Source organism: Acipenser ruthenus, chromosome 37 (assembly GCF_902713425.1).
Source record: "Acipenser ruthenus chromosome 37, fAciRut3.2 maternal haplotype, whole genome shotgun sequence".
Classification (NCBI taxonomy): domain Eukaryota; kingdom Metazoa; phylum Chordata; class Actinopteri; order Acipenseriformes; family Acipenseridae; genus Acipenser; species Acipenser ruthenus.
Genome location: NC_081225.1, coordinates 6,082,914 through 6,154,769, shown reverse-complemented (window position 1 = coordinate 6,154,769; position 71,856 = coordinate 6,082,914). Strand labels below are relative to the sequence as shown.

Genomic DNA, 71,856 nt, shown 5'->3' with positions numbered 1-71,856 from the left:
GTGGCTGTGATCTGCAGTGCAGTGTTTAGGGTGGCTTTTACACAGGACACTGTGCTCCTCTAGGCTCCGGAAGGGCAGTATTTGGCTATTCATGATGCTACAGAACAGCTTCCCCAGGTTATTATTATTATTATTATTATTATTTATTTCTTAGCAGACACCCTTATCCAGGGCGACTTACAATTGTGTTACGGCTTACACAGATTCCTCTGTAATTATTGTGGTCAAATGTATCACCTTTTTATATACTGAGGTTATAGTCCTCTAGTCCATGTTTCTGAAAGATATTCAGTATTTAATACCAAGTTGAAGAGTTTTACAGGGCGCTCTATTGCTGGGTTACTGTGTGTTAGCATTTCAATGCTGTCTTGGCCACAGCTTTTTTAGATTCTAGGGTTTTAATTTTCTCTTTGACTTCTCGCAGTGTGATTGTGGCTCTAGAGAAGGCTGGTTGTCTTTTAATGACTTTTTCTAGTGTTTTTAGTTTGTTTTTCCATTGTAGGATTACTGGGCAATACATGAGGGTGATGTGGATTAAACTGGATACGTATGGGTGTGTTAAAAGCTGCATTACGGACATGTTATCTGACTGTCAATGTTGTTAAGCATCAACATAAAGTTGGTGAAATGCCAACATGAGTATGGAACGCAGGGTGCTACAGCAGATAGCCATTGGCTAAAGAAAGGGTTGTATACATAAGAAAATGTTCCAATACTATTAATGTCACACACCAATAGACAACTTGCCAAAAGGTGTAGGCTGATAATTGACCATTTATAGTAAAATAAAAAGGAGATATACAAGTAAAATGATTCCTGTATTCCAGCGTACCATTTGAGTCACCACTGAGAAAGTGCAGACTTATTTGTTTTTCTTACACCATTATGGATTCCTAATTTCGTGTCCATTTGTTTGGGGGGGGGGGGGGGGGGGGGTAATTTTTGCCAAATTGTCCTGTTGTGTATTTGGGTGTTACAGATTTAGTTTTAGATTAGATTTTTCATCAAGTGTTGAGAAAAAAAAGTGATTAAAACTTCCAGGGCCTGGTTAACACCATTTACATTATGGCTATAATTTATTGATTAATACATTTTTTATGACTATCAAGTTTTTTCATATTGCTATGTTTTTAGTCCATTTGTAGTTGGGCTACAACTTGTGCAGGTTTGATGGGGTGTACTGGCTAATGTTGTGGATATAAGAGTACTGTCTGGCAGTGATCTACAGTTTGAGGTTTTATTATAAAAACATTTCTGTTGTGTGGGTTGAAATCTGTGATGGTATGGGCAACTACACTGCACCCTAATGTGGAGCTGTATATTTACCAAGTGAGGTCTCCCAGTTAACAATATGAACAATTAAAATGCAGGATTTAAATACAGATATGATAAGAAACAATAGTAGAGAGCAGTAAGGTTGGGTATTGTCCAGAAGGGAAGAGATGGTGAGAGAGAGAGAGTGTGGTAGATTCCAGAGGAATGGAGAGGGAGATATCAGAGAAGGAGGGGAAAGGTCAGATTTTGACAGGTTGTTTGGAGATTATGCAAGTGCATCCAGGAGGAGATACAGGAGGATGGACTTGGTCCTACTTTTCAACTCAATCCTGTAAAAGTCACCTGCGAGACAGCAGTACATTAACAGCGCAATCTACAGACAATCCTGGTCAGTTACAACACAAATTAGCTTTTAAACTGGCTTATTTAAACAGCCGGCCAATACTACAATTAAGATTCAATTTAGCCACTTACTTGCTCCCAGTTGAAGTTGATCTTTCCTAGTCTAACCCAACATTAAAAATGTTTCTTGGGTGTTAGAGAAAGGGTAAATATTAAAGTTAATTGAAAATAATTTGTTAGCCTATTGCAAAAAAAAAAAAAAAGTTTTTTTTTGTGTACAGCAGAAATAGCTAATGCAGTAGAGTATATACTTTAAACACTCAGTTACAGAATAATACTAAATTAAACTAGGATATGAATCTTTGTTTTTAACTATGCACATGTTTTAAATTAAACAAAACATATTTAAAATACAAAAATAATAACAAAACACACAGCGCTTCGCCATCATATAAATACATATTATTAATAATAATAATAATAATAATAATAATAATAATAATAATAATAATAATAATAATAATAATAATAATAATACAAAACCAATACAAAATAACACAGGGTAAGAGGGGGAAACCCTGTTCTAAAAATAAATAAATACATTTACACAGCAGGGCTCTCTACTGCCCTGCTACAAGATCAATTAAAAAAAGATACTCAGCAAAAAAGGCACTTTACAGAGCGTTTTAAAGGGACCAAAAACAAAGTACACAGAAAGAGTACTTGGAACTGCAAACACAAGTCAAAAAGGAAGTTAGAAAGGCCAAGTGAGAGATAGAAATGAACAATGCTAAGTGGGCTAAAACCAATTCCAAAATGTTTTTCCAATATTATAACAGCAAGAGAACATTCAAAGAGGAGGTTAAATGTCTAAGAGACACAAATGGCAAAATCATAGATGAAGAAAAAAAATAACAAATATATTAAATGATTACTTTTCACAAGTTTTCACAAAGGAGGGTACAAACAACATGCCCCACATGTCGACCTGTTCCTATTCAGTTTTAAATAACTTTAGCATAACAGAGGTGTTAAAGGGACTAGGAGCTCTTAAAATAAACAAATCCCCTGGGCCGGATGAGATCCTCCCAATAGTACTCAAAGAAATGAAAGAAGTTATTTACAAACCGCTAACCAAGATCATGCAACAGTCTCTTGACACAGGGGTTGTACCAACAGACGGGAAAATTGCAAACTGATCCACAAAAAGGGAGACAAACCCGAACCAGGTAACTACAGACCAATAAGCCTGACTTCTATTATATGTAAACTTATGGAAACTATAATAAGATAAAAAATGGAAAATTACCTATATGGTAGACAGTCAGCATGGTTTTAGGAAAGGGAGATAATGTCTAACTAGCCTGCTTGATTTTTCTGAGGATGCAACATCAACAATGGATAACTGCAAAGCATATGACATGGTTTATTTAGATTTCCTGAAAGCTTTTGACAAAGTTCTGCATAAAAGATTAATTCTCAAACTGAACGCGTAGGGATTCAAGGACATGCATGCATATGGATTAGGGAGTGGTTAACATGTAGAAAACAGAAAGTACTGATTAAAAGAGAAACCTCAAAATGGAGCGAGGTAACCAGTGGTGTACCACAGGGATAAGTATTAGGTAATCTGCTCTTCCTAATCTACATTAATGACTTAGATTCTGGTATAGTAAGCAAAGTTGTTAAATTTGCAGATGACACAAAAATAGGAGGAGTGGCAAACACAGTTGCAGAAGCAAAGGTCATTCAAAATGATCTAGACAGCATTCAGAACTGGACAAAAACATGCAAATGACATTTAATAGAGAAAAGTGTAAGGTACTGCACGCAAGCAATAAAATGTGCATTATAAATATCATATGGGAGATACTGAAATTGAAGAAGGGAACTATGAAAAAGACCTAGGAGTTTATGATGACTGTCTTCATCTAGACAATGTGGGGAAGCTATAAAAAAGGCCAACAAGATGCTCGGATATATTGTGAAAAGTGTTGAATTTAAATCAAGGGAAGTAATGTTAAAACTTTACAATGCATTAGTAAGACCTCATCTAGAATATTGTGTTCAATTCTGGTCACCTCGTTACAAAAAGGATATTGCTGCTCTATAAAGAGTTCAAAGAAGAGCAACCAGAATTATTCTGAGTTTAAAAGGCATGTTGTATGCAGACAGGCTAAAAGAATTGAATCTGTTCAGTCTTGAACAAAGAAGACTACGTGGTGATCTGATTCAAGCATTCAAAATTCTAAAAGGTATTGACAGTGTCGACCCAGGGGACTTTTTCAACCTGAAAAAAGAAACAAGGACCAGGGGTCACAAATGGAGATTAGATAAAGGGGCATTCAGAACAGAAAATAGGAGGCACTTTTTTACACAGAGAATTGTGAGGGTCTGGAACCAACTCCCCAGTAATGTTGTGGGAACACCCTGGGATCCTTCAAGAAGCTGCTTGATGAGATTCTGGGATCAATAAGCTACTAACAACCAAACAAGCAAGTCTCGTTTGTAAACTTTCTTATGTTCTTATGTTCTTACGTTGATGCAGAATCCAGTGTAAGAAAATGAGTACGTCTGCATTTCTTTCTTTAATTTTTTCCAGCACTCTGCTAGCCAGTCCACTCTTTTTTCCAGTCATATATGTTGTAATCCCAGTTTGTTTCTTCCATGGTAATTCTGCACTTTCCATGGCTTCTTGAAGTTAAACAAAGTCATTTCCAGTGGTTGTGTTGTTCATGCTTAAAAGCTCTTCAATTACATTAAAGTTAATATTACCTGCCATTTCACTAACACGCTCAGCAACCATGTTACGAGACAGACTGACATGAGATTTCTTCAGGGCATACTGCATCAGCTGTTTTAAGCATGCACCTTTTAACAAATTCATCGTCTGAAAAAGGTTTGGCAGCACATGCAATTTCTTAACAATACAACTGGCATCCACACACTTTCATTTTTTTTTTTTTCAAGAAAACCTTTTGTGGACATGCCATAGCTTCTTTCATTTTCAGTAAACACCCTGTCCCTGTGTTTATATGTATTATTTTGTATTTGTGGCGTGTTATTATTATTTAAATGTATGTATGCATTGGTGCACGCGGTGTGGTGTTATTAGTGTTTAATATGTATGTATTTGTGCACAGGTGGCAGGGAAAGGTTAATTGCCACTTCACAAGCAGACTGTGCCTGGGCCTGACTGAATGACTATTAAGCAATTGAGCCCAGGCACAGCAGCATAAATGAATCAGAAACCTCTCAGTCTAGGTGGGGTGTTCAGAGGTGGAACGTGAGTGAAAGAGAACTAAAAGGATAAGAATAACAATTGCTACTCGTGCTGGCTTTAACCAGCATGATACCTCTTTGTTTTGTCTTGTTGAATTATTGTCTGTTTTGTTTTGGACATCATGCCTTTTGTTTTGTGTGGTTTTGCTTTTTTTAAATATTTAATTTGTTTAATTAATCCACGCAACAGCACTTCATACCCCGCAGCATCTTCCAGGATTATTTTTAATTGCAATTTCTGGTCTAAGTGGTGGAAGCCAGGAATCTTGCTGGTGAATCTAGAGTAGGAAATGTTTCTGACTGTTGTATTTGCTGCAGTCTAGAGCAAAGTGTTTCTCTGTTTCTACCTCCCCACTATTGCACTGGCCAGATAGGTGCCTATCTCTTGATCTCCAGGTCTGCCTGTCAACCAGTTTCCTCTTCAAGATTGTAGTCGCTCATCCTGTATTTTGTCAGGGTCGGTTTCATTTTAGGGTCTTTTATTTCAGTTAGATATTCAGCAAGGGAATCATTTCTGTTTAACATTTTGTAGCATTCTAGTTTTTTTTGTATTTATTTGGTCAGTGTAATAGTTACTATAATTGTTTGTGTGTTTGTTTTGTGGTGGTAGGAATCAGGGTCACTCTGTTTTAAATTTGATTTTGAGAAAAAGTGGTCATTGTCCAAGCTCTGCTCGACAGCCACTGTTTGGGGCATTTCTGTGGAGGTTCAGGAAGTTTTTGCAAAACTAAGTTTTTTTGGGGAAAATAAAACCTTTTGTTTTTTCTAAGTTTACCTCCATAGCCCAGGTTTCTGTTGCAAGCCCTGCCCTGTGGGAGACAGTAAGAGCAGGTCCTCAGCATAGAGCAGGCACCTTACATGTCATCTGGAGCAAATCCAGGAGTGGAGGACTGTTCTAGTTCTGTAGCCAGCTGATTGATATAAATATGTGATTAACTGCTTATTCATGGCTGTGGAGGCTACAAGCCTGTTAAGGGTTAACTATTATGCGTCTCGAGACAAGCGGTTATAGGTGTCTTCCTGAGGTGTAAGCATCTATATGTTAATTGCCCACACGCAAAACCTGTTTCAAGATGTATGGGTTACTGTGGGAGTCACGAGCTGAAGAAAGGCTATTAGGGACTGGAGAAGAGAAGTTATTTCTATTTGCTTGCCTGGCTGTACGCGGCTACTTGGATCTGTACTGGTAAGCTGTGAACTATATTATTTACTCCAATAATAACTGGAATTGTCATGCCTGTGTACATTGATTTGATAACATCATACACCTTGCCCCCTATACCAGTCTGGAGGATTTTAAGATAGAGCTCTGGGTGCCAGATTGAAGTCTTTTTGAAGTCAACAAAGCAGGCAAAGAGTTTTCCTTTCTTTTTGAGAGATGTGTTGATTAATCAGGGTGTGGCTGTGATCTGCAGTGCAGTGTTTAGGGTGGCTTTTACACAGGACACTGTGCTCCTCTAGGCTCCGGAAGGGCAGTATTTGGCTATTCATGATGCTACAGAACAGCTTCCCCAGGTTATTATTATTATTATTATTATTATTATTTATTTCTTAGCAGACACCCTTATCCAGGGCGACTTACAATTGTGTTACGGCTTACACAGATTCCTCTGTAATTATTGTGGTCAAATGTATCACCTTTTTATATACTGAGGTTATAGTCCTCTAGTCCATGTTTCTGAAAGATATTCAGTATTTAATACCAAGTTGAAGAGTTTTACAGGGCGCTCTATTGCTGGGTTACTGTGTTTTAGCATTTCAATGCTGTCTTGGCCACAGCTTTTTTAGATTCTAGGGTTTTAATTTTCTCTTTGACTTCTCGCAGTGTGATTGTGGGTCTAGAGAAGGCTGGTTGTCTTTTAATGACTTTTTCTAGTGTTTTTAGTTTGTTTTTCCATTGTAGGATTACTGGGCAATACATGAGGGTGATGTGGATTAAACTGGATACGTATGGGTGTGTTAAAAGCTGCATTACGGACATGTTATCTGACTGTCAATGTTGTTAAGCATCAACATAAAGTTGGTGAAATGCCAACATGAGTATGGAACGCAGGGTGCTACAGCAGATAGCCATTGGCTAAAGAAAGGGTTGTATACATAAGAAAATGTTCCAATACTATTAATGTCACACACCAATAGACAACTTGCCAAAAGGTGTAGGCTGATAATTGACCATTTATAGTAAAATAAAAAGGAGATATACAAGTAAAATGATTCCTGTATTCCAGCGTACCATTTGAGTCACCACTGAGACACTGAGAAAGTGCAGACTTATTTGTTATTCTTACACCATTATGGATTCCTAATTTCGTGTCCATTTGTTTGGGGGGGGGGGGGGGGGGGGGGGGGGTAATTTTTGCCAAATTGTCCTGTTGTGTATTTGGGTGTTACAGATTTAGTTTTAGATTAGATTTTTCATCAAGTGTTGAGAAAAAAAAGTGATTAAAACTTCCAGGGCCTGGTTAACACCATTTACATTATGGCTATAATTTATTGATTAATACATTTTTTATGACTATCAAGTTTTTTCATATTGCTATGTTTTTAGTCCATTTGTAGTTGGGCTACAACTTGTGCAGGTTTGATGGGGTGTACTGGCTAATGTTGTGGATATAAGAGTACTGTCTGGCAGTGATCTACAGTTTGAGGTTTTATTATAAAAACATTTCTGTTGTGTGGGTTGAAATCTGTGATGGTATGGGCAACTACACTGCACCCTAATGTGGAGCTGTATATTTACCAAGTGAGGTCTCCCAGTTAACAATATGAACAATTAAAATGCAGGATTTAAATACAGATATGATAAGAAACAATAGTAGAGAGCAGTAAGGTTGGGTATTGTCCAGAAGGGAAGAGATGGTGAGAGAGAGAGAGAGAGTGGTAGATTCCAGAGGAATGGAGAGGGAGATATCAGAGAAGGAGGGGAAAGGTCAGATTTTGACAGGTTGTTTGGAGATTATGCAAGTGCATCCAGGAGGAGATACAGGAGGATGGACTTGGTCCTACTTTTCAACTCAATCCTGTAAAAGTCACCTGCGAGACAGCAGTACATTAACAGCGCAATCTAAAGACAATCCTGGTCAGTTACAACACAAATTAGCTTTTAAACTGGCTTATTTAAACAGCAGGCCAATACTACAATTAAGATTCAATTTAGCCACTTACTTGCTCCCAGTTGAAGTTGATCTTTCCTAGTCTAACCCAACATTAAAAATGTTTCTTGGGTGTTAGAGAAAGGGTAAATATTAAAGTTAATTGAAAATAATTTGTTAGCCTATTGCAAAAAAAAAAAAAAAAAAAAAAAAGTTTTTTTTGTGTACAGCAGAAATAGCTAATGCAGTAGAGTATATACTTTAAACACTCAGTTACAGAATAATACTAAATTAAACTAGGATATGAATCTTTGTTTTTAACTATGCACATGTAATTTTTACCCGGTAAAATATTATAGAATTTATGACTGCCAAACATTGATAATTGTAAGAAATGTGCCATGTTTTAGTTGAATTGCATGTGTTTTGAAATTAGGTTTATTTTTATAATAAATTTCAGTACAGAAAACATGTTTATTTCAATTAAATGACCTTAAGCAGTCATTTGTTAAGATGAACATTTACAGCAAATGTCAGAATCTACTAACACAATTGTATATATTATATCCTGCTGATACAGGAGACAGATTGCCATTGTTGGTCGACCCTACCTACAGTAATATTACAAAACCAAGTAGTAACAGTAGTCAGCACAGGTCAAATCTTAAGTTCTTACCCAACAGCATCATTTTAGAGCAAAGGTACAATTGCCCCACCCCCATTAACACTGACAACTTTTTACATTGGTAAGGTTAACATCCACAACACTACAGTTGAACAAATGACATAACAATTGTGAACAAGGTTAAAGAAAAAAAACCTTGTACCCATACCCGCACTGAAAACACATGCAGCCACACTTTACACATCTTTTGATTAGAGACCTCAATTTTATTATCGCTGAAACAGCATTGGCCAATTCTGATTGTTTTAAACTTCTTCAGATGTGCCTTTCTGGATGAATTTATTATAAACTATTATTAAACTATTTTGACAAAAGAAAAAAACAACCAGATTGGATTAATGATCTGATGTCAGGCTACTAAACATACCTTTCCAAGCCACTCATTTGAAGCAAACAGTACTTTAATTGTTATATTTATCCTGCTAATTATCAAATTGCCATTTATGAGCTGCCTGGTTTTCACAACATTCAGAATTGAAGTGGATTTATCCTGGATCTAAAGTATGCACATTGTTTCTTTATCAAATACATTGCTTCAATGAGTAAACTAAAAGTCATGGGGAATGACAATGTACATGGTTCTATACTTAAACATTTAAGTGTAGTCTTTTTAAAACAGATTGTGGATATGGCCCTCTCTGTCCTGGACATCAATGTCAACAGTCACACTGGTAACACTAAACAAAGGAAAAGTCATGGCAGCTTCGGACAGCAAATTCAAAATTAGTTTTGAATTGTTATTCTGTCAAGCCGATTGGCAGCCTCAAAACAAGACCACAGGTGCTTACAGTTGGGAATTGTGAACCTCTAATGAATTCTATAGTTGGCTGAATCTCATATCCACCAATGGGAAACTGTTTTGCTCCAGTTAGGAACCTCAGTAGATCCTCCAAGGAACATGCTGCATCTACAATAAATACATATATAAAAAAGGCTATAAAACAGAATATACATCTGTATTAATTTAGATAACACGTACTACAGTATGCAATATCCAATTTTTCACAATACCTAAAAAAGGACCAATTGTGTATTTTTAAATGGGTAAAAGTCAAAGATTATGTAATTTTTTTTTTTTACTTTAATACTCAAGAAAAGCAAAAGTAGTTACTATGGTAATGGCAATACTTTAGATTAACCAAACATAGTAAATACAAATAGCACTGATACTTCATTGAAGACAGTGTTATTCATACTGGTTTCTATTATCACTTTCAGTAATGTAACATTCACTATATGGACATTATTGTTGCTTCCCAGTAAAAACCAAGTCCTATTTAGCTTAAGGAGAGATCAATACAAATTAAAACAAGTAAATATGAAAAATGGAAATGCACTATAATAAAAATTGTGCTTACTTAGGTTTGTCAAGCTGCTTAAAAACAGCATGAAATGCATCATCGCCTCTTCCTCCAAATCCCTTTGATTTGACCCCACTTCTGACAGCTCTGCCTCAAACATGTCATATACTTCATCAGGCTGTACTGTTGCTCTTTTCTGGCCACACAAAAGCAACTTCATCACATCTGTAATAGTCAACACATTTATGGTGGAGATTTAATGTAACATTCAAGCTCTAATAATTTCTACTCTACATATTACTCAAAACTGTTGAAACTAGAGCACCTTGTCCAATAGAGGCAAATCTTTGCAGTAACTACTATGTTTGGACCCATTCAATGGAGGGGAGAAAACAAGTGTATTTGGACACACTTTAAAATGAGAAAGTTTCAGGTTATAATTTTGACTATACCTAGAAAATACCCACTATTTTATTGCACACCACAACAGGCTTTTAAGGATGATACTTCACAACTTAAATACTGTGCATATTTCCAAAATCCCAAAGATGTGATTATGTATCAAATTTTACAGCAAATATTACAACTAAATATGTCAAGGGAGAAACCCTGTGGTCTAGCAAATCTAGTTTGACAGGGGCAACCTTGTTTCACCAAGGCTTATGGAGAATCCTCAAGTTAGCACTATTTTTCTAAGGTTAGGGTTAGTTAGGGTGAGGCTTAGTCTGAATTGCCCAATTGGACGAGGCAAAACTAGACTCACTATACCACTGGGACTTGCCCTTAACATATACATCATATCTACACATTGTAGATAGACTGACCTGGATGTTTTCTTATCAATGTCGCAATTCCAAATGTTTCGAGCCCTTCTTTGAATTCTTCAATTTGAGCACGATTCACTACGGAAGTGTAATATCTTGCAGCCGCTTGGGTGAAGTCTTTTTTTTGGGCATCATTGACCTCCCCTAGAAAGCTGATGTTTTCTGCTATTTTTCTCCACAACTGGATCGCCAGTCCAGTCCCTCCTTCCCCGATAGTCTAATATCTACAGAAAGACAAACATCAGTTTACTACACTAAACAGATCAGCGCTTGATATCAAAATGTAAAAGTCACATTATTATTATTATTATACCAGACACCCTTGTTAAGGGGGAGAGAGATTTAGCAACACTCCACCACTTGTGTATTTGTAAATTTGTTTTAGTAGACCTTTATTTTGCATAGCATAGTATATATGTATTATATTGTCCAACATGCAAAAATATGTAATTGACAATTGTTTTATAGCATGTCTTCTACTAATACCTCTTTCAGCTTGCTTTGGACAGTTTCATCAGCAACATCCTCTACAAACCACTGGTTGATTCCTGCAATGGTGTTGATCAGAGATTCTGCAAAAATATTGAGCTGTAGAGAACTCTGAACGAGAACAGTGCCAACAATCCTCCCTGCCATACAATGGGATCTGTTCTGCAATGTTAAAAAGTCAGGAGCTGGAATGAGGTGTCCTTCTTTCCCACACCAAAGTCCTCCCCAGTTGATCAGTCCACGAACAGTCAGTTCCATTAGATTGCGCCTAGGTCCTCCAGAATCAAGCCCTTGTTCTCCAACAAAAGAAACATTAAGATGTTTGTCCCAACCATAATCAGCTCGGTTCATCCAACGTAGCAAATCTTGGAAAGCATGGTTCCGTCTGACCTTGACATTCTGAACTCCATCAGCAAGAACTGAGGAGCAAAGTTCTGCTATTACACTTTCTGGGCTCCTGTTGACAAGAGGAAGATTAACCGTAATACATGTATTTGGGAGAAAAAAAAAAGTCTATGGAAAGTTATTCGGCTGATTACTTTAATAGCCCTGATTTGGGAAACGATTGATCAAACTGATCATAAGGAAAGCACTGCCTCACTGTATGCCAGAACATACATTGAGGGAAGTTACTTAATATTCTACAGATCTTAACACTAACCTAAGTCTAGAAAAGCTATATAGATTAGTCATAAAATAGAAGAAAATAACAATTGTCAAATCATGGGATCCACCATGGTCAATCTGTCAGGCATATAGCAACATAATCAGCAATGGTTATATTAATAAGCGTTTCAATTTGCAGTCCAACCCTATATTTGTATTACATATTTATTTAGTATCGCCATTTCTCAAAATACAAATACTAGCGGTGCTACTGAGGGTTAATATTTTAATGTTTGATCATATGTTACAAGTATATAATATTTTGTAAGCTAGATTAACTGGCTAAAATGTAAAGAACATAATGCAAGGTTAATGGCTTCATTTTCAACAAGTGAATTTAACTCAAAAACTAATCTAATATACAGTATGAGGTCCAAAGTACAAACTAAAGAGTGCTGGGACTTGCTTTTCCTGTAGACAACTAAAAAAATCTGACCATGAGTTACAAAATGCAGACGTCTAGTATATTAAGTCATTGGAGCCTAAGGGTCAAGATAAGGACCACTGAACAATTTACCACATTTTAAACTCATATGGCATTTTTTATTTATTTATTTATTTACAAAAATGCATACTTGCCTGTCTACACTGTGAGCTAATGTTCTAGTAGTCACCTCTGAGCCAGTTGACCGTGGGGGAACATCTTCAAAAATGTTTACATCATCATGCTCCGTGACTATGCTATTAAATAAACTGAGATAACAAGTTTAACTTTTTTCAATAGCAAATATTACACAGAAATAAGTGTTCTTGCAATTAAAAAAAAGGGGGGGGGGGGGGGGGGATGTATATATACATATCATATAAAAAAAAAAAAATATATATATATATATATTTCAAAGTTTGCATTGCACTCCACAACACATTACTTACACATTCTTTACCCAACCATTCGGTGCTAATTAAATGTGGGATTCCTAGTAGCCCACCCCACTTACTGTGTGTATTTCGTTCCACAGAATGTGTATTTTGTGCACATAATTAGCATTTCGTCCCACATAATGTGGATTTCGTCCCACAAAATTAGTTTTAGCCCCACAAAATATGCATTTTGTCCCACAAAATGATAATTGTATGTTGAATGATTTTGTGGACGGAACTGAAAACTTACTTTGCTTTTCGTGGACAGAATGTATACTTGACTGTTCATTATGTCCACAAAATGATCTAAGAAAAAGTGTGTTTTGTGCACAAAATGAAAACATTCAATTTCATTTTGTCGGCATAATGAAGACTCTTACCTTTTTGTCCACAAAATGAAAACTGTCTTTTGCCTTTTGTGGACAATATTATATGCATTTGTTTTTCGTTTTGAGGGACGAAATACATGTTGTAATGTATTTTGTGCACAAAAGCCCTTTCGTGGACAAAATTGTGCATGACACAAACGGCGCCCCATAGGACGCCCCTCCGGATCGATTGTTTTGGAAGGACTGGCCCATGAATAAATTGATAAAAACCCTCCTTAAAAATGGTAATGCGATTCCGGCAGGGAGTGATAGAGAGTCTCTTTTCATTCTCTATTGCAATTCAATCTCAGCAGAACCAGTCTTTCCGCCGAAAAAACATAATCAGCCGCGCCCAGCCATTCAGCGTCCTAAAACAGACAGTAGGCAGTCTATTCCGGATCTAACCACCCCTACAACTAGCACCGCTAACCAGCAGCCAGCCATTGAAACCCAACACTCGCAAATATTCAACGAGATAAAATCATTTATGCAGCCTTTTTCCGATACTCTATCTTCGGTCAGTTCTCAACTGTCGGATTTAGAGAAAAGGGTGTCTGTTATGGAACAGGGAAAACAATCTACAGCGCAGTCATTAATTTCAGCATCAAATACTGCAGCGCCACCTACAGCTTCTTACGGTCCAGCCCTAATTTCAGCCAGCGAAGCAGATCCTCCAATATAACCTCGCTACTGCATCTACATACGGATCCTCCTCTCCAACTGCAGCGAACGTCACACTATATCTCCACAAATCAGACGTGTCATTCTCGAAGGTAAGGACATTAATCTTGTTTCACTATTAATGACGACGTCGGAATTCTTGGACCATAGAGTAGTCGATTGTGGAGATTTGGCGGTAACTCTAAAATCCAGAGATCCCAGACTGCTTAAAAATCTTACATTAGGGGAGTTTGTCCTTGCTTTCTCCATATTCAGGGATGTGTTATGCTCGGTATACCCTAACCGCAGAGCTGAATTGGAATCTTACGAATATTACATCGTGGAGCTGTCTGTCAGATACGGAGGGACTATGTTTTATGAGTATCATAAAGCATTCTCTGCAAAAGCAGCAGCGATATTGGCAGCAGATAATCACATCGTCAATTGGGCTAAACCTGATCCAGATCTATTTAATAGAATTTTCGGAGGTTTAAGGGCTAATGCATGTGGGGTCTGCGCTTCAACAGCTCATTCAACAGCCCTCTGCCCTAAAGCTGCAATTGCATCAACTTCTAAAGCAACCGGTTTCGCCGCTAATTCATACAGATTTTCAGTACCTAATCCTATACATTCTTCAGCTCCCCTCGATCAATCTAGAAGGAAAGACAAATACGGGCGCAGTATCAGATTTTCAGGAGGAAGACAAATCTGCAACAATTTCAATACTGGCTTCTGTTCGAATAGGCAATGCAATTTTATCCACATGTGCAGCAATTGCGGTGACGCTCACGCTAATACAATCTGCCCTTTAAAACGCAAGTGACTTTCCCCGATGCTCACCGTCTTTACTCCTATAAACATCCTGGCGTTATCAAGTAAATTACAGAATCATCCCGACAGTAACTTAATTTAATTACCTGATCGACGGATTAAAAAATGGTTTTTCAACCGGTCTTACTCAAATTCCTTCTTCCTCGTTCCAAAGCAAAAATCTTTATTCAGCAACTCACGATCCACAATCAGTGCAGTCTCTCATCGAAAAAGAAATTAAGAAAGGATTTATAGTCGGTCCATTTTTAGCTCCTCCTTTTCCAGTATATAGAATTAATCCTATCGGCATTGCCACGAGGAAAATGTCAGGGAAAAAAGCGTCTCATTATTGATTTATCAGCACCACGGGGGTCAAGCACCAGCAGCATTAACTCATTAATTCCCCAAGATCAATTTTCCCTGCATTACATCACTATTGCAGACGCAATACATTCAATTAAATTAGCAGGTCGTGGTTCCTGGTTAGCAAAAGCAGATATATCAGACGCATTTAAAGTAATGCCAATCCATCCTTCTCTCCGTCACCTGTTTGGTATATGCTGGGAAGGGAAGTTTTATTTTGCCACTCAATTGACTTTCGGCTGCCGCAGCAGCCCGAAGATATTTGATACCCTGTCGGAAGCATTATGCTGGATTCTCCTTAATGTCTGTCATGTCCCGTTCTTGCTCCACTTGCTGGACGATTTTTTAGTAATTTCTCCTCCTTCAGATGCACCAGCAGAAGCGATTTCCAATCTTAAAAGCTTATTTTCTGAAGTTGGTGTTCCGCTTTCAGAAGAAAAATCAATCGGTCCCCTTCATTCTTTGGAATTCCTTGGAATCATTCTAGATACAGAAAAGTTTGAAGCCCGCCTGCCTGAGTCTAAACTTAACCATATTCGTTTGCTCATTCAGGATTTTCAGATCAGTAAAACAATTAAAAAACGGGCACTGCTTTCATTGCTGGGTTACTTTAATTTTGCAATACGTATCATTCCACAGGGGAGGACGTTTATATCTCGGCTGTCAGCGCTGGCATCAACAGCAAAAAATCTGGACTCCTATTTAAATATCTCTTCAGAAGCTAGGAAAGACATTAAAATGTGGTCTGCGCTTATTCAGCACTGGAACGGTCTCTCTATGTTTTATGATGATTTCATTTCAGCTCCTCACGATATGGCTTTATTTACTGATGCCTCATCTCTGGGATTCGGAGGTCTATTTAATAATCAATGGTTTTGCAGTACATGGCCTGAGGAAATCGAGAACATATCTCCTCATCTAAAATCCACAGCTCTACTAGAGATATACCCAATTGTAGCAGCTGCCCAGCTATGGGGTCATCTCTGGTCTAAGAAATCAATATTATTTTACTGTGATAATTCAACTACAGTGCACATTATAAATAAAGGACGTTCCTCCTCTGCCCTTATAATGCAATTGCTGCGGCGGCTAGTATGGATTTCAGTCTCTAATAACTTCCTAATACAAGCTCGCCACGTACCGGGCATTTTTAATAATGCAGCTGATGCTCTTTCCCGTTTACAGATTTCCAAATTCCACAGTTTGCTGCCCTCAGCTCTGCAATATCCAGCAGCAACGCCTCAGTTCAATCAGCTGATTTTCAACTAAATCCAACTATTAATAAACTTCTTAATTCAGCTCAAGATTACATGGCATCAGCACTTGCCCCATCTACCAGATCCTCATACTCTACAGGTTGGGCATGTTATGTAACTTTCTGTTTACAAAGCAGGATTAATCCTACTCCATTCAACCAGGACTGGATTATGGCGTTCATAGTGCACGCTAAGGACTCTCTACATCTGGCACCAGCTACAATCAGACTATATTTGTCAGGAATTCAGCATCAATTTCGCTTGATGTCCATCAATTCCCCAACTCTATTATCAATTCCAGCAGTTCGTCTCCTTTTACGAGGAATTTCCAAGTGCTCTCCGGCTCCTTCTTCTGCTCGCTTGCCTATTTCTATAGACATTCTCAGTAAATTGATTTCAATTCTCCGCCACAGCTGTTTTTCTCCATTTGATGATCTAACTATGGAAGTCATATGTCTATCTGCATTTTTTGGATTTTTGAGATGTTCTGAATATACAGTTCCTTCTCTTGCCAGCTTTCCTACCCTAGGTATCCGCTGCAGTGACCTCAAGCTCATCCCAGATTCTCATTTCATCTTATTTCTTCGCATTTCAAAAACAGATCAACTACGGCAAGGACAATATATTCAGCTTTCTAAGATCAACTCTCCTCTGTGTCCCATCACTTCCATGTTGAAGTACATTGCAGAACGCAAAGCCATTTCATCCTCCGACCCTTTGTTTATCAATTCAAGCCGGTCCATTGTATCAAGGCATTGGTTTTCAACACACCTTTCCACCGTGGTATCCAGAGCAGGTCTTCCTTCGCAATTCTACACTCCTCATTCATTTAGAATAGGGGCAGCTACTTCAGCCGCAAAAGCCAACATTAACCAGCATTTAATTAAAAATATGGGGTGCTGGACTTCATCAGCAGTTGAAAGTTATATTCGTTCTTCATCATCTGAAATATCCTCCGCACATCAGTCCATTGCTAGTATGTCCGGAGTGGGGACGACCTTTCTGCCTGAGCCACCAAAGATTTCCCCCTAAGAAATAAAATTAAAGAAAGGGGGGTTTTTTCTTTCCACTGTGCAGAGGGTCTTCACATAGTCATTAGGGTACAGTCTACTAACCCCTTTGTCACGTTAAGTGTTTGTTTTCTTTCGTCTAAATGTTTTCACTTTTCTTCTTTCTTATGCATTGGCGGTTCTCTCTTTTTTCTTCATGTTGCGTCAGCGGGGAGCCGGGGGTCCATCTTTTGGGGGGTTAGTGATTCCACTTTCTCCAACCCTTTGTTAAGCTCCGCTTCATTTACCTCATAGAGGAGGGTTCTCCATGAGTCAGAGGGGACCCCCGGCCAAACCCTTCCATCTGCATGTATGTTTCTTTTGGGATTCTTCTTTCAGGTCTGATGCCTCTATGTGAGGGTCCCCAAGCGGTGGCATCCCTCGTGTTTGTCGGGTCTCCTCAAAGATGGTGGCCCCTCTCTTGTTTGTCGGGTCTCCTCAGCGACGGAACCCCCCTTCTATTATGTTGGGCTTCAAAGAGGTGGAACACCACGCATTATATGTTTTAACAAATACTAACTTTATGTTTTCTTTCCGGTTCGCGAGCCTCTTCGTATGTCGGGTAACCTCAGAGACGGTGCCCCTCTTGGTATGTCGGGTCACCTCAAAGACGGTGGCCCCCCTCCTGTTTGTCGGGTCTCCTCAGCGACGGAACCCCCTACTGTATATGTTGGGTCAGGAAGAGCCGGAACCTCTTTTGTGTTATTAATACTAATTCATGTTTTTCTTTCCGGTTCGCGAGCCTCTTCGTATGTCGGGTAACCTCAGAGACGGTGCCCCTCTCGTTTGTCAGGTCACCTCAAAGACGGTGGCCCCCCTCCTGTTTATCGTGTCTATCGATCAAGTAAATGTTGGGCCTGGAAGAGGCGGAGCCCCTCTCTCCATGTGTATATGTTTACTAACTCTGTCAATAAACACTATCAGGTGGCATAGCTCCGCCCCGTGAATTGTGAAGACGAAAAAAAAAAACGTACCCACTTTATTTTTTAAAAGTGTAAAATTGAGATTATATATATATAACAAAGACGTTTCTCATTAGTCAGTTTCCCAAGTTACTCTGCTCTGGTACAGCGCAGCAGTATGAAACGTAGAAAAAACCAACCAATTACACATTTCTTTCTAAAGAAGACAACTCTGGGTAAGAATCAATGTTAAGTGAATTTATCATCTATATTGTTGTTTTTCCCCTGTGCAATGTGATGTTTATCTGCAATACGTTTTGATAAATCTTTTTTTTTTTTTTAATGTATAATGTTTTAACGCCAGCACAGCAAAAATCCAAGTATCTGTTTTTATGATGACATTAAATGTGTAGCTAAACCGGGATAGCTGGCAGTATGTTTTTTTTTTTTTTGTTTGTTTGTTTGTTTTGCTCGTCTCTTTAATTGGACAGTCAGCTCGTCCAAGTATCACCCTACCTGCTATAGCATAGCGTTTTATTATAGCATAGTGGCTGTGTATTTGCATCTATAGCGACCCGGCCTGTGCGCCAGGCAGCACCAGGACCTCTGCGACCGGTTTCCCCCGGCGGAAGTACTGTACTACTTCCTATCGTCGATTTATATTGACAAAAGAATATTAGAATTGAGTGAGAAACTGTAAACGTTCAAAGGAGAGCTAGCTTTCAGAGGTGGGAACATCACATTATTAATATTATTATTATTGTTGTTGTTGTTGTTATTTTTGGTGAATACCTTGTCAAAGTATTATAGAGTTGTACACGAACAGCACCAGTCCCAGCAGTGTCAGCACCAGTCCCAGCAGTGTCAGCACCAGTCCCAGCAGTGTCAGCACCAGTCCCAGCAGTGTCAGCACCAGTCCCAGTGTCAGCACCAGTCCCAGCAGTGTCAGCACCAGTCCCAGCAGTGTCAGCACCAGTCCCAGTGTCAGCACCAGTCCCAGCAGTGTCAGCACCAGTCCCAGCAGTGTCAGCACCAGTCCCAGCAGTGTCAGCACCAGTCCCAGCAGTGTCAGCACCAGTCAGTATCAGCACCAGTCCCAGCAATGTCAGCACCAGTCCCAGCAGTGTCAGCACCAGTCCCAGTGTCAGCACCAGTCCCTGTGTCAGCACCAGCACCAATCACAGTATCAGCACCAGTCCCAGCAGTGTCAGCACCAGTCCCAGTGTCGGCACCAGTCCGTGTCAGCACCAGTCCCAGTGTCAGCACCAGTCCGTGTCAGCACCAGTCCCAGCAGTATCAGTACCAGTCCCAGCAGTGTCAGCACCAGTCCCTGTGTCAGCACCAGCACCAATCACAGTGTCAGCACCAGTCCCAGTGTCAGCACCAGTCCCAGCAGTGTCAGCACCAGTCCTAGCAGTGTCAGCACCAGTCCCAGCAGTGTCAGCACCAGTCCCAGTGTCAGCACCAGTCACGGTATCAGTACTAGTCCCAGCATTGTCAGCACCAGTCCCAGTGTCAGCACCAGTCTTACCAGTCAGCAGCAGTTACCAGTCCCAGCAGTGTAAGGCAACTTAAGTAGCAGTGAACCAAATGCAAGTCAATAAAGGTATGAACCCATCTACTTATTAATATTGATGTTATATTCTTGTCCTTTTAAAATCACATATTTCGGACAGTGTGAATATGGTCATTTTAGGTTGCTGTGGTTTTGCTGGGAGACAATTAGTTTTAATCTTTGAAATAATATGGGTAATCAAATTTTAACATTAACATCATCATCCAAGGGACTTAATATTGCTTTGCAGTTTGAATGAACAGTCTCCAGGCTTTATAAGGTGATAACTTTTACCTGTATAACATGAACAGGATCTGCAAGAGGGTTGTTCAACTTTTTTTGCCTCAGTAAAAATCTAATCCTAGCTACGCCCCTGAGTTCATGCTACACATTTCCAATATCGAGACTGAAGTTACGATTTAAGATGTTTTAGACTGCAAGAGTTACATATCGTTCTGTCTCGTTACTTCGTCTCGTAAATATATAGAGTTCATGCATCACCCAATTGTTAATAATGACAGGTCTAATTCTGCACAAAAAAGGAATGCTGCTTCCCCTTACCACTGTTTGGCACCGTCTAAAGGTTGGTTCCCTTTCAATTCGAAGACAACCACCAAGACATTACGTATGGGATATGCCTGCCCATTGGGTAGGTATTGCTGAGCTCTCTTTACCAGAGATGCTGATAGGCCCCTTCCTGGGATGATGCACTTGGTCCCGCCCACTGAGGGGATAAAACTATCATCCAAAGGAAGCCATTTCTCTTTTTCTTTCTCAAGATGGTAAGGTAAGACCTCTATGTCTAGCTGAGCGTGTTGATAAAAAAGAGCTTCTCGATTGTATTTCCATTGCATTCGTGCTGAAAGCTGGCTCGCCGCTTTCCCGGAATCAACGACTTTGAAAAAACAGAGCCTTTTGCCTTTCTGTCTTTCAGCAGCCTCCTCGCTTGCGTGGTAGACCGCTCTTTGTTATCTGTCTTTCGTGTGTGAGCGACTGCCTGTGCAGTCACCCGCGAGTGGTTGTCTATTTCTTTCTGAGAGTACACAGTTCCTCCACAGGGCTAGGCCTTGCCATATCCCCGCTGTTGAGTGACTATTCTAGCCATGCTCTCCTCCACGGGGCTAGGCCTTGCCGGCGTAGGCCCGCCCACCTTGGTAGGTCAGGCCTTGTAAACAAACAGTGTGCTGTTTCCTATACTATCTTTCTACTGTGTTTTTGATGTCTGCTTCAACTCGGCCCTTGTGTGCACGCGACACGCTGACCAGATGTGTGTGACCGCACGGTTAGCTTAGGCACAATTGCGTAGCGGCCACCCCGGTGCTTCGGTACCGCGGTACACGAATAGCTCTTGGTACTTAGGTACCTCGGTGCACAAGTGCTCAGTGCGTACACCACATGGTACCCAGCGTCAAAGCGCTGCATGGTACACAGTGCACGCGGTGCTTGGTACGCACTGTGCTTGGTACCCACTGCTAAAGCGCTGGTGCATGGACGCACGCCGCTTGTTACACACGGTGCACACGGTGCTTGGACACTGCTACAAGAGCTAGTGCAAGAGTGCATGCTGCTGCACAGTACACGGTGCACGTAGTGCTTACGGTACTTTGTGCGCACGGTGCTCGGTAGGCAGGTGTCTAGTACTTCGGTGCGCATATCGCCTTCGGGTGCTCAGTGCACGCGGTGCCTTTTTGCCCTCTGTCTGTAGATGGTGCTCCACTCCTCTGTAGGCTACGCACTGCCCCGGTCGTGTGACTGCACATAGTCCAGACTAGACACCCCTGTGCACTGTGTTTACACTTTTTCTGTTTAACAGCCTACATCGCTTTGCGATTGCATTCTGCTTTCAAACCTTACAGCGGTCGCTGTTTTGTGTTTTCCTCTGCTATTGCAGTTTAAAAAAAAAAAAAAAAAAGAAAAAGATGCATGATCCTCCACCAGACCCCAGCTCTGCCGCGCCCCGCTGTGGAGTTGACTCTGCTCGACTGCCTCAGCCCGCCCTCTCTGTGCGCTTAAAAATTTCAGTTCACCTGCGTTGCCGTGGTGTCTGTTGTATTATCCTCACAGCTGTTGTGTGCGTGTATGTGTGGTTTTATTTCACTGCCTTGCAGTTTAGAAATAAAAAATAATACAAGCGCGATTCCTCCATCGGGATCCAGCTCTGCTGCGCCTCGCTGTTGAGTGGCTTCTGCCGGGTTGTTTCAGCCTGCATACTTGGTGGGCTGGTAAAAACAAAACAAAATCAGTTACCCACGTTGCGGTGGTGACTGTTATTTTTACCCACACGGCTTGCTGTGGTGTGTGTGTGTGTGTGTATTTGTTTCTTTACTGCCTTGCAGTTTAAAAAGAAAAAGTAGCTGCAGCGTGATTCCTCCACCGGGACCCAGCTCTGCTGTGTCCCGTTGTGCAGCTGAATTAACTGGCTTGTTTCAGCCGGCCTACTTGGTGCGCTTGGTCACCCGCCTGGCATGGTGAATGTGTTTCTCCCATAGCTGAATTGCTGTGTGTGTAAGCCTCTATGTTTTCCTATTACTGCCTTTGCAGTTAGAAAAAAAAAAACAGTACACTTTTATTCCTGCCTAATGAGCCACAGCTCCTTGAGCCTGTGCTCCACTCTGGCATACGCTTCGCGCTGCCACGTTGTGTGACTGCTCGCAGCCCAGAACCAGGTTATCACCGCTCTGCACCGTGGTGCAGCACCGTGCGCTCCCCTGTACTGCTCTCCTGATTGCCTACCGCAGCCACTCGAGTCTGTGTATCCACCCCGGTATATGCTATGTGCTACCCAAGGCAATGTTGACTTCACGCGGTTAAGTCTAGGCACCTCTCAGTGCTTCGGCGCCCTCAGTGTTTAGAAGCTCCATGCCTCAGTGCTTAGCACCACAGCATGTCAGTAACACCTGCACTCGATGCCCGATTTTTCGATGCACAAGTACTGTATTCTACCTCTCTCAGTGTCCTCGGTGCTTCAGCACCCTTGGTGCCCGAGTGCTTCAATACACAGGTCTGCATCCTCCGGTGTTTAAACAATGCCTTTGGGGCTGTGCAGACATCAAGCATAGCTAAAGTCCACGCTTGCATGTCCTGCACAATGTCCCCTGCTAGCAGGGAGTCGTACGTGGCGTTGGGAGCCCCTGGCCAGGTAGCAGGCTCAAGACCTTGCTCTGACCCCAGCTCAGCCGATATTGCTGGCCCCGGAGCTGACCCCGCCTGCACCGGTGATTGCCCCGGATGTTACAGAACCAGATTTCAGCATTGCTGAGGAGGAACATGATGCGATGCCATCCTAGCTCCCTTGCGGCTGCAAGTGGTCAGGGTGATGAACTACCTGGACGACTGCCATTCGCAACTGTCTGGCCCTGTTCAACAAGGGTTCACAGTACAATTGGTGTTGTGTTAAAAACTATTGAGTCTGATGGCCGCGGCTTCATCACTCGCCTAACTAGGGTTACTTCACATGTGCCCGATCCAAGTGTGGCTCAGTGCCTTCAGCTGCACCCCAAGTGCGACAGACACCGTCGGCTGACCGTGTCTCGCCTATGCTGGGAAGTTCTACGCCGGTGGAGGCAAGCCTCTCAACTGAGCGAAGATGTAAGGATGGGAGTGATACACAACCATCAGTTGGTGATGACAGGCACACCTAACTGTGGTTGGGAGGCAGTCTGGGCAGGCAGAGGAGTTTGCGGACCCTGGTCGGATCGCTGGACATCCCTGCACATAAATGCGTGGGAGCTGAGAGCAGCCCACGAGTGGCTCAGACTGTTTTTGTACGCTTTCCTGCTTATACCGCTGCTCCCGGCCTTTCTCGAAAAGGTCCGGTTAGAGGAAGCATCAGTGGCCCGCAAGTGGCCCAGGAAAATCTGGTTTTCGACCCTGTGCCAGCTGTTACACGGCCAGGCCTGGGAGTTTCCACTGCGCATGGATCTCCTCAGTCAGGCAAAAGGCTCTCTTTGGCACCTGGAAACGGGCAGGTTCCGGCTATGGGTCTGGCCTCTGAAAGGGACCGCTGGTTAACCCTAGGGCTATTAGATGCAGTTGTGGGTACGCTAGAGCAGACTCCACTAGGTCCTTGTACCCCTATAAGTGGAGGTATTTCCAGGCTTGGTGTCTGGCTAGAAGCCATGACCCCATATCTTGCCCCATACCAGTCATCTTACAGTGAACTGCTTGATGCTAGTAGGTCACCTTCCACCTTGAAGTTGTATTTATTGGCTATCTCTGCTTTCCATAACCCTGTAGATTCAGTGTCTCCAGGCTAGCATTTTTTGGCTACCTGTTTTCTTAAAGGCGCTCAGCGATTACGCCTTCCCAGGAAGACTGTTCTCCCCAAATGGAGCCTTAATATTGTACTGGAGGCTCTCACGAAGGCCCCGTTTGAGCCCATACACTCCATAGAGTTGAAGTACCTGTCTATGAAGACAGTCTTCCTCTTGGCTATCACCTCCGCTAAGCGGGTCAGTGAGCTGCAGGCGCTGTCTGTGCACAGCTCCTGCATGCGTATTTGGGAGGATGGCAGCAGGGTGTCTCTGCGCACCAACCCTTTAGTCTGTGGAACTGGAGTCCTTCCATCCACCTCCGTTTGCTTCAACAGATTGAATTTCCTTTGCCCAGTGCGGGCATTGAGATGATACATGCATAGGACAAGAGCTCTGCGTCAGTCTGACCAGCTCTTCGTCTGTCACGGGACACGGACCTTAGGATAGCCCCTCTCTAAGCAGCATCTGTCACATTGTATTGTGTATACAGTCTCGACTGCATATAATGGTGTTGGCTTGGTGTTGGCTTGCCCCCACCATCTTGGGCCCTCTTCAGAGGTGCCTCGATGTCTGATATTTGTACCGCAGCTAGCTGGGCTATGCCACATACTTTCTCCAGGTTCTACTGTCTTAATGTTGTAGACCCTGCCTTGCCTTCTGTAGGCACAAGGTTCCTTGAGGGAGTAAGTTCACACTAACCTCTGGGTTAGACGGTGCTTGTGCATCCCTCATATGCTGCCGTTCCTTCTCCCTCGCGACGGCTCTGGTATACATTATCCCATACGTATTGTCCTGGTGGTTGTCTTCGAATACCGTAGGTTACTTACAGTAACCCTGGTTCCATGAATGAGAAGATGACCACCAACCGCAAGGTCGCTTCGGTCGCCCTCATGGGTTCGACTGAAAAAGAGAAATTGCTTTCTTTGGATGATAGTTTTATCCGCTCGGTGGGCGGGACCGAGTGCATCATCCCAGCACTCTGGTATAGAGAGCTCAGCAATACCTACCCAATGGACAGGCATATCCCATACGTAATGTCTTGGTGGTCGTCTTCTCTTTCAGGGAACCAGGATTACGGTAAGTAACCTAACGTTTATGCTTCTCTCGCAGACAAAAGCCGTACATTAGCTGCAGACACTTCTACGGGTGCGCCAGAAGGACTGAAGCACTCCCGAGTTTGCAGACTTTTTGACGCAGTAAAATGGTCGTAGCTGTTGTTATTCAATGTCAACCCAGGGGACTTTTTTGACCTGAAAAAAGAAACAAGGACCAGGGGTCACAAATGGAGATTAGATAAAGGGGCATTCAGAACAGAAAATAGGAGGCACTTTTTTACACAGAGAATTGTGAAGGTCTGGAACCAACTCCCCAGTAATGTTGTTGAAGCTGACACCCTAGGATCCTTCAAGAAGCTGCTTGATGAGATTCTGGGATCAATAAGCTACTAACAACCAAACGAGCAAGATGGGCTGAATGGCCTCCTCTCGTTTGTAAATGTGCCATGAACTGCGGTGCCATGAACTGCGGTGTACACTTGTTATAAAATTAAAGCAGCTGTTTGAGAATACCCTTGCTGTAAAAACAACGCTAAAGTTAAACACGAAGAGCAAGTGAGCTCATGTCCAAAGACAATGTGTGTCCGCCCTCAACGTTAATAAATATAGTTGGTGAACTGGATGTCATGAGCCAGCTCGATTGCCCAAAACAGCACAACAAACACATATACCAACAAGTTGTTGATGCCCTCTCAGAAATGACCAAATAAAATTACAAATGAACGTATTGATTGTGTTTTATTTGTTTGCATCATTAATATTTAAGACAACGGTAAATCCAACACAGCTTAAAAGAAAGAGAACCTTTGACAGCACGAGCCTCCTCAGATCGCTGCTGTCCAACTGAAATTGGTGGCTGAGGTAACCTTCCCCCTGTCTGTCTCACACAGGCAGCCACTAACTCCTGAACTCCTAATTTTGTTGTTGACAAGAGTTTGTGCAGGATACAGCAGGCAGTGGCAATTTTGGGAACAAACTAATGCTGCACTTCAGTCCATTTCATCAGTATCCACCACCTCCCTTTCAAGTGCCCACTACCTGTATTTGCCCACTTCCTCAGCAGCTGTCAGCCGTCTGGACGGGTAGGGTTTCTAAGCCAGGGAAGTAGTATACGCAGCATCACCTGATCCCCTATGTGCTGTATTGCCTGAAAGAAAGGGAAATATATATAATGTCTCTGCCAGTTTTCAACCATGGTGATCTGCAATACCTGTTGGTACCTCCATCGTAAGATAAATTAGTTGAAACAGTATTCACTACAAACGACATGACACCCCACTAATGACATCTGAAAAACAATTTGGGCAAGAGCAGTAAAACATATTATAAACAACCAGGCACAAGGTATTTAGAAATTGCAGCGTAGATTTTCTCATGTACCAGTTCTCTGTGTGCGCATGGAAATAACATTTTCATGAGCCATCTGCAAAAACAGCACGAGAACTTTACACATCAACCCCCACCTTTCCCTTTAATTTGCATGACCTCGAGTGAAATGCCATGTTTTCTCAAGTAAAATAAACTGAGCAAATGGAAACCCGAAAAAGCATTTTGCACGAGACATTTTTCTGGAGCAAATGTCTCGAGCTAAAAAAAACACACACTCTTGGCAACTCCACCATTGTCTTTTGGGATATGTAGTGACTTTAGAGCTCTGTAAATATAAAACTACTCACACATACTTAAATATTGTAAGACAGGCGTGCAATGGACAAAAAGTTAATTGTTTTGTGATTAATGATTACTGGGATAATCTTACATTGATTTCAAAACTGCTGCATTCTCGATTCACACACGATTCACACACTGTCCTCAGGGGCAGAAACCGATCACGCTCTGTTCGCCCACCCTGCCTTGATTTTGCAGCAGTCTTCACCAAACACTCCTAACCTATAGAAGTTTCATATTGCATTTGTTATTATCTGTTTAACTTGATTTTATAACAAACATTTTTTAACCCGTAGAACCCCTTCTTCTAGGTACTGTGTGAATTATATATATATATATATATATATATATATATATATATATATATATATATATAAATGTAATATATATATATACAGTGCCTTGCGAAAGTATTCGGCCCCCTTGAACTTTGCGACCTTTTGCCACATTTCAGGCTTCAAACATAAAGATATGAAACTGTAATTTTTTGTGAAGAATCAACAACAAGTGGGACACAATCATGAAGTGGAACGAAATTTATTGGATATTTCAAACTTTTTTAACAAATAAAAAACTGAAAAATTGGGCGTGCAAAATTATTCAGCCCCCTTAAGTTAATACTTTGTAGCGCCACCTTTTGCTGCGATTACAGCTGTAAGTCGCTTGGGGTATGTCTCTATCAGTTTTGCACATCGAGAGACTGAAATTTTTGCCCATTCCTCCTTGCAAAACAGCTCGAGCTCAGTGAGGTTGGATGGAGAGCATTTGTGAACAGCAGTTTTCAGTTCTTTCCACAGATTCTCGATTGGATTCAGGTCTGGACTTTGACTTGGCCATTCTAACACCTGGATATGTTTATTTGTGAACCATTCCATTGTAGATTTTGCTTTATGTTTTGGATCATTGTCTTGTTGGAAGACAAATCTCCGTCCCAGTCTCAGGTCTTTTGCAGACTCCATCAGGTTTTCTTCCAGAATGGTCCTGTATTTGGCTCCATCCATCTTCCCATCAATTTTAACCATCTTCCCTGTCCCTGCTGAAGAAAAGCAGGCCCAAACCATGATGCTGCCACCACCATGTTTGACAGTGGGGATGGTGTGTTCAGGGTGATGAGCTGTGTTGCTTTTACGCCAAACATAACGTTTTGCATTGTTGCCAAAAAGTTCGATTTTGGTTTCATCTGACCAGAGCACCTTCTTCCACATGTTTGCCTCCCAGGTGGCTTGTGGCAAACTGTAAACGACACTTTTTATGGATATCTTTAAGAAATGGCTTTCTTCTTGCCACTCTTCCATAAAGGCCAGATTTGTGCAGTATACGACTGATTGTTGTCCTATGGACAGAGTCTCCCACCTCAGCTGTAGATCTCTGCAGTTCATCCAGAGTGATCATGGGCCTCTTGGCTGCATCTCTGATCAGTCTTCTCCTTGTATGAGCTGAAAGTTTAGAGGGACGGCCAGGTCTTGGTAGATTTGCAGTGGTCTGATACTCCTTCCATTTCAATATTATCGCTTGCACAGTGCTCCTTGGGATGTTTAAAGCTTGGGAAATCTTTTTGTATCCAAATCCGGCTTTAAACTTCTCCACAACAGTATCTCGGACCTGCCTGGTGTGTTCCTTGTTCTTCATGATGCTCTCTGTACTTTAAACGGATCTCTGAGACTATCACAGTGCAGGTGCATTTATACGGAGACTTGATTACACACAGGTGGATTCTATTTATCATCATTAGTCATTCAGGTCAACATTGGATCATTCAGAGATCCTCACTGAACTTCTGGAGAGAGTTTGCTGCACTGAAAGTAAAGGGGCTGAATAATTTTGCACGCCCAATTTTTCAGTTTTTTATTTGTTAAAAAAGTTTGAAATATCCAATAAATTTCGTTCCACTTCATGATTGTGTCCCACTTGTTGTTGATTCTTCACAAAAAATTACAGTTTCATATCTTTATGTTTGAAGCCTGAAATGTGGCAAAAGGTCGCAAAGTTCAAGGGGGCCGAATACTTTCGCAAGGCACTGTATATATAGTAACACTTTACCGCAAACATGTTTTTTTTAATTCTTTATTTCCAAAAAATGAATATAGTCTTCTTTTTTTCTAATACAGTAGCAGTCATCATAGTGATTGTTGTATTGTTGCTGTCTAGTTTTGAATTTTGATTTACATTTTCTGAGGATGGTGTCATTTTAATGCTTTTGTGAAACAAATAGCAATTACTATTGAGATATAGGACTAAAAACAGGTAGGGGTATGGACGTGTATGATATACAGATATAATATGCTTCCATTTAATTGCAAATATGCAAATAATATTACATTCAAATATGTTCATGTAGATGCTGCAATAGTGGACATTTAAGTGTGTGGATAGTGAAGGGTTACAGCGGGTGTGGTATTTCTATTTCACAGTGAAGGAACACACAGGGGTTACATAAGAACATAAGAAAGTTTACAAACGAGAGGAGGCCATTCAGCCCATCTTGCTCGTTTGGTTGTTAGTAGCTTATTGATCCCAGAATCTCATCAAGCAGCTTCTTGAAGGATCCCAGGGTGTCAGCTTCAACAACATTACTGGGGAGTTGGTTCCAGACCCTCACAATTCTCTGTGTAAAAAAAGTGCCTCCTATTTTCTGTTCTGAATGCCCCTTTATCTAATCTTCATTTGTGACCACTGGTCCTTGTTACTTTTTTCAGGTCAAAGAAGTCCCCTGGGTCGACATTGTCTATACCTATTAGGATTTTGAATGTTTCAATCAGATCGCCGCATAGTCTTCTTTGTTCAAGACTGAATAGATTCAGTTCTTTTAGCCTGTCTGCACACTTTTCTCCATTAAATGTCATTTGCCATGTGTCTGCCCAATTCTGAATGCTGTCTAGATCATTTTGAATGAACTTTGCTGCTGCAACAGTGTTTGCCACTCCTACTATTTTTGTGTCGTCTGCAAATTTAACGAGTTTGCTTACTATGCCAGAATCTAAATCATTAATGTAGATTAGGAATAGCAGAGGACCTAATATTGATCCCTGTGGTACACCACTGGTTACCTTGCTCCATTTTGAGGTTTCTCCTCTAATCAGTACTTTCTGTTTTCTACATGTTAACCACTCCCTAATCCATGTGCATGCATTTCCTTGAATCCCTACTGCGTTCAGATGGAGAATTAATCTTTTATGCGGGACTTTGTCAAAAGCTTTTTGGAAATCTGAATAAACCATGTTGTATGCTTTGCAATTATCCATTTTCAATGTTGCATCCTCAAAAAAAGTAATGCAGGTTAGTTAGACACGATCTCCCTTTCCTAAAACCATGCTGACTGTCTCCCAGGATACTGCTACCATATAGGTAATTTTCCATTTTGGATCTTATTATAGTTTCCATAAGTTTCCATATAATAGAAGTCAGGCTTACTGGTCTGTAGTTACCTGGTTCGGTTTTGTCTCCCTTTTTGTGGCTCGGTATTACGTTTGCTATTTTCCAGTCTGTCGGTACAACCCGTGTCAAGAGACTGTTGCATGATCTTGGTTAGCGGTTTGTAAATAACTTCTTTCATTTCTTTGAATATGTTGGAAAACATGGAACAAGTATTGAATAGCAGTTTGCTACGCATGAGGAATGACGGCTGTATTCATGTTATTTTTCTGAAAAGTGATTTAACATTGGATAGAAAAAACTGTTAGTTCCAAAAATGCAAGCACTGCTGTGATAGATGAAAGCTGCAATATGGTAGAGAAGTTACTCTGAAGTTGTAACAACTGAAAAATATTCTTTTGTGTCAAAGCAAATGGCTGGCCAGCAGCACACGGCTGTACAAACAAGTCCTTTGATCTCCAGCCCTGACATGAAAGAAGCTTGCCCTTCGGGGAGTCCACTGGGGTATAAAACTAGTTAAACAGGTTTTTGCTTAGAAAATACAGCTGGTTTATGAGGGGGTCATAAAGCTAGTTTTCAAGGGGACCAGAAGGAGCCAGGCTCTAAGACTTCAGAGAGATCCAAAGAGATAGTGCCACTGGGATCAAAGGGTCTTAGGCAAATCGGAGAGATAGGAACAAGGAAGATGACAAAAACCAGATGTATGGACCTTTGTGGCACCAGGGTCTGAAGAATGCACTGAGTTCAGAGATCTTCACACTAGATCACACACACACACACACACACACACTCACACAAAATGAAATATATGGTAACAGGATAATGAGTTGTACCTTTTCTATTGGTTAAGTGTCAGAGAAAGAGGAGGAGAGAGACACCTATGCAGAAGGGTATTTAATGTCATGCAACAATTGTAAGAACGAGTATTCTGTGTCCTGTACCTGGGACCAGACTCCCTGCATATTTCAATAAACCTAACAACTGAGTGAAGAAAAGGACTCTCTGCAGTTTCTTGAATCTACTTACTCACCATCCTTTTTTTTTAAGTTACATCAGAATACTATTGGGAGGATCTCATCCAGCCCAAGGGATTTGTTTATTTTAAGAGCTCCTAGTCCCTTTAACAACGGGTGTGGTATGTCTATATGATAGTGAAGGGGAATACAGTGGTTACAACGGGTGTATTTCTATTTGTTTGATAGTGAAGGGGAACACAGGGTTTGCAGCGGGTGTGGTATTGCTATTTGTTTGATAGTGAAGGGGAACACAGGGTTTGCAGCGGGTGTGGTATTTCTATTTGTTTGATAGTGAAGGGGAACACAGGGTTTGCAGCGGGTGTGGTATTTCTATTTGTTTGATAGTGAAGGGGAACACAGGGTTTGCAGCGGGTGTGGTATTGCTATTTGTTTGATAGTGAAGGGGAACACAGGGTTTGCAGCGGGTGTGGTATTTCTATTTGTTTGATAGTGAAGGGGAACACAGGGTTTGCAGCGGGTGTGGTATTGCTATTTGTTTGATAGTGAAGGGGAACACAGGGTTTGCAGCGGGTGTGGTATTTCTATTTGTTTGATAGTGAAGGGGAACACAGGGTTTGCAGCGGGTGTGGTATTTCTATTTGATAGTGAAGGGGAACACAGGGTTTGCAGCGGGTGTGGTATTGCTATTTGTTTGATAGTGAAGGGGAACACAGGGTTTGCAGCAGGTGTGGTATTTCTATTTGATAGTGAAGGGGAACACAGGGTTTGCAGCGGGTGTGGTATTGCTATTTGTTTGATAGTGAAGGGGAACACAGGGTTTGCAGCGGGTGTGGTATTTCTATTTGATAGTGAAGGGGAACACAGGGTTTGCAGCGGGTGTGGTATTGCTATTTGATAGTGAAGGGGAACACAGGGTTTGCAGCGGGTGTGGTATTGCTATTTGTTTGATAGTGAAGGGGAACACAGGGTTTGCAGCGGGTGTGGTATTTCTATTTGTTTGATAGTGAAGGGGAACACAGGGTTTGCAGCGGGTGTGGTATTTCTATGTGTTTGATAGTGAAGGGGAACACAGGGTTTGCAGCGGGTGTGGTATTTCTATTTGTTTGATAGTGAAGGGGAACACAGGGTTTGCAGCGGGTGTGGTATTTCTATTTGTTTGATAGTGAAGGGGAACACAGGGTTTGCAGCGGGTGTGGTATTTCTATTTGTTTGATAGTGAAGTTGAACACAGGGTTTGCAGCGGGTGTGGTATTGCTATTTGTTTTGATATTTTGCAGTAGCCATGTTTGTAGACTTGGAAAGGCTGGCTGAGCAGTAAAGGGAAACTGGCATTTCAGTCTTGTGGTTTATTTTTTTTTTATTTTAACTAGAGAATAAAAACAGTTGTCATAAGCATGTATCAGAGGGGCAGGACCACCGAGAGAGTGGGGAGAGAGGACGGAGAGAGAGGATGGGGAAATTTCCCTGGCTTTTCTATATATATATATAAACGCCTTGCCGCAGGATAATGCCAAGTGTATCATATTGTATGGACTTATATCTCTTATGAAAAATAGTTGAGATTCACGAACTACATAAAAAGGGCATCACATTTGCGGATCCAGGTTAATAATGATACTTTGTAATTGATATGAGAAAATTGCAATTGATTCATTTTTCATTGTTTTATTTTCTCTTTATTAAAAAAAGGTAAACAAACAAGTATAATGTAACCAAAAGCCTTGATTCAATACACAGCTAGTTCATTTTTCAATATGGGTAAGCCGGACCAAGACAAAACAATGCGAAACGTCTTTAAAACTATACCACACAGTTAAAAAAAAAGTATGAAAACTAATAGTAATAATTTATTATTTTTATTTTGTAGACCAGGGATTTTTGAAGACGTTTTGCATTGTTTTGTGCCCTGTCCGTGCACTTCTGTCTTGCTGGCGCTTCACCCTCCCCTGATCTGTTACTGAAAAAACATCACAAAAATACATCAATTATTTTCTGTTTTATATTTGTAATTAATTTAGAACAATTTGTAGATTTTATTTTTCACTTTGACATTATGGACTTTTTTGTGTTGATCAGTGGCAAAAACTCTTAATTAAATACATTTTGATTCCATGTTGTAACACAGTAAAATGTGGAAAAGTCCAAGAGGGGTGAATACTTTTGAGAGCCATTGTATATATGTGCGCACACTGTATAAAAAAATGTGAAATTACTCTGGGACAATCCGTTCTTCATATAGGAATGACACCTTTAAGGACTACAGACACCTTTGGTGACGTCATTATAATACTTGGCTAATAAGCTATTTGCATTGCTCCAAACTTTATGTATTTTTAGACTTTTAGACATTTGTTTAGGCAGTATAAAAATGACCCGTGGGGTAAGATGCTCTTTATTGATAAAACAGCCTTAATTAAAAAAAGGTATATTGTCTAAAGAGAAACGTAGATTAATTATTGATCAACCCCATGTAAAACATGCTTACTCCAAACTTTAGCTGCCTTTTCAAACATATGGTTCTGTAATATATGTTGGGAAATGTATACTAGAAAAAACTGTTTAGACTGAGACAGCAGTGCTGTCAGCAAGAGTTCCGATGCAGCAGTGTGCACTACGCGGTACAGTAGTTGTCAGTACCACACCATAGGCTATGTACTCAAATATAATTTACATATATGGCCAAATGCTTTGCATCTCCTAGTAGAATATTAGAATGCAGACATCATTCATATATATATATATATATATATGAACATAATTTCAATGTTTTATTTAACGTCATGCAATCTAAGAAACTACAAAATGATATCTCAAAATTCTACAATAGTGTTACATGTTCATGTTAAATTTCAAAATGTCACATTTTTCAGTTTTTGGAAAACTAAAGCGATGCTAATTTCAATATGTCAACGTAATATTATTAATTCTGTAGGGCGTGATGCAAAACTTGTGGCCATAGCTGTAATGCCCCCCATATAATCTACTAAATAAAAACACTGGTTTGTTTTTCAAAGTTTCAGCAAGTAGCTTATTACTAGTGTTAGAAAATATATCCTTTTACAGCCAGTTATTTAGTAAAAAAATTAGTGAACTACAGAAATAAAAAAAAAAATAAAAAAAAAAAAAGGCAAAACGTGATAACAGTATCAAGTTGGCTACAGGAAGGATGGTTATCAGGGACTGACTTGCCTGTCCTTGTATGAAATATGGGAGGGATCAAACACTTCAGGGTGCTTGGACACCTCTGTGGACAACAGTTTAATTCATGATTTTTCCTGGCAAGCACGTGTTGTCAGCACTTGGCTGTGATTGGTTAATCCACCGACGGTACCACGCTGCAGTCAGAAAAAATCGCTCTGGTTTTGATTTGAGTGGTACCGCTCAGCGACACCGCGGGATTAGTGGCGTCATCCTACACTGATGTGTCCAACACCATATGAAAGCAATGCCAGCGATACAGTCGGCAAAATGCCTCGCATGCCACACAGCGCAGTGCCTGTCTGTCCCGGGCTCTTTTAAAGTCGTAATTTCGATGTTTTGTTTTATTCTCACATTGCCCCCCTAAGTCTCTTCTGTACTGAACCGATGTGCATCATCTGTTGTGTAAAGTGTACGGAGTGGCAGTACAGGCGCTTTTCGAAAATATATTGAAATATATTGGCATATATAGTATAACTTTAACAATTGTAAGTCGCCCTGGATAAGGGTGTCTGCTAAGAAATAAATAAATAAATAATAATAATAATAATAATAATAATAATAATAATAATAATAATAATAATAGATTTTGTAATATACTACATTATATTTCAATATATTTTCTTTCCATAAGGGGGCCCCGGTATAAAAATACCAATACTGTCATAACCTTAACATCACAGTATAGTCTACATGACATAAATCAAGTTATAAAATTAAGGCTTACAAAAAATGTAGTAATACTACAATTCACAAATTTTTTTATATATATATATATATATATATATAGTGTGAGACAGCAGGGAGGGGGTTAAAACCTCTCTGCAGTAAAAACATGTGCGGAATGCACATTTGTCTGGGTTAATTGTTTTTCTGTTAATTGTTTTATTGTTAATTATCACCTGCACCTGGCTATGATTGTAAATTAGAGCCAGGTGCAGGGTTTATAAGGAGAACAGTCAGTCTGCTGAGTAGAAGGAGGCAGAAGAGGTGCTCTGTCTCCGAGTAGCCAGAGAGAGAAAAAGTAAGTGCGGTGTCAAACCTGTGTGTTGAAGTTTGTGGTTTTGGGAAGGACGGGAAAACAGCGTAGCTGTCCTGCGTTAGTCAGGGTGTTCCTGAGAGTTGAGTTAGTGCTCCAAGAGGAGTTAGGTGTTTATTTTGTGTATTTTGTTTGATTTTTGTGTTTATTAAAAATAGCGCACCAGCGCTGAAAAGATCCATTCCAGTGTTCTGGGTCGTATTTTTAAAGGGGCACGAACCCGAGTGAGTTGTGCTTTGTCACATATTTTTCTTTCTTTTTTCCTTTGCAGGGAGGTTTTAACCCCCTCCCTGTCGTCTCTCACAACCCGCTATATTACAATATATATATATATATATATATATAAACGGAAACACCAATGTAAAGTCACTTAATAGGGAGTTGGGCCACTATGGTAACCCGCTCTGTGGAGTTCTCGGCGGACCGTTTTTGATGAAACTGGCTGCTCGCCCCCAGATTGAAATTTGCAGTCAATTGATCTGCAGTTGCTTGGCTGTTTTGCCTTGCACTTCGAATTAATGCACAGCTATCACGATCCTCGGAGTTCCATGCCGACATCACCTTAGACACCGTTGCTCTTGAAACCATCAGCAAGTTGAGCTGTCTTGGGTGTTTCAGTTTCCTCAGTAAGAGAAGTTGCCGTTAGCTTGACGCCCAAACATATAGATTTGGCTATCTTCCTGTGCAATAGTCAGCCAAGTAAGATCAATTTATACCCGTGCCCAAATTACTTTGAGGACCACTGGTCCAGAGGTAACCAGAGTCAGAGGCAGATAGGTAAATTATCCTGCTTCAAGTAATTAACAGTAGCTGTATTTAAATAACATTATAAAGGTGGTGTTTTAATTAGGTGATCTACTGTTTGTGATTAGTACCAGGTGAGTGGTTAAATTGAATAGAGGTTGATTTGCAATTTGATTGGTTTACACAAAGCTTTTATCCATCTAGTTAGTATAATAGACAGCTAGCCTATTTGTGCGCCAGCCACAGAGCCTCTCTAACAAAGAGCTGGGAGTCTAGCTATGGGAGTCCTGCGAGGAGAGGCTGTTGGAAAAAATCCGAAACTAGCAGCGCTCTGGATACCGCAAATTACTAGATAGGTCTGTACCCTTCCCCCAGCGCTCTTGCTCCCTCTACCACTGTACCTATCTGTCTTACCTGTCCTGCTATGACTGTCTCTCACATCCTTGTTATTCTGTCCTCTCACTCCCGTCCTTTGTCCTCTCTCCACCGCTGCTCCCCTAACCCCTCTGCCTCTCCCCCACCTCCCACTCTCTCCCCTCCCGCACTCTCTCTGGTGCACTCTGGAACTGTCACTCTTCTGCTAACAAAGCTGATTTCATCTGTGCCTTTGCCTCCCACCTCTCTCTTGATTCCCTTGCTCTCACTGAAACTTGGCTCTCTTCTGATAACACTAACTCCTGCTGCCCTGTCCTCTCTCTACATCCTAGGGGAGGTGGGACTGGTCTCCTCTCTCCCTCCTTACTCTTTTCTGTCCCCTCTGACCTCTTACTCTGTTAACACCTTTGAATTTCACGTGTCCAACTAACCTCTCCCTGTCAACTCCTGCTAATTCTACTGTACCGTCCCCCTGGACCTCACACTCACTTTCTCGATGAACTTGACTATCTCCTCTCCTCCCTCCCCTCTCTGTCTTCCCCAACTGTCCTGTTAGGTGATTTCAATATCCATCTCTCCAATCCCACCCACTCTGCTGGATTCCTTCCTCTCCTTCAACTTCTCTCTCTCTCCATCCCCTCCTACCCACAAAGCTGGCCGTCAACTCGACTTCACCACCTGCTGCCCCTCCACCCTCTCTGATCACTCTGCTCCTATTTCCAATCTATTATCCATTCCTCCACTGACAACCCCCGGAAACTATTCTCTACCTTCTCCTCCCTCTTCAACCCTCCCCCCCCCCTTCTCCTCCCTCCTCTGATGACTTTGCCTCTTTCTTCTCCTCTAAAATCTCTGATATCCGCAAACTCTTTAACACCTCTCCCACCCCCCAGCCCCCACACCCTCCCACTCCAACCCCAACACCCTCTGTCTCCCCTACTAACTCACCCTCCTCCTCCTTCTCTCACCTCTCAGGCTCTGACCTCTCCTCCCTCCTCCAGGGCCACAAACCCATCACGTGCGCCCTGGACCCCCTCCCCACTCACATATTTCAAGCTGTTGCTTCTGCTCTACTCCCCTTCATCTCCTCCCTTCTCAACACCTCTCTCCTCTCTGGCCTCTCCCTCTGCCTTCAAACAAGCCACTATCACCCCCACGCTCTCTCCCTCCTCCTCGGCCAAGAACCTCGGAGTAACCCTGGACCCCTGCCTCTCCTACTCCCAGCACATCTCCACTCTAGCACGCACCTCTCGATTCTTCCTGAGCAACATACAAAGAATTCGACCCTTCCTCACCAACTACTCCACGCAACTCATCGTCTAGGCCCTGGTACTCTCCTGCCTAGAATACTGCAACACCCTCCTGGCTGGCCTCCCTGTGTCCACCAACCGTCCGCTCCAGCTCATCCAGAACTCTGCTGCTCGCCTGGTGTTCTCTCTGCCTCGCTTCTCCCATGCTACTCCACTGCTCCACTCAGTCCACTGGCTCCTGATCACCACTCGCATCCAGTTCAAGACTCGCGTACCGATTTGTTGACCAGACTGCACCCAGCTACCTCCAGACGCTCAACTCTCCCTACACCCCCACCCGACCTCTCCGCTCCGCCTGCACTAGAAGACTGGCTGTACCTCCTGTACACTCCCCTGCCTCCAGAGCCCGCTCTTTCTCCACTCTCGCCCCACAGTGGTGGAACGACCTTCCTATGGATGTCAGGACTGCCCAGTCCCTGACCACCTTCTAGTACCTCCTCAAGACACACCTCTTCAGACAACACCTGTGAAACTCAAATCTTCCCTTCTGGACAAAATAGCACTCTGCCTTTAATGCACTTTAATTTGCACTTATCTGCTCCCCATTTTACTGTATTTAATCCTGCACTTAACCCAATCTGTAGTGTTTTGTATTTCACCTGAACTCGTATCTAACTGTTCTGTTCTCCGCAGGTCTGGTAGTTGGAGAGCGCCCATCTATTGTGTCTTAAACAATGCCATGCTTCAATCCATTGCAATGGCTGAGAGAGTCAAGGACGCTGGTCTTGGTGGTGGTCTTTGTAGCCCTCTTACTGGACAACATGCTGCTCACTGTAGTGGGTAAGTAAGACCTGTAAACAATGGAAACTGAACCTTAAGTTTAAAGGTCTTTAAAAGGGGTTGTTATTGGCATAGTATTGTTGCGATTTTTCCCTTTTTCCTGCTGGGAGAATCACTTGCTTACTAGAAAATAAATGACAGCTGTTTTTTTTGTTTTTTATTTACCCTGGTTTTTCTCCCCAATTGCGTATGCCCAATTATCATCTGTATCCTTGGCAAACCGCTCGCAGCCCCCCTGCCAACTTGGGAACCCACGGTCACGGTCGGCTGTGACATAGCCTGGATTCAAACCTGCGATCTCCAGGCTATAGGGCGCATCCTGCACTCCACGCGGAGCACTTTTACTGGATGCACCACTCGGGAGCCCCCATGATGGCTGTTTTTAAAGCTCCTCATTCAAGGACACTAATATAAACTACAGGCCTATTTCACTACATTTTCTTCATCACACACTGTACCTTTCCAGCCCTTCCAGCTTCTTTTTATTATCTATACGTTACGCCCCCTTAAGTGTCAAGCTCAAACACCCAATCATAAACTCCTAAGAGTGCAGCCAATAACCCAAAGCAACCCCCAATAGAACTCAAATCAACTGCATTGGAGAAACAGGAAAATCCATTTCCACCTGATTCTCTCAATATAGGTATGATTCAGTTAAGTTCACCTCCAGACCAGCCTCTTTTAGACATCATGCACCTATTCTGTCTTCTGCCCTCACTAGGACAATAAAGGAAAATAACAAGAATGAATTGCTCAACTTAAGGAATTAACAGCTTTACCAAAAGATCTTCATTGCCAAAATAACCTTTTCCAGTTTTTTATCATTTCTCTTACTTAATTACTTTTGTAAAAATGTACCCTAGCTACCATTTACAATAACAGACAGGTCACAATGATGCATGCTGTTCATACATTTCTCTCACAAGGAGGGACTACCCCTTGCTAACTGATATTAAATACAACTGTATATTTATATATAATTAAGGCCACAATTTTGTCACAGAAGTCAGTGAAATCGTGAAAATCGTGAATTTGAAAAAAAGTCAGTGAAATCTTGGAAATGGGTGTAAAAACACTTTTGATTAGGTGCTTCCTTTATTTCCTTTAAAAATGCATTATGTCATGCACTGAAAATACAAATCTGCGAGTATCTGTAAATTGGTTGGTTGTGTATGCACACAGCAGTTACTCTTAGCTATGTAGGCCAGCGAATAAGATAGAAGCAAGCATGTAAATCAGTGACAGCTGAAATGCAAAAAACAAAAATGTGAGTGAGCTGTTTTCTATAAAGACAGGAGAACAAATGCATTGAGAACAGAAGTTTAACAACTTACAGAGGCTTTCCTTACAACATGCTGTTAATTTCAGAATCGTGGAAAATTCTGTTAAAGCCTGGTTCAAACAGTGGGCTAATTCTGTCCCAGTTGGATGGGATACATCAGGCACAGACAGCTAAGCTGAGCAGCTTCACTATTTGCTGTATGGTAACGGGACGCATCGTGTCGCAGCCCTTTTGACTGCGCAAAGTGGTCGCAGCTGCTGTTCATAATTTAAATACAGACTGCATTTGCGAAATTGGATACATTTACATTTAAGTAGAGGTGCTGAGTTTGTACCTCTATGCAAAAGCGATGTTGTTGGCATACATGCCAACAGTCCCTATATGGTCGGGACAGTCCCGATTTCCTAGCAAGTGTCCCGTGTCCCGAAGCATAGGAAGAAAGTCCCGATATTTGCCCGTAGAAAATTTTTTATTTATTCTGCACAGTAGAGTTAGTGAAAACCACACGCTGTGCTCTTCGTGGGGCTGACACATCTGCTGATCAATAACTTATACAAAGGTAAGAATGCTTAATTGTGTCTATTTTTACTTTTTTACTGTCATGATGGTCGTGTGGTGTTGAGTTGGGGGATACGTCTATTATATGATAATGAGAGTTTTTTGTGTATGACCCCTCCCATGTGTATGTTGCACCCGCACATCCATTTCACCTCAGCAGTGCCTTCTGAGTCGAAGCGTGTTACTAGCTGAAAGCATGCCAGTCAAGATGACATACAGCTGATTGGTTATTGACAGGAAAAGTCAGTGAAGGGGTGGGACTATTTCACACTCCAAGTGAAATGACCAAGGAAGTACAAGCCCTACGTATAATGAATAGATGTGCATGGCATGGAAAACGTATGTAGCTATTTTGTTAGCTACAATTACTGCCTTCTTTTTTCTGCATGGTTTCCTCCAGACCAAATCATACCTGCTAAAACCTCTCACTCACCACACATTGCCCCACCGACTGATTGCATTTCTGCTCGTACAAATATGTCACAAAAATAGTTATGTAATGGAAAGCAGGATTTAGATCGCTTAGGTCAACTGAACAGACCCACATTATTATTATTATTATTATTATTATTATTATTATTATTTATTTCTTAGCAGACGCCCTTATCCAGGGCGACTTACAATTGTTACAAGATATCACATTATACATTATTTCACATTATACAGATATCACATTATTTTTACATACAATTACCCATTTAAACAGTTGGGTTTTTTTTACTGGAGCAATCTAGGTAAAGTACCTTGCTCAAGGGTACAACAGCAGTGTCCCCCACTGGGGATTGAACCCACAACCCTCCGGTCAAGAGTCCAGAGCCCTAACCACTACTCCACACTGCTGCCCTACATTAGTCTTGAAACTAATTCTGACTGTGCTGTACTAAAATCTTTCTTATTTCTTTCAGTGCCTATAATCCCCAGTTTCCTGTACGCCACCGAGCTCAAGAGTGTGAACGATTCTTTAACCCACAACACAACCTCAGCTCCTGGGCAGGCTGGTTACGAAGCCGCTACTTTCTCCTCTGTCATCTCATACTATGACAACACAACAATCATCCTCACAGACGACACTGTCAACAGCACCAGCAGGGACTTTAGCAGGACTGTCAATGGCTCTCTGCTGACAGAAGAGGGCTCAGCGGTCAGAGACAGAGACTGCGTAAAAAACAATGACATCCTCATGGAGGAGAATGTCCGGGTCGGGCTCCTGTTCGCCTCCAAAGCTTTAATGCAGCTTGTTATGAATCCATTTGTTGGACCTCTTACTAACAGGTAAAACACGTTCAAATGAGAGGTTTAATGTACTGTAATCCTTTGCTGTTAGCATGTGAGAGATCAATGTAAAGAGTAAGCTGCTTCAGATGTCATTTTAATATACTTTAATGTCATTTTTTATATGTCCCTGTGTTATGATGTTTGCAATCATTCTGAGTTATTAACATTTGTTTTCTAAATCTGTCATCACCTGGCTCTGAGATTGCTTTGAGCTTGTCTGGAGAATCCTAAATGCCGGGACTGAACAGCCTTTCTCATTCCATTGTAATCATGTGACAATGTGACCTTTCAGTTCTACCTACTTTCTATGTGTATGCTTGCAGAGTTGAAAAGTCACATTGTCAATTGATTTCAGTGGAGCAAAGAAGGCTGGTTATTTACGATTCTCTGACTTCTAATCAAGAGGAGGAATGCATTAGTATTAGTAAAGTATGAAATATACCCCATTTAATATAGCTGTAAAATGTATATCGTTTTTTCCTTTAGGATTGGATACCACATTCCGATGTTTGCTGGCTTTGTGGTCATGTTCCTATCGACAATAAGTAAGCAGAGAATTAGTTAATATTTATCAAATTTGATCTAATTCAAATAAGTTTACTTTTATTTGCTCTTGCTATGTACATTTTAACGTTTGGATAATTCTAAATTATGAATACCCCTAGGTGGTACTTCCGTAGGTTTGGTCTTTCATAACGGTTTGACTTAACTACAACTAGGAGTAGAACCACTAATTAGTCAAATACCGGTAGTTGTGGTAAAAATAGTCAAATAGGTTGACTACTTGCCACTTTTAAAAAATAATATGTAGTTGATCATATGTGGTGGCTCTATTTGTGAACAAACTGTTTTGTATTTTAAAACTGATTGGAATTTTTGCAAAACTCTATATTAATATTCTAAAATGCAATTTACATGATCATGGATTGCAACCGCATGCTTCACAATGACTTCACAGTGACGTGATTACTCCACTACAAGTTTCTGAGGTTGATATAAAATAATAAAAGCTTAATCTCTACAAAATAAGTGTTGTTAGTACAGTATTGTTATCCTACAGACAGTATTCGTCCGATGCGTGCCATAGCTCTCTGATCTCATACTTCCTCCTTGATTTGCAGTGTTTGCTTTCTCTGAAACCTACATCTTGCTGTTCTTGGCACGAATGCTTCAAGGAATCGGCTCGTCCTTCTCATCTGTTGCAGGTGAACTGAACCTTGAACTGACAGGCCAGAGGTGAAAAGAAGCTCATCCATCATTGCCAAGCACAGTCCGCTCCGCACAGCCTGTCTTATTAGTCAATTTGCTGTTAAACTGGCGGGTTACGGGTGGAGCTGTGTGGGTTGTCGATGGTCTGTGCTGGCAGTTTGACTCGGATCAGGTTAAAGCCAAACTGAATTGATATTAGTCAGCTCCATAGCCGCCTATAGCATATATTCTTTAACATAATATCATAGTCATCCACAGTTTCAAATTAGGTAGAACCTATAAGCAGACAAACATTTCAGCCTAATACATATATGCAAACTATTATTTTGATTTTTTTCTTAGAATCTGACATTCTCATCACAAAACAAACAGAAACAAAAGAGCTTTAGTTCAGCAAGGAAAGCTTGTGTTTCTGGGTAGCTAGCTGTGTGAAACTCAAACGATTAGTGAATGTTTAATTGAGGTTTGCAAAATAAAAGCTATAAAAGACAATCAGTAATCAGTTCATCAATTGATTGATTGATCTCTATTTAGAGATGACAGGTGATAAATGATGGATCCATTGTGCAATGACCTTAATAGAGAACAATTATATTTCACGTCAAATTGAAAGAATTGAAAGAAAGGGTGGATACAGTGGTATAAAAATTCTCAAAGTGTACGTCTTCAGTGTTACTCTGCTTATCTCCTCTGCCCTCTCTTGCAGGTCTTGGCATGCTGGCCAGTGTTTACACGGATGACAATGAAAGAGGGACGGCCATGGGGATTGCTCTGGGAGGACTGGCTCTGGGTGTGCTCTGTAAGAAACCCTGCTCCAGTCATTACTCCACAACACGACTGCTAAAGAGGCTTGTAGGAGGGTGGAGATGCGGGCCTAGTAGTCAGGCTGTGTGTCAGAGAGTACTCCATACAAATACGCAATTAAAGCTCTTGTGAGCACTTTGATTAAAAAATGTAAAGAAAAACAAAAGCCTAGCTCACACTGGAGCACTAACAGAAGCCCCTAGCCATTCTCACAGGCAGAATAACAAGTGTTTGGCAGCAGTTCCCAGCAGCCACACCCTCTCCTGCTTGTCCAAAAAATGACCAGCTGGCTTCTATAACCAGCTGCTTTTATAGCATGTGGCAGATGTAATTACTCATCAATGAAACGATCAACGTGGCCACCTGTGTCTTAACAGGATGCCTATATTGGGCTTCCTGCTCCCTAGTTTCCTATATAATTTTCATCCTGTCACAGGGGGATTCACTCAAACAGTACAGCGCTGTTTCATGACCGATATTGTTTCCCTGCTTTGTAGTGCTGTTCCATCTGACTTCCAGACAGAGTGCTGAACTCGCCACAAACAAAAAAAGCACTGTGTTGATACGCTTTTCCATCCATCCATTATCTGTAACCGCTTAATCCTATAGAGGGTCACGGTGAGCTGAAGCCTAACCTGGCAGACACAGGGCGCAAGGCAGGACAACACCCTGGACGGGACGTCAGTCCATCACAGGGCAACTAAGGGGCAATTTAGAGAGGCCAATCCACCTAGCCAGCATGTGTTTGGACTGTGGGAGGAAAGTGGAGTACTCAGAGAAAACCCACACGAACATGGGGAGAACTTGCAAAAAGGCCAGAATCGAACCCAGGACCCTGGAGCTGTGAGGCAGCAGTGCTAACCACATGCTGCCCTTGATATGTTCTTAAATTGAATGTCACCATAGAAAAGCAATAAGACTGGATTTATTGTGTTTTGTTAAAAAAAAGTCTACTGGGATATCAAATGCCCACGTTATTACTTTTACAAATAGTTACAGACATTTTTAGGAGTTATAGCAAACACAATAAAAATCCTTACATTTGAATAATTAATGAATATGCAGTTTTAATTTACTTTTTGTCTACCATTTCCCTCCTAGAGCAGACTGAAAAATACCATATGATAAGATTCTAATAAAAAAAATATGCCAGTACAATGAATTTGGAACCCAGGTACAAATAAAGTACCACAGCACTTCTGTAAGAGACTACAAGTATGCTATTGGCATGTCAAGCTATGAAAACCATGACCACTGTGTACCTGCGGCTGACATGGCCGCGTGGTGTGCAGGGTGAGTCACACAGTCAAGAGGGGCGCAGGTTTCTGGCTGTGCAAAGTTACCTTCCTTTGCTGGGGATTGGAGCGTTGCATTGGCTCTGGTGCTTCTGCAGGTTAGGGCACAATTAGCAGACCGCTGACCTTCAGTTCCCGTGAGCTGCTGCGGGGAACTGCTCTGTGGAGGAAGCGTAATTGAACTTTGGGGTAAAATGATTTGACAAATAATATTTAAAAAAATATAGTATCTGCACTTGTGCTACCATTTCCCTTCAGCGTAGGACCACTGTGGGCAGTCAGATCAGTAAAGCACCCTGACAAGACGTTTCAGTGTCATGACCATTCCTCGATGGTTTCTCCCTCTAACTCCTTCATCCACATGTAAAACTGTTCCTCATGAAAAAGAAATAACCTGGCAAGCACCTGCACCTGCCCATTATTGTGACTGAAATTGACACGCGACATTGAGAAAAATCCCATTGCGTAATAGTGTGTGTTTGTTTGTTTTTCTTGATGTTTTTTCAGTTGGAGCCCCCTTTGGAAGTGTGATGTACGAATTTGTTGGGAAGAAAGCTCCCTTCCTGGTTCTGGCCTGCTTAGCGCTGATGGATGGAGGTAAAGATGGTTAATACATTTCTAAGGGTTATACTTGCTGTCAGCAATGTTTTCTGAAGCATGCCCCAGAAAAATATCACCAGATCAGACATTGCAGTTCTTCCTGTATCTGAATTTAAACCTGCCTTCAAAAAAATATTTAAAAAGTGGACCCCTGAGCTGACCCTGTCTGTCTCACTCTATGTGGTGGAAAAGATAACGTTGTATGAAATTCATTAAAAACAAAATAATAATTCCGCGTTGAATCAGAAATGTATTGACAGCATTTTGTTGTTTTCAATATAGCATTGCAGCTTTCTATACTTCAGCCTTCGAAGGTTTCTCCCGAGGTGAGCAATTCTGCTATTTTATATAATGTTGTATGCTCTATCATGTACAATAATATTAACCCCTGATTAGTAATTCATTCATGCATGTTCTGTCTAAACAAATGTGTTTTTCATTCATTTTTTTTTTCAGTCTGCACAGGGCCCGTCTTTATTAACCCTGTTACGGGATCCGTATATTCTCATTACTGCAGGTAATACTTTCTTCAGCACATCCTTGTGAAAAATATAATGTTGATTATCAAATGTATTAAGCGATAACCGAGTCTACCGAGCCGATAAAAGTAAAGGTCGGAGAGTATTGTCTCACGTAAGGTCCTGGATTTTAATTTGAAAAAATCCATTCATGTGCTGCTTCTGTCAGAACTAATCGGTCTTTCTGCAGAAAGCTGCTGTACGATGCTGTGAATGGAGCCTTTGTGATGTTTCTGTATAGCACAAGATACACGAGTTTGGAATCCTAGTGAAAATAAATAACAGTCATTCTTGCTCATTAGGAGAGCAAAAGAGAGGTCATATGATATCTGTAACTAGAGGAGGCAACGAGACAGTCAACTCCCTCACCAGTATAACATTCTCAACTTTGTCTTTGATTTTATCCACTCATAAGACTAGTATCTCTTTGTACACTAATCTAAATAATAGTCTAAATATGCTGCATGTACTATATCTGTGTAAAATAATATTTAATATGTTAATACATTGCAAAATGTTGTATCCTACATATAGTATAAGTGAATACGACGTGGTTAGGGCATCTCTTTTTGTTATAAGAGATGTCATCTCATGCAGTTTTGGGCAAGATGATCTGGCTATTCAAACTGTGCAGAGTTTTCTGTTATAACACACAGCGAATGAACTTCATATTAATGAAAAACATGATTATCATGAACCGTGTTAACTGTAGGACTGTGCTGTGTGTCCAATGCACAGGATGGCATCTATACACACAGATGTACTTTTGACAAACTCTTAACCTTCATGGGTTGATTTGAAGAGATTTTTAATATTCTATGCAAACTTTCTCTTTGACTCTAAATCCTTGAAATCGACTGTTTTTCTGCAGGGTCCATATGCTTTGCCAACATGGGGGTTGCAATGTTGGAACCAACACTGCCAATATGGATGATGCAGACCATGTGCTCTCCAAACTGGCAGCTCGGTATGTTTTTGTATTTAGTCTAGAGAATGATGTGTATGGGCAGTCTCTGTGAGTAAGCCTGAGCACAGTGGAATTTCTGTAATGAAGCCTGTGCAACAATGACTTGGTGTGTGCTCAGTTAACTGCCCCTGAAACATTGAGTTTGCCAGCTATTTCCAGTGCAATTTTTTATAAACACAATGTGAGGGGGGTTACAGCTGCATTGTTTAAACCACTTCAGTGCAGATATTCAACTTTTATATTTTGAGAAGCAGCCCCTGTGGATGAGAAAGGACAACCGTTATGATCCTGGTAAATTATGACATAACCAGGAACATCAGTAGAGAATTATTCAAAACACACAATAGGATATTAAGCAGATAAGAAATTCCAAAAATGTAGCTGCTGTGAAGTATCCCTTTATCAACACTCAAGTTTCAGTGTCAAGTTTCAGCCAATCAGAGTGCAGATAGCTATTCATTTATTACACTTCAACAGCACAATGTAAATATAACCTGAACCCTGCAGATATACAGCAGTCCCGATGATACCGACATCACACTTGAATTAGGCACAATGCTGGGCTTTGTTCAATTCAAACACAGCACAGAGATGGAACCATAAACCTTTACATCCAGCGTTGGATAAAGGAATTGAGCTGCATGACCTGCTTACCGAGGGAATTAGGGATGAGGTATCACTTTACAGGAAATATCTCTGATTACTGTGTATTGACATAGTAGTTACTTAGTAAATACATGTGTACTTACACATAATTACAATGTTATTATGCATAGTTAGTGTCCTTAATGTGTACATCTTTTTTTCACGATATATACAGTACTGTGCAAAAGTTTTAGGCAGGTGTGAAAAAATGCTGTAAAGTAAGAATGCTTTCAAAAATAGACATGTTAATAGATTATATTTATCAATTAACTAAATGCAAAGTGAGTAAACAGAAGAAAAATCTAAATCAAATCCATATTTGGTGTGACCACCCTTTGCCTTCAAAACAGCATCAATTCTTCTAGGTACACTTGCACAAAGTCAGGGATTTTGTAGGCATATAGTCAGGTGTATGATTAAACAATTATACCAAACAGGTGCTAATGATCATCAACTCAATATGTAGGTTGAAACACAAACATTAGCTGAAACAGAAACAGCTGTGTAGGAGGAATAAAACTGGGTGAGGAACAGCCAAACTCAGCTAACAAGGTGAGGTTGCTGAAGACAGTTTACTGTCAAAAGTCATACACCATGGCAAGACTGAGCACAGCAACAAGACACAAGGTAGTTCTACTGCATCAGCAAGGTCTCTCCCAGGCAGAAATTTCAAGGCAGACAGGGGTTTCCAGATGTGCTGTCCAAGCTCTTTTGAAGAAGCACAAAGAAACGGGCAACGTTGAGGACCGTAGACGCAGTGGTCGGCCAAGGAAACTTACTGCAGCAGATGAAAGACACATCATGCTTACTTCCCTTCGCAATCGGAAGATGTCCAGCAGTGCCATCAGCTCAGAATTGGCAGAAAACAGTGGGACCCTGGTACACCCATCTACTGTCCGGAGAAGTCTGGTCAGAAGTGGCCTTCATGGAAGACTTGCGGCCAAAAAGCCATACCTCCGACGTGGAAACAAGGCCAAGCGACTCAACTATGCACAAAAACACAGGAACTGGGGTGCAGAAAAATGGCAGCAGGTGCTCTGGACTGATGAGTCAAAATTTGAAATATTTGGCTGTAGCAGAAGGCAGTTTGTTCGCCGAAGGGCTGGAGAGCGGTACACAAATGAGTGTCTGCAGGCAACAGTGAAGCATGGTGGAGGTTCCTTGCAAGTTTGGGGCTGCATTTCTGCAAATGGAGTTGGGGATTTGGTCAGAATTAATGGTCTCCTCAATGCTGAGAAGTACAGGCAGATACTTATCCATCATGCAATACCATCAGGGAGGCATCTGATTGGGCCCCAAATTTATTCTGCAGCATGACAACGACCCCAAACATACAGCGAAAGTCATTAAGAACTATCTTCAGCGTAAAGAAGAACAAGGAGTCCTGGAAGTGATGGTATGGCCCCCACAGAGCCCTGATCTCAACATCATTGAGTCTGTCTGGGATTACATGAAGAGAGAGAAGCAACTGAGGCTGCCTAAATCCACAGAAGAACTGTGGTTAGTTCTCCAAGATGTTTGGGCCAACCTACCTGCCGAGTTCCTTCAAAAACTGTGTGCAAGTGTACCTAGAAGAATTGATGCTGTTTTGAAGGCAAAGGGTGGTCAAACCAAATATTGATTTGATGTAGATTTTTCTTCTGTTCACTCACTTTGCATTTTGTTAATTGATAAATATAAACTATTAACATGTCTATTTTTGAAAGCATTCTTACTTTATAGCATTTTTTCACACCTGCCTAAAACTTTTGCACAGTACTGTATAAGTACACAATTGTGTAAGAAAATGGTTCAGGTGAGGGTTAAGGGGGGTTAGTGTTAGGGTTATATCACTTTAGGCTTGCTACGACTCAGCAATCTTAAATGTTAAGCAGATGACATCATTCCATTGCCTTCCGCACTGAACAATAACGATTAGGTAATTTTAATGGCACTCAAAATACAGAGTGAAGTGTTGTGTAAAGTGTTTAAATGAGGTAGTCCTTATCTGTACCCAACAGGCTGACTGATATGAACGTATTGGTCACAGAGCGACGAATATATCATGGGATATACTGTTAGTACAGTGTACCATTAAAGTATTACTGAAAAAGTAAGTTTAAATCTGTGTCAGCTATAGAGTTTAAATTAAGTTTAAAATGAGCGACTATTGAATCATTATGTTTAACAGGTTCGGGAATGTGATATATTGTGTTTTGATCTTGATAATTTACCATTTTATTCCTTAGGTATTGCTTTTCTCCCAGCGAGTATATCGTACCTCATTGGCACAAACCTGTTTGCTATACTTGCTAACAAAATGGGAAGGTAAGTACAGAGCACTTAATGTTTGAGAGCTGTATACAGGAATTGTTAAATGATCATTAAAGAAATTAAAATATAGTGCACAAATAGCAAAGTGTTAAGAAACGGTACATTCACATACAGACAGTGGTGTAGTGCTATATTTAGAGGTATATGTGAGGGGTCGCTATTAACTACCCCCCCCCCCCCCCCCCTCCCACACACAAACACACACACACACTCGCAACCCTACCACGCAGTCTGCAGTCCCTGTTTCCCCATACACTCAACACAACCACTGTTTATCACTAGTAGTTACGGTATTTGACAGGGCTAACAAGTGTACCAATTGATTACAAATTCAAACAATCAGGTATTGAGGAACTATTGTAAAGCAACTGCCTAACAGCTATTTATATTAAAGATAAATAATACACAAATACTGTACATATTTTCTCAACCAGTTTCATACACTAATACACACATAATTAAAACACCGTCATTATTATTATTAATTCTATGCATAGCACTCCCCCTTCTCGTATATTGAATGATTTGGTCCAGAATCAGCTCGTCTCACTGTCCTATTGCAGCCGCTTAAGAGCGAATGAGACTGAGGTTTTGAAACAGAAGTGCATCAGTTTGCAAAAAAAATGTGTAAGGCCACAGGTACCCTTTGTTTGTTTGTTGCGATTGAGTTTTATATTTTAAGTAAATGTTTAGCTTATTTTATCTACTTGATTTCTGATATATGGGTCTAAAAATAAGAACTGTAACAATTATTACATCTAATTGTAAAACGCTGACACCTCAGCACAGTGTTGATACAAGTTCCCTTCACCTCTCTTACATTATTCACACCTGTTGTTCCAGACCAGAGGCACACTTTATCTCTCAAGGGTTTCTTATGGTTATTGTATTCTTTGCTTAATTGTATGGGTTATACACATTGATCTCTCCATATATTAAAAGGAGCAAAACCGTTCAATATTCTACAAGTGAAGTACAGAAGCGGTGCTCTCCCTGCACAAGAGAAGTGGGGGGCCGTGCTCCCCCCGACCCCCCAGCAGTACACCCCTGCATACAGAGCACCAGACATACATGATTTATTCATATTTGTTTTTAAGTGGCGACTATTTGACCCATTTGACTATTTTTACCTCAACTGGTGGACTTTCCAATTACTAGTTGCACTACTAAAAGGCATGTCAAATGCAGACAGGCTAAAATAATTGAATCTATTCAGTCTTGAACAAAGAAGACTACACGGCGCTCTGATTCAAGCATTAAAAATTCTAAAACCTGAAAAAAGAAACAAGGACCAGGGGTCAGAAATGGAGACTAGATAAAGGGGCATTCAGAAAAGAAAATAGGAGGCACTTTTTTACACAGAGAATTGTGGGGGTCTGGAACCAACTCCCCAGTAATGTTGTTGAAGCTGACACCCTGGGATCCTTCAAGAAGCTGCTTGATGAGATTCTGGGATCAATAAGCTACTAACAACCAAACGAGCAAGATGGGCCGCCTCTTGTTTGTAACCTTTCTTACGTTCTTATGTACTCCTAGTGTTTTTGATTTTCTCATTCCAGAAAGGCTTTAGAAACTGTGGCCTTTCAAGTCTGCTGGCTCCTCCTGCACTATAGTATATAATGTAGTGTAGCGTTTTCTCCATAATAATCTGAAAGCTCCAGTCAATACCTTTTAGTATTTATGGGTGAATGGCTTACAGTTTTGTTTTATTGGATTTGTTTTACTTTCCTTATGCCTTTGTATGATGTGTACAGTCATTCAGAGTGGTTGTGGTAGTGTGTTGTATCCATTATTTAATTTATAATTATTTTCTTTGAACCAGAATTAACTTTGTATTATCTATTCCTGTAATTGATGTTACAGGTTTATGAATGGGCTAATAAAAGGCTGCTTGGCTGGAAACTTTGGTAGTGCTTAAGAAATCTCTGCTTAACAGGTGTTAACCTGTGAATGTTAAAACTCTCTTTAACCGACAAGATACATTTCAAGCTGTCTAAGTCAGGCATCTCCAACCCTGGTCCTGGAGGGCTGGTGTCCCTCCTGGTTTTTGTTCTAACGGTATACTAAATTAATTGGACCAATTAAGCTTCTAATAAGGACATTGGTCAAATTAAGTAATTTAGGGTACAGTTTGAACAAAAACCAGGAGGGACAGCGGCCCTCCAGGACCAGGATCAGGGACCCCTGGTGTAAGTGATCCAGACAAAAATATAACCGTAAACACATTTTAAACATGTCTTGACACACGAACATTTGTTTGGTTTATAATATCATTAATATCCTCTGCAGCGATCATTAGTTCTCAATAAATGACCTTTGGCCACATTTTCAAAGTGTTTACTCCAGTCTACGTAATGCAATTTAAGTTCTCTTAAGCACTCTCAAGGTTTTTTTCTTTATCCTCTTGTAACATTTACATGATTTTTTTTCCCCATTTAAAAAAATAATGGTTAATTAAAGACTGGAGGAAATGCTTTGAAAATATGGCCCCTTGTCTTCTGTTAAGTGCCATTGCCTTTGTATTGGGGCACTCAAAATGCAGTTAATTATGTTTAGGGCTTCTGATTTCCGGTTTTAACTGATAAAACCTGATAAAACACCCCCGATACAAAAAAAATGAAATCGATGGATAGACAATAAACACCAGAAATGGTTAATCAATTCACGTTGACTTTACCCTTTTACCATTAAAAAAAATAAAACATACTACAAAAATAATAATAAATACATTTCCTACAGCTGCTAGGCAATGTCCCGCCTTCCTGACTTGGATCTATCATTGATTCGTTCTGAACACTTTAAACCCACCCCAACTCTTGAGTGACAGCACATTCCTACATTTCTATTGGAGACTCCGCCTGCGAGATTTAAAACGAGATTACAATCAGGATGGCGGCTTGTTAGCGGGATTTAAAGCTGTATTACAGTTAAAATACAGAGGATTTAAAACAGAATTGTGGCGAAATGTACAAAAATGCCTACACACAAAAACCCCAGAAGAATGTGCCCGTGACCATAGGGATTTCGTTAAGACAGCAAAGGAAAGAAGGTACAACTTAAGTGAGCAAGTACTGTCAAGTTACTACTATACATATTTTGAAAGAAAAAAAAAGCTCAAGTATTTTGGAAAATAACCGAAAACACTAATTTCATACAGTATATCAAAAACGAAAGCCCAAAAAAAAAAGTTTACATAAAATTCGAAAATAGCTAAAAATACCACCGAAAAATACAATTACTAAAACCCGAAAAACAGAAGCCCTCATTATGTTGCAGGTAATTGCCACTGCGTTTAATATTTATGCTTAAGTATGATAAATATAATGATGTCAATTGTTTTGCAGGTGGCTCTGCTCCATGATTGGCATGTTGATTGTGGGTGTTAGTCTCATCTGTGTAAGTCCCCTGAGCTCTTCTATTAGCAATTTGGTTTCTATTTCATAATTTCCACTGAACATTTACTTAGACTTTTTAAATGTTATTACAGGTCCCCTTAGCAAAAGATATCTACGGACTCATTGGTCCAAATGGGGGTCTTGGTTTTGCAATCGGTAAGTATAGTGAAGATATGTTTAATGCATTACTATTTTGTACGCCCTATGATTCTACTTGCAATATGTTAGATATAGTGTGATTTAATAGCGACGGTGCTTCTACAACAATTAGGTTAAATGCGTAAAAAGCAAGGCTTTGAAAAATTAGCAAAAAGTGCTATCAAGAAAACAAATGCATCAGTTAAATGAACACTGGATGCATTCTCCAAGCTTCAGTTGTCATTTGAATTGTTTTTTACATTTTCTTTTCTATTTGATGTGGTTTTCAATCATTGCGAGTTGTTCTGGGATCTGTTGCTACCCAGTATTGAATAGTTATCTGGCTTAGAGCTGATTTTGAGGTAGTGCCTACAAAGGTACCACGAAATATTCCTGTCGGGACAACTGAGGAAGTCAGCACCTCCGGTCACTTTTTTTTTAAAGTAACAAATAATGCTTATTCACTGCCAAACATGAACTACTTTAGATGTGTAATGGCTGCAGTATAGGATACTGACCTTAGGTTTAGGGTTTCGGTGTCGGGAGAGGCTTATTCATTGTTTTATTAACAATAATATGATGGCCAATCAGAGTGCTGTGTCCTGACAGGAATATTTGGTGGTACCTTTGTAAGGACAGCGATTGTGAGCTGCTTTCTTCTTTCCATTCAAATGATGTGACAACAGGACCTTTGAACTATGCCAGCCCCGCCTACACTCTCATATATAGTTGAAAAGTCACATGATTCAAATGGAATGAGGAAGGCTGTTCAAACCAGACAAGCTCAAGCATCTCAAAACCAGGTGAAGGCAGAATAGAGAAGAAATAAGCTAAATTCAAAACACTCTTTTTTGTGTTTAATCTGTTTAAGACAACACAAATTGTGTTGCACATACAGTGAGGTCTGCTAACCCAAGTGATGCTGTCCATAATCAGACACACTCTGTGCTGATCGTAACATGTACTTTTTAAAGAGTAGTGATCACTTTAAATTATTATTTGTTTATTTAGCAGACGCCTTTATCAAGGTGACTTACAGAGACTAGGGTGTGTGAACTTTGCATCAGCTGCAGAGTCACTTACAATTATGTCTCACCCAAAAGACGGAGCACAAGGAGGTTAAGTGACTTGCTTAGGGTCACACAATAAGTCAGTGGCTGAGGGGGGATTTGAACTGGGGGGCCTCCTGGTTTACAAGCCCTTTTCTTTAACCACTGGACCACACAGCCTCCTATCCTCCTAAATAAATTAAACTCATTAGTCCTAGAACTGTACAGGATACATGAACACATTTAAAGGTCTGTGCAAATGGTGTTTAATATAATGTAGTAGCGGAACAGCCACAAACAATTAGCTTTAAATAGACTGAAATTAACATCTATTGAATTAACCAGCATCTGGAAGTTATGAAGGGTAGATTGATTTACAAAGGACTATTTCTTATCTCAAGCACATTAACTAGTATTGATGGATTTCCATGCACCAAGAAGCTCTTTCAGCCATTTTGTACTGATAGCAATAGAAAGTAGTGATTGCATTCTTTGTTTTTCTAGTTATTATTTTTCTATGATTCAACTTGAGTAATCAAAGTGTTGTATACTGTGTTTACACCTGCCACTTTTAGGACGGCTTAAAGTACATGATACAAATAAAATAAATCCAGTACATTTTACCTAATATATATTGCCATAATTCCATAGGTCTCAGATTTTCCTACATGAAAAACGCATACATTATGGTAAAGGTGAATTCTTTTTTTTAGCTGTTTGAAAAGAATGTTTATCTAATGCTCCTTGCAGATATTTCAGCGCTGTATGTCCGGTCACCATTGACAATAGGAAAAGCAGTGAATGGTACTCAAATGTGAACCAGTTATTTTATAAAAAAAAAAATTTGTTCAGGAAGTTGTCTAAAAAAGTGAAACATTATGAATTGTTTGTTCTACAAGGACTGACAGAAGCAACTCAACAGGAAGTGTAAAATGGGAACGAATGCAAGAGACGCTGTTTACAAATGCCTTTTTCATCCTTTTTCATCTAAGAAAATGTGATATCTACAAAGTGACTGCAATCATTTTTTTGTTAGCTATATGTACTTGAATTCTTTTTGGTAGTGTGATTAAAAAGTGATAAAGACTAGTTCTATTGCCTCTGTTAGATCATGGTGATGTGGCAAGACTACCTCCCTGCTGCACAGAAGTAGCAATGGTTCTCATTGGAATCGAGGAATACAGCCACGGTCAAATGTTTTGCATCACCTAGAATTTTAGGATTGAGGAGTAATAAAATAAAAAAAAAACTATATGAACATAATTTAGATCTTTTATTTAACATTGTATAATCAAAGAAACTACAAAATAATATAAAAGCCTATCAGAAGTACAGTATGTCATATGCCACATTTTTCAATTTGTCAGTTTTTCATTAAGTATATGGAAAACTACAAAGCGGTGTGTAATTCAGTATGTTAACGTAACATTATTCAGCAGCTTTCATTCAACTTCATGAAGCAAGTTAATTCGCTAATTCTATAGGGGGATGCAAAACGTTTGGTCATAGCTGTGGGTTCCATTGGTCGGTATAGGGTTTCAGTAAGAGTTCTGTTCATTGACTTGTTCGATTTTCTACAGGTATGGTGGACTCCTCAATGATGCCCATTATGGGATATCTGGTGGACCTTCGCCATGCGTCTGTGTATGGGAGTGTCTATGCCATTGCGGATGTTGCCTTTTGCCTCGGATTTGCAATTGGTAAGTAATGTACAGTCATCAAACAGCATCCAGGACTGCCGGCCATGCGCTTCCATTCACCTTGTCGTTTTCAAAGAAGCGCATGCTATAACAAACATGTATTCTCATTTAAAACAAGGTTCATAAGAAATAAGAAAACTGAAACAGCAGGCATGGAAATCTGGGTCAACCCTCAAATGGCAGTGCAGGTTTAACTAATCTCAGGCTAACTACTGCACACAAAGAGGTCTATTTTAATGGGTGTAATACTGATGCCACTTAGCTCTTCCTAAGGACAAATGATTTACCTAAGGTAAAAGCAGAAGAAACTGTAGGTATTTGTATATTGCTTTGGCAAGGGTTGTTGTGCCTCCCTGTCTGGGCTGTGTGTGAACAGCACCCGTCATACCTACACTTACAGTTCCTGATTAGTACACCAAAGAAGGCACCAGCTGAGACTTTGTGACTTTATTAGTAAGTGTAAACCTATTGCTTAAATGTAATATTAATACACACTCCCAATAAATATTTATTTTCTCTTGTCTTTCAGGTCCTTCCACTGGTGGAGCGATTGTTAGAGCCATAGGGTTTCCAAGCCTCATGGTAATAATTGGGGTTATTAATATATTGTACGCACCCTTGTGCTGCTTCTTAAGGAACCCAACAGCAAGAGAAGAAAAAATGGTGAGTAAATTAAGCAGTAAAATATCAGAGGTGCTACTGACACTCATCATAGCTGCTGAAATCATTGCATCAGTCTTCTGTCATGCATTTACTTTTTCTATTTACATTGAAATAGCACAAATGCCATAAACTATCTGGTAATTAAATTTTATAAAAGATGACGTCCAGGTTAAAGAAAGCTCTCTTTGCAGGTCTTACTTTCAAGTAGTTTAGCACCTCCTTGGTCATTTCACCTGGAGGGAAAAATTGTCTCTACCCATCACCCTCTCTGCTTTTCCTCATGACTGACCACAAAGCCTGCTGAGTAGACTAATAGAGCGGTATTGTGGCTCACCTAGAAAGGTTATGTGGCTCATGAGATTTGGAGCTTGCTGGTTCAAATCCAGGTTGTACTAAGTTGCCGATCTTGGCTGGGGACCTGTGGAGTTGGCCTTTAAGCTCCGTGTGGGGTTGGTTTGACTTGCCATCTGGGCAGCCACTGTGGTTTCAGGGTTTAGCTTGGCAGGAGAAAAGAGGCTACTGAAAAGGCAATGGGAACAGAGGTCTCTGACTATACAGCAGAGAGGTGACAGTCAAGACATTTTGGAAAAGGGATGCTGTTTAGCTTAGTGAAATAGATCCTAACGTGTTCAGTACTAAACCACACCAAGGAAGTAGAGTACTGTACAAGCATGCCTCGTTTCATAATCACTGTCCATTCTTTGTGTATTTTATTGACAATGCATTTTCTTTCACTTAGGCAGTTCTGAACCATGAGTGTCCCATGCCCACCGAAAGCTACAGAACCCAGAATACCTGCCACGGTTTTCCACTGAGTGGTGAAAGCTTTGATGAGGAGAGCCAAGAGTGATTTTTTGGAAGTTGTCCTTAACTCACCCCTCCCCCTGAATATTGTGTTCTATTTTGTATTTGTAGACCCTCCCCTCCCCCAAAGTTCCACCATCACAAGACACAGTCAGTATGCCCTCTAAGATCTCTGCTTCAGATCATTAACAGAAGAATGTACTCGAAACATTTACCAAACCAGAAACCTATTGTGGAAGGGTGGGGGGATTCACTGACACGGGAGACACAAGATTTTATTTGTAAAAGATTTATTTATTTTACTTCTTTATTTTTTTTTTATTTAGATTAGCCCGCAGAGGGCGCTGTTGTCCATGGTCTGGATACTGCCGACAGTAAACCAGGACCACGGGGTTACCAACATAGGTATCCCAATACGTGCACCTTCAAGTGCTCAAAAATAATAATGAAAACAGAAGGCGAAAGAAAAAGGGAAAATAAAACACAGTAATAAAACTACAAACAAAAGTGCTGCTTATGCAGTGCCCCCACTGCCGCTAATCCGGTCAGCACGGGTCTCCGTCCTACACTCAGCTGTGCTATACACTGGGGTTGGCCAGGGTTCCCCGTACCTCTACACACGTCCCCTCGGGTACGTATTTATCTATATTGCTCTGTGAAAATTAGTTTGTTTTTTTTTTTATGAAAGGCTAGTGCCTAGTGGCACATCTAGTAAAAGCACTCGCGTAGAGTGCTGGATGCGCCCTGTCACGAAATCCGCGTGTTCAGATTCTTTTACGTACTCTTTTGAATTGCTCAGCACACACTCTTATCTCAGGGGAGACGTTAGGAGGACAGAGATGTTATTACTCCTAGTGGGATATAGTTCGTGCTCTGGACCCGCAGTATATCCAGATGACTAATATAGAACTCAAGAAATTGACAGACTCATGTATTTAAAGTTTTTTACGAATCGGAGTATGATTAGTACTCGTTCGGTTTATTAACGGTTAAATATTGGATAGAGTAGCTACAGGCTATGTCGTATCCCCAGCTGAAAGACACACTGGGCAGTCCAGTGTCTTAACAGATATCAACGTTAACACTTTAATACATGTATATATGTGTTAATCAAGGCTGACAAGCAGGCCAAGAATACGTCACCTAAAGTACCCAATGGTCTATTTCAGCACATTCAACAAAACTGTGAGTCCCTTATGGCAATACATGTGAGATAAAAATAATAATAATAATTGCTTAATGCTTACCCTTTAATATAAATTGTAAAAGGATATGGCTGTCTTCACCAGGCAAATGAAACTGAATTCAATCAGCTCAATTGTGTCGGTTTGCAAAAGATGGACCACCTTGCCCTGTCTGGGATGAGTGTGGTACCCATTGAAATTACTCTGGAGTTTTATAGGTTTTTCATCTCATTGGAATACATGGGATGCCTCAATTAAATCCAATCATTAATCAGGTGGGACAGTTATTATCCATTTTACAAATAATAGTTTTCAAAAGATCCGGACTAACTTTTCAGAATTAATAGGGGTCATGTACTCAATAAATTCAAAACTTCACACTTGTTGCAACTCTTGTGATCTCATTTCTTTGCTTTCCTCCAAGCCCCTCCTTTATCTGAAAAGTTAAGTGAACCAAGGTTCCCAGGATCTTGGTTTATAATATAATATAAAAACACTACTGCATGCAAAACACTAATTTTATATGTGTTATATATGAGAGATGTTCTTAATATGTGACATCATCTTCTAAGTGATTATATTATGCTAAATTAAAGGTATGTGTTTCTTTTAACTTCATATTGTTTCATCATTTTGTTAATGAGTCAGTTTTGATTCCATGTACCATTGTCTAACAGTATTTGACACAAGTTTGTCTCATACAATATTCAAGTCATTTAGTTTCACTAAGTTTAAGTGGTAATAGTTTTCATTACTATGATTTATCCCTTAAGAGATGCACTGACCAGGCTCTGACCTGTACCTGACTCTGGGAATATGTTACTGCTAGCAGTTTCCACAGTCTCTTGTTTTTTCCAAGGTCAGTGTCTGTGCAAAGAACTTTATTAGATATATGACCTGTCCATTAAGCCATGATTTGTGCATATTATTTCAAGACATTTACTTATCAGTACTAAACCACTAACTCCATAAACCTTAACACTACAAGTCTATGAGATTTGCAATTTTGCTGAAGTGGAATGTAAGATGACCCCCTCCTTTCTCTACAGCCCATATGAGGCCCTTTTTCACTGCAGCAGTTTCAAATAACCACATTATAAGGATTCCATCTACCATCATTAGACAATAGTATAGTGGATTAATAACAAGGTACATTATAGTATATTATTACAAACTTAACACAAAAACATAACACAACACCTTTTAACTTCTATACTTCAATGGATATCATAATGTCTAGAAGTCTTATTGTTCAATAGAACAAAGAATAAACTTGTACCATTTTCCCATTTAAGTAAATCGAATACTGCTCCAGGTTTTAATCTTCTTATCACTATGGCAAAGTCGTGAACAAGCAATAATACTTGTCAGTTTTAAATAATATGTTTTCTCATTATAGCAAATACTTAAAACATATTATTAATCTTATGAAATAACTGTTATGAACTATAAACAGTTTCAATTAGCACTGAACCTGTTTCATTATAAGATAATCTTTCAATTAATTTACCTCTGTTTATCAATTGCTATAATATTATTTTGGTGAATCCCTTTTAGGATTTAAATCCAAATATAGGCCAGTATAACTGCATTCAACTAGGCTTGACCCTTCTCTTTGTTCATACAAAATCCAGCCGAGACAGGATTTTTTCTCAAGACCTCTGGCTTGTTAGTTAATCTTTTGGTCATAAAGAGTCTCTTCTTATCTTGTGTTTTTAGGGCATAAATTTGTAGATTAACGTTCACGTTTAGCCGGAATGGTGCTTTTTATCAAGCGTCATGCTTTCTGAAGATAAGATATACTAGTGGTAAATCGTTCATTATATATATTTTCTTAGGGATTCTCAGACCACTAAGTATTTAATTGAATACATGTGTAATTCCATACAAGAGAGGACTGACCTATTTCATGGAGCTAGAGAGCCACCTACTAGTGGTACAAGGATACTCTTTCTTTATCCTTCCTAATATCTTTGACACTTCATTTTATAATACATTCCATATTTGAAATTGCCTAGTCCATGTCCTGCATATCCCAGCGTTCCCAGCAGGATTCAACTTCTGTGCCGGGTTCAGCTCTGGTTGGTTCTCTCTTCGTACCTACAAGATACTTGGACACGTTTAGCTGGGACACCTTCTACACATTCCAATTTACCTAGATGAGCCCATTTCACTAAATGACCTCCTTCACAATTTATGCATTCAATCCTCTTAATATCCTTTGGATCTACATTTAGATGAGAGAAAGAAACTCCTTCAGAATCATTACATTCAAACAAGATTCTACAGTGTTTAGCTAAATGACTACAGGCTGGACAAAGTTTGGGCCCAGTCACTGATGTCTTGCTTTGGCACATATTACATGCACACATAACAAGAGGATTATGTTTCAATTTGTGTGTCAGGGTTAATTCTGCACCATGTACAATAGTTCTGGATCTGTACACATTGTTACTATACATTCCCTTCTGTTCACACAGAGTCACTTTGTGAGGTACGCCTTCCATCCAGAACACTGAAGGAGGCCAAAACTCACTGTTATTCATATTTTCTGGTATCCAATTACTGTTCTGCCTCACATCATCAGTTGGCAGACACAATACAACTGAATCTGATTCAATTGATGAACCAACAGCTGTAGCTACCGAGATCCTCCATGTCAAAGGAGTCAATATTTTACTGACCAGCCTAGCTGATTCAGCGTCACTTGCGACAGCCCTATAGTCTAGACATCGCTGGTTCAAGTCCAGGCTATTCCTTTGCCGACCGTGGATGGGAGCTCCCAGGGGGCGGCGCACAGGTGGCCGAGCGCTGCCCGGTGGGAGGGAGGGTTAGGTCGGCCAGGGTGTCCTCGGCTCACCGCGCACCAGCGACCCCTGTGGTCTGACCGTGCGTCTGCGGGCTTGCCTGTAAGCTGCCCAGGACTGCATTGTCCTCCACCGCTGTAGCTCTGGGTGGCTGCATGGCGAGTATGCAGTGTGTAAAAAAGCAGGCTAATGGCACACGCTTCGGAGGACAGCGTGTGTTCGTCTTCGCCCCTCCCAGTCAGCACAGGGGTGGTAGCGGTGAGCCGAGCTAAACAAAATAATTGGCTACTACCATATTGGGGAGAAAATAACAAAAAACTAATTGACGACTACTAAATTAAAAAAAAAAAGAAGTAATATTGGATGAATCTTAGGACCTCATTTAATAAAGGGCACTAAATTTAGAGTTAATGTGCATGTAAAGTAGTGAGCCTAACGTGCATGATAAATCCAAATTGACTGCCCCATTTACTAACAGAGAACACAATTTAGTGCAAGCAATAATTTAATGTTCACGATAATGTCCGACACTACACGTGACCACGTCATATCAAAAGCCCCAGCAGTCTAGGCATATCTTTTGGTCAGTAGCTTATTGTGGGTAGGGTGGAGGTGGCTTACATTGATCGGAAATGAGTGATCGACAGACCCAGCACTCGGCAGCAGGACAGGCAGAGGCAACGGAAAGTGAAACTGCACTGCTTACCTTTTAATTTTAACATGTATTCCTTGTGTGATATAAAAAAAAAAAGAAAAGAAAAGAAAAAAGCCTTTTTCCTTTCTCCAGTAATGCATATACAATAAAAGTCATGTTGTGAATGGCATATTTTTCTGTTTGTTCTGTTTACTCGAGAAATATTGATCAAGTCTTTTCCTTGTCAGCATTGTCACCCTGCAGCGCAGGCTCCATGGATCGGGGTGACAGTGCTATGCGAGTACAATCGATAGCACCCATAACACTGGGGAAGCCAGCAACCTGGTGGAAGCCTCACATCTCGTAAACCTGTCCATTGCGTGGGAAATGTAATATAATTCCCTGTGAGCTTTAGCAGGTCATACTGTTGTATTATACACATGAGTAGCTACAGCTTTTAATGGCTGGGAGCGTGTGAATCTAACTAAACATAATCCTAGTGCACTGGACAAATGTGACAGCTGATTTGACTTAGAAAAAGACTGAAGGGACACAAACCTAAAAATAAGTTATGATATGCAAACACTCACAGAAGACATTGTAGTGGCCGGATGTATATGGGTTCAGCGGGAAGAAATAGGCAGACAACAGTGTGCAGTGAAAACTGCTATTTTTATGTAACTTCTTTTTGTATCAATGGATCTTTTTGCCCATTTATCTTATCTCTCTCGCTCTCTATACAGTACTATACTAGTCCCAACTCAACTCTCCTCAGTTGGCACGCAGCACTCCTTTTGATGGATGCGGACTCCGTCCACTCATCACCATTGTCCCATCGGTATCCCCTTGCATTCACACATACACACACACAGAAACTGACAGGCAGGTAGGCTTCTCAGTGAAAGACAGGAGAGTGATTAGCAGGTGAAACACACTCAACAGCGCACAAACATCACACCAACAAGGCAAATTCCCAACCCCATCCCCAGTCCATTATTAAGTACATATTTTCACCGGTCGCTTGTTGCAGCTGCTCCACCATAAAGGCCCTTACACACCAGACGCGACACAACAAAGCAACGCGAGAAAATCAATAAAACATATGCTTTTTAATAGCGTCCTTCACACCAAAGATGACACGACAAGCGACGTCGCCACGACACAAATTCCAACGTGAGCGATGGAAAAAAATACAACCTGGTCCTATTTTTGCGAATTCGTTGCGCGACAACTACACAACTGAGCAATCAGGGAACAGCTTCATGTCATGTGGTTTGAAATCAAGACCTGTTTCACTTTGTGACGGGTGACCACCACTGTGTATTTTATTATTTATGTAGGTATTCATTTATTATTATTACTACTACTACTACTACGACTACTACTATTACTACTATTATTATTATATAAACTGTTGGAAAACATGGAACAAGTATTGAATAGCAGTTTGCTACGCATGAGGAATGACGGCTGTATTCATGTTATTTTTCTGAAAAGTGATTTAACATTGGATAGAAAAAACTGTTAGTTCCAAAAATGCAAGCACTGCTGTAATAGATGAAGACTGGCTATATACTCTGGGTATATAGATACTTGCACTGCATTGACTCCGAGCAAGCAAGTAATAGCAGCTTCATTGAGCAATGGATGGTAGCAGAGAGCTGAGAAAAACACCAAGTTAACGTGTATTTAACTATACTTAAACAACTGCACATTAGAAGTAAATTGAAGGCAATGTGGTAGAGAAGTTAAGATTCTTTTGTGTCAAAGCAAATGGCTGGCCAGCAGCACACGGCTGTACAAACAAGTCCTTTGATCTCCAGCCCTGACATGAAAGAAGCTTGCCCTTCGGGAGTCCACTAGGGTATAAAACTAGTTAAACAGGTTTTTGCTTAGAAAATACAGCTGGTTTATGAGGGGGTCATAAAGCTAGTTTTCAAGGGGACCAAAAGAAGAGACCAGGCTCTAAGACTTCAGAGAGATCCAAAAAGAGATAATGCCACTGGGATCAAAGGGTCTTAGGCAAATCGGAGAGATAGGAACAAGGAAGATGACAAAAACCAGATGTATGGACCTTTGTGGCACCAGGGTCTGAAGAATGCACTGAGTTCAGAGATCTTCACACTAGATCACACACACACACACACACACACACACACACACACACATAATGATAATGAGTTGTACCTTTTCTATTGGTTAAGTGTCAGAGAAAGAGGAGGAGAGAGACACCTATGCAGAAGAGTATTTAATGTCATGCAACGATTGTAAGAACGAGTATTCTGTTTGTCCTGTACCTGGGACCAGACTCCCTGCATATTTCAATAAACCTAACAACTGAGTGAAGAAAAGGACTCTGTGCATTTTCTTGAATCTACTTACTCATCATCCTCTTTTTTAAGTTACATCATAAACATACTGTGTTTTTGTGCGGACGGACGAAAGCCGTCCGATATGATTATTTATTATTTAAGATGACTGCGAAAAGCCATGCATTTGTGTTTTGTTTATTTATTTAAAAACCTTGTGCAGAAGGTGACCATCTCCCAGGTTAATTCCTTGATTAATTGTTGACAATCCTGAGATGGTCACATTATATAAAAACCTGCAGCTTTCTGCGCTCCTGGAGAGAGTGTCAGAGGCGAGACGTGAGAGAAACAATTGACAGCTCACTTGGTGGCCGCACAGTAAAAAAACAAAAACAATACATCTTAATGTACCTGAAAATGTCTATAGAAATTGTATGTAGGCCAATATACTCAAATATACTACTTTACGCAAAACACAGTACCCCCACTGCATGATTCCTAATCATCAATAAGAAAGCAGGCATGGTTTCAATCAATTGATCAACATATTACTTAATGTATTTTGTAGTACAAAATAGGCAGATATAACTTACAGGTAATAGATAAGATATGCTTGGTACCCACTGCTGCAACGCTAGTGTGGGAACGCACAGTGCTGCACAGTACACAGTGCACAGTACTTGGTGCGCACGGGGCTCAGCACGCACGGTGCTTGGTACTGCATTAGTGCACAGTCATAAAGTGCTGCACGGTACGCGGTGCACAAGGTGCCCACGGTGCTTGAGTGCAGTGCAAGTGGTGTTTAGTGCACGGCCAATGCACAACACCAGGCCCATGTCAAGCAAGTCAGGGTTCCACCCCTGCAAGGCCTGCAATGCCAATATCCCGCAAGAGGGCAAACATACCCTCTGTGCGCGGTGCTTGGGCGTTCAACATGCCACCTTGGCCCTTCGAGAGGGACGTGGCCTGTAGCATCTGTGAGGCTTTCCAGCCCTCTGTGAAAGAAGCTTGTTTGGAGAGGGCCACGAGGGTGAGCTCCGCGCCTTCTATGGCCGGACCATCAGCAGCTCTTGGAGCCCCAGAGCCCCTCCTCCATGACCTGTCCCAGGACCCCCTGCTAGGCATCCCCGATGCACAGGCCGCCCGCAGTCGCACATCATCTCCAAGCAGACAAGGGACATTATGGACCTCAAGGCCCAGATGGCCCAGGTCCTAGAGCTCTTGGCTAAACAGTCGCCGGCGGCCCAGGCCCCTGTCCTGGCCCTGTTGCGGCCCCAGTTGCCATACATAGCGGCCTCTGGGGAAGAGGCCTCCTTCTCCTGACATGCAGGTGGGCGAGCCCCTACTGAGGAAGAGCCTGGCTTAGAGGTAGCCTCGGAAGCCAGTGCCCCCCTGTTGTCCAGCTCGGTTTCGGCATTTACGGGATGCGCTGTAGCTTTCCTGCAGGTCCCCTGGACACCAGCGGCAGAACCACGCCGGTCCGTTTTCCGGATGCAGGCGATGGCTCCTCGCCCTCAGAAGTTCCCGGCTTTCCCAGACTTCATGGAGGAGGTACGCTCCTCCTGGGATCGTCCAGCCTCAGGTCCTAGCGTGCTAAAACAGGCCACACCACTTGCCTCCTTAGAAGGCACGGATAAGCTTGGCCTAGCGGGGTTCCCCTCAGTTGACTCCACCATCGCGGCCCTAGTTAAGGCCTCACTGGTGGGTGGGTTGGCTCGAGACCTTGCGTGCCCGACCCCACAATGTAAGGTGACAGAAACACATCTCAAGCAGGCATATGCAGCAGAGGCGCAGGCAACTCACCTGTCTAATACAGCGAGTGTGCTTACAGCTTACATGGATAGTGTAGTGCGGGCATTGAGATGCTACGTGCATAGGACAAGAGCTCTGCGTCAATCTGACCAGCTCTTCATCTGTGGACCCTAGGACAGCCCCTCTCTAAGCAGCGTCTGTCATATTGGATTATGGATACAGTCTCGACTGCATATAATAGTGCTGGCTTGCCCCCACCTGGTAGGGTAGCCGCACACTCCACTATAGGGTTGGCTACATCTTGGGCCCTCTTCAGAAATGCCTCGATGATTGATATTTGTACTGCGGCTAGCTGGGCTACGCCACACACCTTCTCCAGGTTCTAGCGTCTTAATGTGGTAGACCCTGCCTTGCCTTCTGTAGGCACAAGGTTCCTTGACAGTGTAAGTTCACACCGCTAACGTCTGGGTTAGACAGTGCTTCTGCGTCCCTCACATGCTGCCGTTCCTTCTCCCTCACAACGGCTCTGCTATACATTATCCCATACCTAATGTTGTTGGTGGTCATCTTCGAATTGAAAGGGAAGGCTAGGTTACTTACCGTAAACCTGGTTCCCTGAAAGAGAATACGACCACCAACCGCGAGGTCGCATTGGTCGCCCTCACGGGTTTGATGGAAAAAGAGAAATGGCTTCCTTTGGATGAGAGTTTTATCCCCTCAGTGCATCATCCCAGGAAGGGGCCTATCGGCAGCTCTGGTATAGAGAGCTCAGCAATACCTACTCAATGGGCAGGCATATCCCATACGTAATGTCATTGGTGGTTGTCTTCTCTTTCAGGGAACCAGGGTTACAGTAAGTAACCTAACGACATGGATAATTATGTTGACAACCTACGTGACCAAAAAATGAATAGATTCAAACTAAAATTAGGTGTTTAGGTTTAAAGCAATGCCCATACAACCTGCCGGGCGACTTCTGGGTCCACGGGGGATTGGTAATGTTCATTTGTTGTTCAGTTTTTAATTTGTAATGCTCTTCATTGTGTGTCCTGTCTGTGGGTGTTTCTGACTGCATGATAACCTTAGTGTGTCCCAACGATTAACAGATGTTTTTTTTTTTATTTTTTATCAGAAATAAAAATGACTCAGAAATTCTATAACAATGCATTAAACCCATAATATTAATTAAAGGTTGATGTAGGTGAGATGAAATAAAATACATTTTCAAATGTATTTTTTTTTCATTTTTTATTTTGAACAATATCAAACGAACAACAACTTCTGTCAATGTTATATATTTATCTGGGAATTTAACAGAAGCCCTTCAAAGACTAGGCTTTTTTCACTACATTGAAAAACAAAAGTACTGAATCCATCTTTCATGGTGTGACAGGGCAGAGCCCTGTCTGTGTATATAGTGTGTTGTTGTGAGATTGTGTCCATGTGAGAATGTTTGTTTGATTGATTAAAACCTGTGTGAGTGCTTGTGCGGTTCAAATCTGTGTGTGTGTGTTGTTTAGATAATTGTTTGGTTTATTGTTCACTTGTGGTGGTTTGTTTGTGATTGTGTAATGCATGAATATATATATATATATATATATATATATATATATATATATATATATATATATATATATATATACATAATATTTTGCAACTTACTCTTGAAAACAATGCGAGTGTATCAGTAAAATATGCCAATATACACCAAACATAAGACAATACTACACTAACAAATGACATACATACATCCAAGAGCTACCCACAGAAAATGTTCATGCAAAAGTTTCCTTGAACCCAGACAAGTGGTTTGCAAGTTAAGACTGTAGAGAGCAATCATTTAATCTTTGTATGTAGGCCTACTGTATAAACGTAATTTAAAATGTATATCGGGCTAAACAAACAAACAAAAAAAATACTTAAAAATGAATGACAATGCATGATTTAACTGCAAAACAAAAACATTCCAGACACATTCAAGTGTAAAAATAAATAAAAACACCTGCATATACACATGTAGATAGATAGATAGATAGATAGATAGATAGATAGATAGATAGATAGATGAACCAAGAAAGTTTATTTTTCGATTCATATTCAGATCACAATTTTCTAATTTTTATTAAAAAAAGTGTCAACTACTAAATGAAAATTTTGAATATGTGTCCATAGTTTTATTTATTATATTATATGTTCTTTGATATTTTTGCAAAAAATAAATAAATAAATTATATATATATATATATATATATATATATATATATATATATATATATATATATATATATATATATACTGTATATATATATATATCTCCTTACTGCTGTGCAAGTAAACATTTTCCAGGGCGCGTTATGTTATATTATGCCATTTGGGTGCAATGTGAAACAGAATGAGATGCATTAGATGTAAGAGCTGTATGCAATTTAGAAACACTTTACCTTGATGACTATTGAGTACAAATGTATAATTACACAATAATTCTTTTCTCACACACTGTATAGTGGTATTTATTAAATGTATTTACCAGCTCTTTACAGGAGCAAGTGCCTCAATGGACTGAACTGGGCCTATAGCTCTAAACATTGTTTTTAATTAATTTATCACACAAACACATTCCACATTTACGGAAGTGTCCGTATATGTTAACTACATCATCATGTTAATAAAGTATTATAGAAATAAATAGGTCTACTTAAAAAAAGACTGTGTGACTTACACAGATTGGGGGGCTGTACAGTAGACATGTATGCTGTTGGGGACGTTCTCAAGACTAACACTGATTTCTGTTTCTGTTTTTACGAGATAACTATTTCGTTATAACGAAAAAACTATATTGTTTTAACTAAATAGTTATATCGCTTTAACAATATATGTGCTGGATTTTATTTTGCTCTACGTGGCAGCAATACGCTTCCATAATGTTGTGAAAATAAATAAATATTTTTTTTAAGTGTGTACGTTCAGATATAATTTATAAATCTAATTACAAGATTTAACATTTAGCTAAATATTTAACTAAATATTAAATCTCTTACAAGAGTTAATAATTTAGCTAAATATTTAACTGGCCAGCTAAATCTCTAAAAAAAAAAGATTTAACATTTAACTAAATCTTAAATCTCTTAACAAGATTTAACATTTAGCTAAATATTTAACTGGCCAGCTAAATCTGGAGTTTTAAATCTGAAAATATTAACACTTTTTTTTTACACATGGCACCCCATAACTTGGCACTTCTTTTCTCGCACACTTGCTAACAATGCTCATTACATGTTCTAATTAGAGAAAACATCCACAGCAAAAGGATGGCTGGGCAGTAGCCTTTACTGTTCCTGTATTATTATTATTATTTAGTTTTGTTTTCTCTCTCTCATCGCTCCTCTCATACACCCACCTAGAGCGAAGAGAGCTGCAGGCTTATATGCAGGTGACCATCTCCCGATTAGCAACAAATTAATCACTTAATTAATTCGGGAGATGGCCACCTTCAGCACAAGTTTATTAATCATTCCTGGCAGAGGACGAGCACCAATCTCGTCTCTGCCAGAACACGTTTTAAAATAAACAAAACAAAAACGCACGGCTACGCCGTCATATTTAAAACACAAAAATAATAACAAAACACACAGCGCTTCGCCATCATATAAATACATAATAATAATAATAATAATAATAATAATAATAATAATAATAATAATAATAATAATAATAATAATACAAAACAAATACAAAATAACACAGGGTCAGAGGGGGAAACCCCGTTCTAAAAATAAATAAATACATTTACACAGCAGGGCTCTCTACTGCCCTGCTACAAGATCAATTAAAAAAAAATACTCAGCAAAAAAGGCACTTTACAGAGCGTTTTAAGGGACCAAAAACAAAGTACACAGAAAGAGTACTTGGAATGCAAACACAAGTCAAAAAGGAAGTTAGAAAGGCCAAGTGAGAGATAGAAATGAACAATGCTAAGTGGGCTAAAACCAATTCCAAAATGTTTTTCCAATATTATAACAGCAAGAGAACATTCAAAGAGGAGGTTAAATGTCTAAGAGACACAAATGGCAAAAACATAGATGAAGAAAAAAAATAACAAATATATTAAATGATTACTTTTCACAAGTTTTCACAAAGGAGGGTACAAACAACATGCCCCACATGTCGACCTGTTCCTATTCAGTTTTAAATAACTTTAGCATAACAGAGGTGTTAAAGGGACTAGGAGCTCTTAAAATAAACAAATCCCCTGGGCCGGATGAGATCCTCCCAATAGTACTCAAAGAAATGAAAGAAGTTATTTACAAACCGCTAACCAAGATCATGCAACAGTCTCTTGACACAGGGGTTGTACCAACAGACGGGAAAATTGCAAACCGATCCACAAAAAGGGAGACAAAACCGAACCAGGTAACTACAGACCAATAAGCCTGACTTCTATTATATGTAAACTTATGGAAACTATAATAAGATCAAAAATGGAAAATTACCTATATGGTAACAGTATCCTCGGAGACAGTCAGCATGGTTTTAGGAAAGGGAGATCGTGTCTAACTGACCTGCTTGATTTTTTTGAGGATGCAACATCGACAATGGATAACTGCAAAGCATATGACATGGTTTATTTAGATTTCCAGAAAGCTTTTGACAAAGTTCTGCATAAAAGATTAATTCTCAAACTGAACGCGTATGGATTCAAGGACATGCATGCATATGGATTAGGGAGTGGTTAACATGTAGAAAACAGAAAGTACTGATTAAAAGAGAAACCTCAAAATGGAGCGAGGTAACCAGTGGTGTACCACAGGGATCAGTATTAGGTAATCTGCTCTTCCTAATCTACATTAATGACTTAGATTCTGGTATAGTAAGCAAAGTTGTTAAATTTGCAGATGACACAAAAATAGGAGGAGTAGCAAACACAGTTGCAGAAGCAAAGGTCATTCAAAATGATCTAGACAGCATTCAGAACTGGACAAAAACATGCAAATGACATTTAATAGAGAAAAGTGTAAGGTACTGCACGCAAGCAATAAAATGTGCATTATAAATATCATATGGGAGATACTGAAATTGAAGAAGGGAACTATGAAAAAGACCTAGTTTATGATGACTCAGAAATGTCTTCATCTAGACAATGTGGGGAAGCTATAAAAAAGGCCAACAAGATGCTCGGATATATTGTGAAAAGTGTTGAATTTAAATCAAGGGAAGTAATGTTAAAACTTTACAATGCATTAGTAAGACCTCATCTAGAATATTGTGTTCAATTCTGGTCACCTCGTTACAAAAAGGATATTGCTGCTCTATAAAGAGTTCAAAGAAGAGCAACCAGAATTATTCTGAGTTTAAAAGGCATGTTGTATGCAGACAGGCTAAAAGAATTGAATCTGTTCAGTCTTGA

The 71,856-nt window shown here is 40.5% G+C and overlaps 1 protein-coding gene across 6 annotated transcripts; it reads left to right on the top strand.

Annotated features, from left to right (window-relative positions):
- The first annotated feature begins 13,904 nt into the window (after positions 1-13,904).
- Positions 13,905-59,570, top strand: LOC117966449 (chromaffin granule amine transporter-like). Of its 6 annotated transcripts, none has more exons than XM_059008528.1 (16): positions 13,905-13,958; positions 38,405-38,551; positions 41,297-41,663; positions 42,153-42,211; positions 42,788-42,871; positions 43,582-43,674; positions 45,482-45,571; positions 45,857-45,900; positions 46,031-46,091; positions 46,964-47,059; positions 49,933-50,011; positions 53,362-53,413; positions 53,505-53,568; positions 56,180-56,299; positions 56,829-56,962; positions 57,702-59,570. In XM_059008528.1, exons 2-16 carry the CDS (start codon positions 38,446-38,448, stop codon positions 57,810-57,812), a joined length of 1,560 nt encoding a protein of 519 aa, XP_058864511.1. In that variant the 5' UTR covers positions 13,905-13,958; positions 38,405-38,445; the 3' UTR covers positions 57,813-59,570. The 6 variants fall into 6 exon arrangements, with proteins under 6 accessions (XP_058864511.1, XP_058864510.1, XP_058864509.1 ...); XM_059008527.1 differs by lacking the exon at positions 13,905-13,958 and adding an exon at positions 18,443-18,461; XM_059008526.1 differs by lacking the exon at positions 13,905-13,958 and adding an exon at positions 35,275-35,327.
- The last annotated feature ends 12,286 nt before the right edge of the window (positions 59,571-71,856 follow it).

Bases quoted from the DNA above. Each gene is read 5' to 3' on its own strand.
- LOC117966449 (XM_059008528.1), top strand. From the start codon at position 38,446: ATGCCATGCTTCAATCCATTGCAATGGCTGAGAGAGTCAAGGACGCTG. The intron at 45,572-45,856 runs GTAAAGATGGTT...TTTTCAATATAG, and splicing joins CTTAGCGCTGATGGATGGAG to CATTGCAGCTTTCTATACTT. The intron at 53,569-56,179 runs GTAAGTATAGTG...GATTTTCTACAG, and splicing joins GGGTCTTGGTTTTGCAATCG to GTATGGTGGACTCCTCAATG.